This window comes from Mya arenaria, chromosome 5, assembly GCF_026914265.1.
Source record: "Mya arenaria isolate MELC-2E11 chromosome 5, ASM2691426v1".
Lineage (NCBI taxonomy): Eukaryota > Metazoa > Mollusca > Bivalvia > Myida > Myidae > Mya > Mya arenaria.
In genome coordinates this window covers 69,251,810-69,323,898 of record NC_069126.1, presented here as the reverse complement: position 1 = coordinate 69,323,898, position 72,089 = coordinate 69,251,810, and the positions used below count along the sequence as shown (strand labels likewise).

The 72,089-nt window shown below is 34.9% G+C and overlaps 3 protein-coding genes and 1 long non-coding RNA gene across 4 annotated transcripts; all 4 read right to left on the bottom strand.

Moving 5' to 3' along the window:
• Positions 1-18,762: 18,762 nt before the first annotated feature.
• LOC128235921 (uncharacterized) lies at positions 18,763-35,567 on the bottom strand. The gene is made up of 10 exons (XM_052950709.1): positions 35,528-35,567; positions 35,021-35,064; positions 33,855-33,930; positions 28,003-28,127; positions 27,069-27,180; positions 25,785-25,885; positions 25,023-25,041; positions 23,058-24,905; positions 21,346-21,510; positions 18,763-20,617 (listed from the first exon to the last, which is right to left on the bottom strand). Exons 1-10 carry the CDS (start codon positions 35,565-35,567, stop codon positions 20,508-20,510), a joined length of 2,640 nt encoding a protein of 879 aa, XP_052806669.1. The 3' UTR covers positions 18,763-20,507.
• A 919-nt stretch (positions 35,568-36,486) lies between these two features.
• Positions 36,487-37,645, bottom strand: LOC128234125 (uncharacterized). Its single transcript, XR_008260879.1, has 3 exons — positions 37,572-37,645; positions 36,963-37,130; positions 36,487-36,561 (listed from the first exon to the last, which is right to left on the bottom strand). It is a non-coding gene; the product is annotated as an uncharacterized LOC128234125 (long non-coding RNA).
• A 484-nt stretch (positions 37,646-38,129) lies between these two features.
• Positions 38,130-54,426, bottom strand: LOC128233959 (N-lysine methyltransferase KMT5A-A-like). Its single transcript, XM_052947861.1, has 6 exons — positions 54,139-54,426; positions 49,761-49,790; positions 47,689-47,782; positions 47,086-47,227; positions 46,163-46,367; positions 38,130-38,219 (listed from the first exon to the last, which is right to left on the bottom strand). Exons 1-6 carry the CDS (start codon positions 54,265-54,267, stop codon positions 38,136-38,138), a joined length of 684 nt encoding a protein of 227 aa, XP_052803821.1. The 5' UTR covers positions 54,268-54,426; the 3' UTR covers positions 38,130-38,135.
• Positions 41,490-44,946, bottom strand: LOC128233958 (uncharacterized). The gene is made up of 6 exons (XM_052947860.1): positions 44,237-44,946; positions 43,361-43,422; positions 43,139-43,174; positions 42,776-42,867; positions 42,263-42,462; positions 41,490-41,597 (listed from the first exon to the last, which is right to left on the bottom strand). Exons 1-5 carry the CDS (start codon positions 44,745-44,747, stop codon positions 42,264-42,266), a joined length of 900 nt encoding a protein of 299 aa, XP_052803820.1. The 5' UTR covers positions 44,748-44,946; the 3' UTR covers positions 41,490-41,597; position 42,263.
• Positions 54,427-72,089: the final 17,663 nt, after the last annotated feature.

Here is a 72,089-nt window from a genome sequence, read left to right as displayed (position 1 = left end):
GGGCATAACAAAAAAGAAAACTTATTTCCATCAGTGCAAAAACTACTAGTCTACCATGTCATGGCAGGGGCATAACAAAAATGAAAACTTATTTCCATAAGTGCAAGTTCATGTCACTGTATGATGTAAATGTCCTCAAATTTTAGACTGCATGTTTTTCAGCTGATATTTGACATTCAGCCAGGTTCTGTTTCCAAATGCTTTACAGTGGCCCTGAACATTCATTATCTCACATTTCCCAGGTAGACGCCTGCAGTTTGGGACTAGGTAGGAGGAAAATGCGTTAATCAGTTCACTTCGCTCCTGATGAGACCATGGTCTATGCATCTGCTTCTTCTTTTTCCCTGTTTTAAAAAAAGAGATGACAACATGGTTAAAAAGAGATGAAAACAAGACTCAATTTGTTGTATCTAACATTTTTTGGGAAAGTACTGAGTGTGAAAGGCTTTCATCCTTCAGAAGGGCCTCTTGTCTAAATGTGGACAAATTCAAGAAAAATAAGAATGCAGACGTATGGATTTAAAAAGTATATAGATTATGTGTTGCATTTCATCAATCCAAATACTTGTCATTTCTATTCTGCAAATGAAAATTATTTAACTTCAGATTATGTTAGTTCTGTTTTGTCTCTTTAACCTGCTTTGTTACATGTTCATTTCATTTTTTGCCTCTTTAACCTGCTTTATTAAACAATCAACAAGAATAACAAAGCTTCCATGAACTAAAGTATTCCTAGCAGTGTGTGAAAAGGGGGTTGTCTGGAACAACCAAAAGTTCAAGAAGATAAATCAGGTCTGTTTTATCTTCTTGAACTAAACTTCACTGTATTATCTATGGTAACGCTGACGAGGCATTCTAAAGACATTGGGACCATCGTAAAGGTGTTTCCTGCATTAATTTGAAATCATTAATAACTGTAAATGACTATCAACAGTGCATCAGAATTTGTCGATTAAAAACAAGGAGCTTGAGTAAAATGTAAGCTTACAATAGGATAATCAATCTATGCAGATTAAATTAACATATCATATCAGCTAGTCTGTCAGATGACCGCTGAAAATTTAACACTGCAAACCTATTGCTTCCTTTTACTGTTTACAGGTGATCTACTAAGGATTGTTAATATGTAGCACATTTGGTGTAGTACATGATAAACACACACATTTTTAAAAACCTACCTTTGCCCGGTTTAATTCCTTCATCTCTGGAAGTTGAAATTGAGGGCCTGTCTAGAGTCTTTGGATCACCCATGTTGTCCATTGACTCTTGAAAGCTTAAGGTTACTGATGGCTGCTCAGAGATTGGCAAAGTTTCTTCTTCTGAAAGCAAATAACTCTGCTAAATGGAGCAAGTATATTTCACTTAATTGTATAAAACAAAGGATCAACAATCCACTTGCAAGGTGGCCACATAAATCCAAATAGAAATCCCCTGCTTTTTTCCTTAAATAAAACGTTTATTTTTCCCTTATCTTTTTCAACATACAATCTCAAATACAGCTGCATACATATGGCCTTCAACCTCCTTATAGCCATACCGTTAACATCATTAAGACAAGCTCATTCTTTACTTATATCATTTGTTTGACAAATCTTATATTATTATTTTTCATTGTAATTTATTTTATTTAAAGAACTACTACTGTTTTTAGGCAAACAAGAAAGCAGCCAATCATCCATATGACAAGTCTTGGTTGTAAAGCTGTTGTAAATGCCTATAAGTAATGGAGGGTAACTCAGACAGTATTTGGGAAACACCTAAAATTTCAATACCTTTGTTTTATTATCAAGTGTGCCATTGCAATGTGATGATTAACCATCTACTATGTAGTGTTCGATGACTAGTTCTCGGTGTCAGAGTAGTTAAAAAGTTGCATTTATATCGGTAGGGATGCAACAATGCAGCCATACTAGTATTGCAATATATTGTGTTATTCTAAACCTATTTTTTACGTCCAATGGTAGATGCTCTTTTGAACCATGACTGTTACATTATATTTTTGTAATGGGACAAACGCACATACAAAAATACCATATTTTTCTGTATTGCACGCTTCGCAGGTTCCATGATTGTTAAACTTATGAAAAAGTCCGAAACTCATGAAAAGGTTCTGAATGACAATCCCAATCAACAGGTGCTCTAGATAAAGCGTTACCGGTACTATAAAGCTTTAATATGTTATTATTGTATTAAAAGTGTCGCTTGCAGACACGGAATGTTTTAAATGACCTTTTGTTTCTATACCTATAAATATGACAATATTAATAATGATTATAATAAAAGTAATACTAATAATAATTAATATTATTAAGATTATTATTATTATTTTTTCACTTTTTTGTACAATACAGAATATATACAGGGATAATATTTATAGGTATAGAATAAAGAGGTTATTTAAGGTAGCACACCCCTAATGAGCACCATTTCAAACTATGATCAGCTTGATGACTACTTATCATCATTCCCAAAAACAAAATTTAAAAGAAATTTACCGTCAACTAACAATTTTATTTAAATTTGAAATACCCTAACCCCATTTCAGAATTGTTGATAACACATCACCCGGGAGACAAGAATGATGAAGAACAATCCTTTATATTATTCATTTTTCAACATTTTGGTAATAATTTGGTATCAGAGTAACATGAAATATATTTGCTTTCAGAAATAATACATTATCCTTTATTCATCACATCACCAACAAATATAATCATACAATACTGAATTAGCCATTTGGTATTTAAATTTTAACATACTGTTTTGACTGCGTAAAATTGGAACATCGATGTTTAAGAGCAAAAATAACAAGTTATAGAAATACTCATGACCTGTTCTTTATTAATAATTATCTTTAATCTTTTGGGAACATTATGCCAAAAAATATTTTACAATTCCCAACCACCTATTTCAGCCGTGCCTGCAGGTTATAAAATCTTCATAGAAGCTAATATTTATGTGTAAAAATGTTGTCTTAATTACTTTTTAATGAAAATATAATATATACTTTTGTAAAAAAATGTTAACGAATGAAAACAAAAAATAAAAAAAATATCTATGCTTCTGGCTGGATTCGAACCACAACCTTGACACCCTCAAAGGACATTAGGGGTGTGCTACCTTAACATTGTTCTGTACAATACATAATATATTTGGTCTCGTACATAGCTTGGAAAGTCATATTGGACTCGCCTAGCTGCCTGTGCAATACAAGCATCAAAGCTGTGTACTCATCCAAATATATATCCAAATTGTACAGAACGATGTTAAAAAATCTATAAAAACAGTCAACCCGTATTGCATAAAACTGATGTTATGAAAAATACAATAATTCTAAAGCCTGTTAATACTTCTTAAGCTTTCTGTGTTCAACAGGTGTTGAACTCTAAACAAACTGTATTTAATCCTTTTGATGTATTAAGTAAACATGCTGTTCACTGTATGCATACAGATAAAAAAATATACATGTCTGCATTCATTGCAATGCTTTCAATGTACCGCAATATGTATCAGCCAGATGCTGTATCGCATTAAGCCGTATACCTGTATATTGTTGCACCCTGATATTTGGGGAACCATTTTTACTATTTAATTGAATTTTGTAATATCACCCATAGCACCTATTTTGTCATATGTAAGTGTGACATTGACCATGGAGGTAAGGATCTAAGTCTTCTGCTCAACAAAGGTGGCAAGGAGCCTATTTTTCAACATTTCTTGTTATGTTGACCTTAAAGGTACAGTATTCTCGAGGTTTTATTCACTTTTGCCTGTTTTAGTCAGAAAACTGATTTAATCAGGTGATCTACTACAAGACTGCTTAATGTGTACCACCATAGCTACATATATATACACAAACACATTTAAAAACATACCACTGTCTGATTCCCTTTCCTCGTCCTCATAAGTTGGGGGTCTGTCCAGAGGCTGCAGGTCATCGAGACTGGCTTTAGAATAAACACTTCTGGCCATTGCTGGCTGTATAGTGATAGGTGACATCTCTGCTTCTGAAAGCGAACAGCTCAACTATACCATCTGGAAGATTTATTCAATCATTAACATCATGTAAATTCAGTCATATTTAAAGATGCTCTCTTACTCCCAAATAAGATTTACCAAAATTAATAAAATTGTTTTAATATTCCAAAAAAGAATGAATAAATGTCGGACACAATGGTTCTTATGAAGGATATCAAGTTTAATTTGAAAGAAATGTGCAGGAAACTATGGTATTTCTACCTAAGGAGACAATAGCAGACCACAGTAAATCTTTTAGCATTCACCAATCATTTAATATTTTTACGCTTTCTGCTATTAAATACACGGTTACAATCTTGTAATCGGTAATTAATATTTTCCATAAATGCATTATTTAGTAAGTAGTTAAAGGTTTATCAGTAAAAAATGATGTTTGTTATACATGTGTATATATTGATTTTGAATAAGAGTGTCACTTTAATATAAATGGGCTGTAGCTGTCAGGGCTTTATCTCCTTTTATATCTACCTCTGGTAAACGGTACCATTCACAATGGGAAATAGTTTATTCCCCAATTGACTAAAAAAACTTATTTCATGATGCAAAAACGATTTACTGGTGGCTGTATTTAAAGACTAGCCTCTGTTACATAAATTACATAAATTTCAAACCCAATTTGTACTGCTCAGCAACTGTTCAGATGCAAGCTTAGTCGACCGTTCTTGTAAGATATTTCTTTAGCCTTAATAGTTCATGTATATAAAATCACAAACTGGAATCAAAATTGTGTTTATTTTTGCAATTTCACCAGTACCATTTTTATTTTCTCAATTACTCCAGTACCAGTACCATTTCAAAATCGTGAGAAAAGGCCCCGATTAAATTCTTCAGATGATTTCAATTTAACTTAAACAACTCTACTCTAAACTAGATAACTGCCTGCTGGTGTCAATGCTTAGATGGGCAGTTTTCTTCTTCAGACTGACACAATCCTGGGACTATAAGACAGAATGACTGACACTTTTTCCGCTCAAAATAACAAAGTTTATGCACCAAGACAACGACGACGACAGACCAATTACAATACCTAGATGTTTACTTTGAAAACAGCCAAGCAGAAACTTATTTCATCATATGCACTTCAGACCACTACATGATTGCTTCATGTGAAGCACATTTGGTGTGCTACATAAACACACACACAGTTATATAAATGTATATATATATGTACACACACACATTTAGAAAGACATACCACTGCCCGATTCCATTTCCTCGTCCTCATAAGATGGGGGTCTGTTCTGAGGCTGCAGATCACCATTACTGGCTTGAGCACTTCTGGCCATTGGTGGCTGCAAAGAGACTGGAGACTTTTATGCTTCTGAAAGAGAATAGTTGGACTTTACCATCTGGAAGATGTATTTGATAGTTAAAAATATGCAAATGTTGTAAAATCAATCAGCTGTAGCAGCAGTATTGAATAGGTAATTTCTATTGTTTTAACTTTATCAGCTACAAGCCATATAACTGTTAAATTAGTATAACTAAGTTTTGTTAAATACCAGTATGTAGCACATCATCTGAACCTTTACCTTTTTATTTATTTTGAAAAAACATAATCCCATCTTCTAAAAGCAGCAGACCACTCTCTGATAGTAAAAGCCAACAGTGTGCCAATCAAGATTAAAACAAGCAGAATAACTGATAAGATTGCTAATATAACAATTTCTAAATGTTCAGACAATGTGCTGGCAGCCATTTCTTACCAAGATAAAAGAACAATTTTAACTGGCTAAATATAAAACACATCTTTTCATTGGTTAATAAAAATGTGCTACATACACAGAAGGGTGTGAGAACAAGAAACATGCATGTTTTCAAGGGTAAGGAGACCTACTGTATATAAGCAAAATAATAGTAATTTTATGACCGAGTCTTTATCAAAGGTTTTTAGATGGTCATAATACAGTCTTAGCCAGTCGATCATTTTCCTTCAATATTTCCAGGAAAATCACTCTTACAAAAATATAAGAGGTTCACATGTATATGATTTAAAACTTATATTTTTTATTATTAATATTATTATTGTATCAATATATATATTTATATTAATAATGTTTGGAAAGTAATTCCTTTTACTGTCATTTTAAGATCTTTAATGACAATAAACAACTTCTGGCATGCTATCACATATATATATATATATATATTGATAAGTCAGCAAAATCTCTGATTATTGTAAACTTGGATTGTCGTGTTGAAGTCGAATTTTGATTAATAGGTTACACAATAAAACATTTTGATTCACTTAGTGTAACAATGCTGTTGATATACATGTTTTTTTAATATTTAGTCTTATGTTAAATACATGGGTATAATAGTATGCATTGTCCACATTGCCCATATAATAGTTTGTAAATAAATCTTGAATCCTGTATGTGACGATAAATGTTTTTCAAATTCATTAAGTACAAAAGTGTGGTAACTGATAATGATAGTGTTAGGGGAAGGTAATCCATACTAAAAATACTACTCCAGATTGAAACCTTAGAGTATAGTTGTGTGTAACCTTTTTTTATTTTTGGCAGTAAGAAAGCTCCTGTCAACTGAAATAGGTATTTAAATTACTTTTTTGAAGAAATAGCTTGTGAATTTGCAAAATGGATATGGTTATTGATAAGAATTAAGGTATTTATTGGCAGTCTTAAGCCACAGAATACAAATGAAGAACATTTCATTTCATAGACAGTTTTTACATGTTTTTGAATTTTGTTATGAATGACGTCCAGGCTAACCATCATTAAAAAAAAGCCTGGACGGCATTTTAGAATGACTACGTCTATGAATGCCTTTCGATCAAATAAATACACCTTCAATTGGTATTCATCCAGATAGAAGTCAAAAGATTTTGTTCTACAAAATTCTATGCAACAAAGAATTTGATGACACTTCTGTAATTGTATATGTCCAACTGCTTTTGCCATTCCGTAATGGCAAGGAGTCATCCTGTGGAGAATGCAGTTCAATCATGTGTCTGTTCTCGTCATCATTGTACAATATATATATGCATAAACATTCGAGGCTCGAAATATCATCAAAGCACTTTTAGAAAGAAAAGCTCCACGTCAATGGAAGAAATTCGAAGTGTTTTTTTTATGTAGCACCATATAAAGTTTTAAATAATTACCCGGGAAAACCCACGCAGCGGAAGCTGAGTGTTTTCTATACTATTTCCCGGTCTCTCGTCGTAAAATCCGGCCTCATCCGGTCTTATAATTCCCGGTTCATAACTTTTGGCCTCGGACAACGCATTATAGTGCCGATGTTTGTTAAACTAATTTGACAATCATAATTTGCTTTTATAAGTAACAAAATGGAGTATATAAACATTACGGCTTTATTTTTGCAATTAATTATATGTGTTAACTATTTATGCAATTTGTTAAAGGTGTAGAGAGAGATGCGATGACAATAAAAATGCTCATTTTTTTCCAATTAAATATAGAGGACGGCTATCTAGAGTATGAAGTAACTTAAAATTGCACCTTTAAAATTATATTATGTCAACTTTAACTTTTAGTTTAGAAATAATGCGACGATAACATATAACCAAATTTTATAAACAAATTATATATATAATAAAAGAAATGAGTTAAGTGAGTAACGTAAGGAACACATATTGTTCATTGATTATATTCGCTAACAATGAATAAATTTGAATATCTTTGCCATTATAACACAACTTTAGCACAATATATTGTATTTGTCTGCTGAAACTTTTCAAGCTGATTCTTGGACTGTTAAAGAAATTTGATGCATTATTTATTATTTGTTTTTTAAATTTGGTCATATGTTATTATCGTATTATTTCTAAACTTTATTACAGCCTCCACATAACAATTTTTTTATGCTGAACATGAATTTGAGAAAATAAAGGTATAGACATAACTAAATGTATGAACTGAACAGTAGCGTTCAGTGTGTAATAAAACTGGCTAATCCGTTTATCATGTCATTAACGAGGGATAGGCGCTAATCACTGACACGCATATAAAAAGACCGACAGAGTAGTATATTGTCGTAAACATGTAAATAACAGATTCTTGACAAAAACATGATATGTCAAATAATAATAATTATGGTCACAGTGATACATGGCAAAATAAGAACGAAAAGAGAAAAAAAACACACAGATAAAACATAATATTGCTTATTATTTTATACAAATGGTAAATATCTTTTTAGTAAAACTAAATGTAAATGCTTAATAAATGCAATAGCAGGAAAATAGGGATTTGGGAGGCTAATGTCATATATTTTTATATAGACTAGATAATAAAATTACGTTTTCAAAGAGTATAAAAATATGGATTGATTTAAATTATACCATGCTTTTATGTGGTAAATTGAGATTGAGATTTCACTGGAGTATTTTTGTGATATTGGTGCCCGATCTCTTAAAGTGTCGTCTGTGCAGTATGGGAAAATGCATTTTCCATATGCAAGAAAATTCTTGGAGGGAATCTCTTCTTCTGCAGCGTGTGCAGAGCACGGAGTACTTGTTAAAGTAAAATAAACATTAATGACCCGCTCAATTGAAAATATGTGCGTCAAGAAACTATTCGTTATAGGCTACTTACAAAACGCTTGATAAAAAGTATTGTATCCGAAAAAAAGAAAAGTTTTGTTTATTTCAAATGTAATTAAGCGGAGCAGAAAAAGCTTAATATATAGTTAAATAACAGTTTTAATGTACTTAATTGTAAAAAAGGAAATATTTGAACAAAGAAGTCATAGTTATATCAAAATTAATAATAATAGATCACAATAATTATCAAATACAAAAACATAATCCTACCCTTTTATTATAATCTGCATTTAAGGTAATAAGACTTTGGACGGCGTGGCTCATCCCGTGAATGTCTGCAAACATGATAGACGTATATTTCCCGCAACTCTTGGACACCCGGGCCTTCTTGGGGGGTGGGGATCCGCTTCGTTTCCATACACCCGTCTCGGTGTCATAGAACTAAAGCCACGTCTCGTCTGTCGTTATATTTTTATTCAAGAATGCATCCGCCAACACCACCACCACTTGAGTGTCCAAAGGAAAGCCATGGAATCACGGACACGGCGTTCCTTTTCATTATCTTTTGATTAGTTATATCGTATTATTACTACACAAAACTTCGACATTTGTAGATCCTCGTTATGTATTAAATGAATTGTTCCGTAGCCGAAATAGCGTCCTTGGGCCGTATTTATGAAGCATCATTGTGAAAATTAAAATAAATGCCACGGAACATATGAAAATAAGCGAGTTAAAATGGTCTAAATAAAAAATGCATATAAATAAATCTTATTAAAAGTAGAGGGTATTAATTAAAAAAAATCGGTCCTTTGTATTTAGGTTTCAGCGACTGACGTCAGCAACGTTGCACCGTTTTTCTCTCCCCCCCCCTCCCTCTACCCTCGTCATCTTAAATTAAGGCTCTCTCTGTCGTCACAGAAACGCTGGTGCAATTTAATAGAGTGCGCCTGACACTGCTCTTAACGCTAGTTGTCTGCATCATGTTGTATGTTTGTGTCGCCGTCTTCACTAGTTCATTACAAAACTTGATAACTGCCCATGCGATCTAATGACGCCATTTTGTACACTGCGAACGTTGTTACTAGTTTATTTATAGAATAATACATGATTGACCATGGAAATAATTGCCCGAGAGCTTTAGCCATAATCATAAGTATTATTTTTTGCATATGCTCATAATACCGTATAACGTTCAAATGACATCAAACTTGCACATTACGTCAAAAATACTTCAAATGGCGTTTTGGCGTTTTATTTCATTACCATTTGAGGAATAGTTTTGGAGGTAATTACGGTTACATTAAATACTCTTTACTGCACGTTGTACTGCGCCGTGTGCGCTTTACCATGGTTTTGAAAGGGACATACGATACTACAAACTCATTCGGCATTTTTCATAAAACTATAGGAAATACATTGCCGGTTAAAACAGTATATAAAATATTATATTTTTACACTTAATAATTTAACATTGGTATAATACACATGTTACTATATAGTAACATTTTCCTATAGAAATTCGTTCCCGCATAATGATTATCGTATCCACCCGTGAGATTATCACGGTGCGTAACGGCGATTATGGCATTATTGCCCGTGGAAAAAAGAGCACATGCACCATGAAGTTATTTTAACGATAATTAAAATGGCCGACGAATATTTGCTAGGCAAACATTTATACATTATGATATGCAATTAGCAGTCAGAGAAGATGTTTTGATAAATGTTTTGTTTTACTTTATCCGCCGAGAAATGTTAATAATTCCAGTAAATGAGTAAAATAGCTAAGGTCATTAAAGCCGAGATGCTAAAATGAAACTGCTCCTAGGCTTGATCGACCCTAGCTGTGCTCACCAATTGAAATAAAAATCAGCCCATGGCCATGAAAAAGAGGAAATATTTGAAGAATGAAAATCTCGAGAAAAGGCTTCATATTTAGATTCCAGTAACTCGTTTTTTTCACAGCTAATTCCATTCAAAACCATTTGTTATGTCTCATTTTTAAACTTTCAGACAAGCTAAACAATCCTTTAATATTATTCACCAAACAATATTCAAAACCAGTACAAGTTATTGATAAATGACAAAACATATCTATTATACAGGATAATACATGGTTGACCATGCCTTTTGGTTGACAACTGCCTAAGTGAAAATGATGGTAAAGAATAAAGCAAAAAGGTCATATGGTTCATTTTATTCATTCAGAATGGCCTAGTAAAGGAGGTACCGAATGTTCGACCGGCAAACTCTTATACAATTGCGGACCCCCTGGATCTCCCCGTTGGCCCCTGGATGACCTCTCGAGAATAGATGAGTTTGGCTACTTGGCCCCTCCTAAAGCGAGATTGGGATCAGAGCATCTGAACCCTCCACTGAGAAAAATGGGGTTTGGACAAGTACATTGGATACGCAATTAATGCGACACTGCGATTTTTACGGAGTTTCGTTAGGGTCATAGCGCTCTCTTTGTAAGGCGATTTACGGTAGTAAGATGGCGATGGGCGATATTAAGATGGCGATGCAGTTTAGCGCGATGGTAAGATGACGATTCGCGATAGTAAGATGAAAATGATACAATGGCAATGCGTGAAATCAAGGTTAAAAACATCGCACTATCATGCATCAACATATTGCTGTCGCACCATTTCCATATTAACAACGTGTTATCGCGCAGCGTCATCTTACCAAAGTCCATCGCCATCTTACCTGATCGTCCATCGACATCTTACCATAGTCCACCGTCATCTTACCATCGTCATCTTACTTATCTCATCTTATTAATGTTTCACAGAATAAAACCCTGACCAAGAGACCTGTGTAAATCGCTTTAACAGTATTGACTATCCGTTCATCAAAAACGTAACAGACATATAGCCTATATAGCACGTGTAATGTATGTTACGCAGTGTAACACACATTCATCATTTGTAACACACTGGCAAATTAGCCAGTCGCCGAAGATGTAGCACATGTTTTTCTAACACACACATTAAAATGTAGCACGCAGTGTGTTAGTAAATCGGGCGTATTTTTGCAGTGCTGTGATATATCAGTCTAGGGTTTATTACAGCAAAAGGACACATTATATGCCAATTTATTATAAGCGATACACTCGTCTAGCATTAATTTTACGAAGAGCTACATAACACGCCCTGTGCGTGTATGTGTGTTGATCAATACACGGCATATGTAGCACGTTGCACTTCAGCATGTAAGCTGCACTTGTATAAACTTATGTCGAAAACAAATTGTGTTTAACATTTGTTTAGGCATTACCTCCCTTGATGCCTTTTTATAATGCATTACTGTGCAATTCGTAGCCTAGACAGCATAAAACTTTGATTTGTATGTGCTACATTTGTTGGTGTGTGTTAATTGAAAATCGCTACATATTACGGTTAAACGCTCCCCACCACACGCACGCACGCACACACACACACACGCACACGCACACGCACACACGTACTTGCAAGCACCGCCAACTGAGGACACGCAACATTTCACATCCAAATGAGGACACCATTTTTCAGGGTGTAATTTTGAAAAATAATTACTCCAATGTGTTAAACGGACTTAAAGCTATCTGGGTAGAGGTTTAAAAACGTAAACATTTTTTAACAAAACACCGCCAACCAGGGTCATTGACACACCCGAAAAATGCGTACGAAACACCTCCAACAAAGGACATTCTGCCTGCGACCTCCAAATGAGGACAATTTATTACAAGGCAAATTTGAAGACAAAAACAAAGCGGTTGTTCGTGAAACTTTATACGTCAACCAGTTTGTTGTGTGATTTGACTGTAAACCCTCATTTAAGAAAAAAATACACTCGGACAACGAAGAACCCATGGCGTAAACGGGGGTCACACCGATCTCATTGGTTCATTTGTTTAACATTCTTCATGGCGTTATTTAAAAGATTCCGTCTGTTATTCTTACATGTTGCTTCCTTGATCCACATATATCCCTCGATATTCTTTGTTTACGACAAACAACAACTTCTGAATCCCAGAATCTGTTCAGGATGCACATTATCACATGCACGTTGTCCATTCTAGATGGACCTTCGATTTAATCCATTTCATTATTCTGTCAAAGTCGACATTGTTTCTCCGTTGTGTTTTTTTTCACTGGGCCATGGGACTCGTTTCGTGGTCGTTGGAGCGCTAGATTGCGGGTTTGAAGTCATGGACGTTAAAACGCAGGCTCGCGGGGTTGAAGTCATGGTCGTTCCACCGCGGGGTCGCGTGACGAGAGACGTAGTCGTTGGAGCGTTAGGTCGCGGGGTTAGAGTCATGGTCGTTACAGCGCTGGGTCGTTTGATGAGAGACGTGGTCGTTAGAGCGCTAGGTCGCGGGAATGGAGTCATGGTTGTTGAAACGCTGGGTCGTGTGATGAGAGACGTGGTCGTTGGAGCGCTAGGTCGCGGGAATGGAGTCATGGTCGTTGAAACGCTGGGTCGTGTGATGAGAGACGTGGTCGTTGGAGCGCTAGGTCGCGGGAATGGAGTCATGGTCGTTGAAACGCTGGGTCGTGTGATGAGAGACGTGGTCGTTGAAGCGCTAGGTCGCGGGAATGGAGTCATGGTCGTTGAAACGCTGGGTCGTGTGATGAGAGACGTGGTCGTTAGAGCGCTAGGACACTGGAATGGAGTCATAGTTGTTGAAACGCCGGGTCGTTTGATGAGAGACGTTGTTTTTGGAGCGCTAGGTCGCGGGATTGGAGTCATGGTCGTTGAAACGCTAGGCCGTGTGATGAAAGATGTTGGTCGTTGGAGCGCTAGGTCGAGGGATAGGAGTCATGGTCGTTTGAAGACAGACTTGGTCGTTGAAGAGCTGTATCACCGGTTGGGATCGTGGTCTTTGAAGCGCTTGGTCAGACTATGCTGTCAATATACAAGACAACACTGGGCGGGCACTTATTCTTAGTAAATCAATTAGGTACTTGACCAGATGAGGCATTATACGTATGTAAATCAAACAGTTCAATTGCATTTCGCTAAATTTCGCTTATTTTATTTAATCAAGTTCTGCCCGTGATCATTAGCTGCATTATGACTTGGAACTGCCATTATGATATCACTACATGTGTTGTGGTTGATGAACTTAGTAAGATGAGATAGAAGTGACTGGACTTCCCAGTCAATTTATATGAACATTTGAAGAAACAGAGTGATCCGTGACAAGAGATCCGTGTGCGAAGCATGCAACCGCTTGGTTCTTTAAAGCACTGGCACTTTCCTTCGTATCACCAGATACAAGATACAATAATATCTATTTGTATTCGGTTACACGTGCATTAACAAATGGGCCATTTTCTGACACGAATAACAACATATTTAAAATGCTGAGCAGGAAAGAAATACAAGATATTAAATTTCATAAAGACAATGGAACGACACTTAGGCAATCATACAATTGATTCCTAGAAGTTGGGTGATTAGGAATTGATTTACACAAATAGAATCATTAGTAAGAGTGTCTTATGGGTCACGACATAAGAAAAGTCAGCATACACATATAGCCGTGATCCATGCCAACGTTAATAAACACTGTAATAAATGGTCGACTTCTCCAGCATTTTTAAATTTTGAATCAAATATAACCTTTACTTTTTCTTTATTTCGGAATTGAATTTTAAATAAAATAAATAAAGACATAGGACGGCCTTCATTAGGAATTACATTGTCTCCAAAGACGTTAAATCTACAGTCATTTTTTAAACTTGTATATAGGCATTTTTATAGTGTATTGTAATAGCTGTATTGGTAGAGTATTTTTCGTATGCATTTCAACTTCTTCGAAATTCAACAATGAATAAAGTTTTTTTCGACATAGAAGGTCGTATATCACCCCAAAAGGATCGTGTTTTAGCTTATACAATTATTATAGGGTCGCACTAGGGCCGGATTTTACACTACATTTTTGTTTTACCAAATAAGTTTACGATCGGAAAACCTCAACGAAATTTAACAATGGATAAAGGAAAAAAATCAAATGATACTGAGTCGTATATATCACCACAAAAAAGGCTGTGTTTTTACTATACAAATATAATAGGACCTTACTTTGGCCGCATTTTACACTATTAGCAAAATTAGTTTACAATCGGAACACCTCGATCATCTCCCCTATAAAACGCCGGTCGAGGTGCTCCGATTGATTACTATAAAAGGTTGCGTTCCACGAAATTTGTGATGGTTGGCTTATACCATATTTATCGAGTACCGCGTGCTTCGATAGAAAAAATATTAACACCATCATAATAACATAAAAGGTATAAGCATCTTCGACATTGTCCAAAGCCTAAAAAACTTCTGTCTGACTTACAAAAAAATACAAATATACATTTATTGTTTTAAAAAAGCAAAAATAAGGGTATATCGGAAGGCCGGAAGCAGACCCATTTTTTTTTGGCAGAGCTACAAATCTTTGCTTCTGTCAAATATCAGTTATGGTGAAACCTAGTATATGTGTAAAATGAAACGATGTACAATACTTTAATGCATATTATTGTGATGACAAAGGGTTACTTTTTTAATGCAGCGATATCTTGGCAACTCATCGTCGGGATGCATGTAATGTAAATGCATGAATATCATTATGTATGGTTATTCAAATAATGCAGGTTAATATAAACCAGTTCTATTCATGTATGTATAGTACGGTTGCAGACTGTTCTGTACTAAAAAAGCAGCTTCGACTGAAAGCAGAGAAATCAGTGACCAATTTTTACTTTTAAAAATCCATTGTTCGAGGGCTTTACACTAATCCGAAAAATTATGTAATGTTTGTACGAACTGTTCTCGATATGTGCAGGCACGTAGGAGCTGGGACAGTAGGGGCCGTGGCCCCAATATTCTGGCTAGTAACGGCAATGGGGTCGCGAATTTGATACTGATTTTCTTAAAAATAGTATTTTAAATCAAGCTGTAACGGGCATATAGATTAATACCAGTCTGACACAATATTAAATATACAGGTCATGATTAAAGAATCGTAAGTTCTGAATGATAAAGCTTATATTATTCGACAAAGTGTGCATAGTCATGTATTAAATCATATGTATTTATATGTGTTTGATTTATTGTGACTTTTTTTATAGCTGTTTGTATTTGCTGCAGAAATAGAAAATACTTGTAAAACATATGTGCCTACAAACGTGTCCTTAACATGTTTATTACTGTTTTAACATATCAACGAGTGTTTCTCGATGAATAAATGTTACCAAACGATATTAGTTTTAGATTTATCAACTTTTTAACCGAAAAAGGTTTAGAGAAAAACATGAAAATAAAACCTGAACTCACTGGAAATCGAGTCTTTCAATGCTTACAATTGAAAAAAAATCTCGACGGGAGGGGACACCCGGGCGTGTCACGAGCACAACCCTTCCGCGGACCCAATGTCATTTTGAGACCTACGCGCCTGATGTGTTCGTTTCCAAAGATACCCCGCTTGTTACCGTTCTAAGTGTTAATTTCATTTCTAATTTTGCTCCTCAGATATGATCGTAAGAAGTACACATTGATTGATGTGTCCCCCCACCCCACCCCGACCCGTTAGTTAATAGTTGTGTTAACTTCCGTTAGTTAATAGTTGTGTTAACTTCAATCAAGCGGAGCTATACCTGTATCTTAGTACTGGTTCATCAACGAAATTCAATGGCAATTCACCAGTGGTAAGCAGTGATAAGGCTCTTTGCTACTTCATATTCATATTTTCTGTCTTGGGCGAGTATACTTTGGTTGGCTACAAATGCTGCCATCCTTTCGAAATATGACTACACCTTTTTTGCATATGTAATGCATGAAAAATGCCTAATTCGGCGACGGGTATCAATCCTCCTTGTGCCCTTTCTACTACTAAGTATATCCTCTGGTTATTGTAGCTCTTTTTATGAAGTAAAACATTTACTAACTGCCCTTACTATTACAATGGCTATTTTAACCAGTGATGACTGCGTTGAAAAATTACCTCACCCAGTGTGTCACATGGGACTAATATGATTAATAAATGTGAACAAAACATTACTTTGGGCGAACTAAACTGGTATCATTTACATTTTAAAGAATGTGACACCTATTTTGTTTGCATATAAATCAAGGACAATGTCAGCAAAAACAAAAGTAAAGTTTTTATAAATGTTTAATTGTCCAATTGAAATAAATGTATAATGGTCCAATTGAAATACAAATGTACTGTTATAGTTGATTGTCAATGAACAGCAACTTCAGATGGATAACACCGAAGTGATGCATGCAAATATTACAATAGCTGGTCAAGTGCTACAAGCAAGGTGTTAAAAACGAATACATAAATACGCAAATAATCAGCCTATTGCTGAAACATGGATACAAATACTTCTCAAAACGAACCTCGGATACATTACATGCTCCCCGGATCTGTAAAATACGTACATATCAGTAGCCAGATATTAAATTAGTACATAATATTAAGCTCACAAGAGCAGAACTCGCACTACTGTTTAAGAAAATATGTTTAAATTCAATAATTTTATTACTAACCATTTACACAACAATCACTATGAAAGTTATTAATTTCTCGACTTGTTTATCGGCTTTTCCCTGCCTTGTAAAAATATTTTACAAGGCATATCTTCACTTTTACATTAAATCTTCATCTTAACTAGATCAACAAGAGCGCCATGGAGAGAACACCAACGCTCGTCTGTTTTCTCAGTTGAACATGAGGCATAACTCATGAATTAAAGCGAGAGTTATATGCCCCTCGCTGTACACGTGCATATTGTCCCATAATCATCTTTAAATATTGATTTAGTTACTGTCCTAGATTAAAGGCTTTACTCACAGCTCTGACAGGTATCAAAGCTTATCACAATAACAAGGCTTTAATAGTTCTTCTGAAAAAATATTTTCTTTAACAAAAATTAATGCATATTAAATTTCAATGATAAACAAATCTTCTTTCATTGGCTCTAGAGACAATTCAAAATAAAACATAGCTTAATGTTTAATAGACTACAGAGAATACATTTTTGTTTTGACAGGTTCATGCATTGCATTTCATTAAAATTTATCCAACAACACCTCATTTGTATATTACTGAAGGCAACACTGATACAGTATTCTTATTCTTTTTTTCACTTCTGCCACCATATAGTTTAATTATTAATTCAAATATTTCCTTAAATATATGCAGAATAAATTGAACAATAATTTATGCAGGGTAACCATCTACTTTTGGAGAAAATTTATAAAATGTCAGGTAACCCTACATTTAAACTTATTTAATGTATATGAAATAACGAAAACTCAATGAAAAATAACAAAGAAATAGTCTTGAAATTACAATCAAAGTATATAGTAATTTAGGCAGGCAAATCCTTAACGTGACTAAAACATTACAATCTGATTAATATTAAATACGGGCTATTCCAGTAAAACATATAATTACCCACGGTTGAGGGGGGGATATTTAAATAGTATACAGGTGGGCGTTTTTTTCGCTAATTTGGACCACAAAAAGGGTAAATTTGTTTCTGCAGGGGGTGGTATTTTTTAAAAGTGACTTCCCCAGGGGGGTTATATATTTAAATGGAATAGCCCTAAGCTGATTTCATTCAAAATATTGCATTGAATGTTATTTTTTTACTGAAAAGCAGAAATTGAAATTAAAAACAAATCCTTTCTAGTTATTCACAGAGTACTAGAGAACACAGGTAAAAGGATGGTCACTAATAGAATGACGCCAACAGCCGTGATTTTTCTGCCAACTTGTAATATGGATATGATGTAGTCACGCTATAAGTGTAAGTAGGTAGTTGTTGAACTAGTTAATTTAATAAAATTACTGATAGATAAATTTACATTGAAAAACACCACACATGCCTATCTTGATATCTCAAAGACTTTTAGAATGTTTGCTCTAGACAAATATTAAAGCTGCGCTCTCACAGATTGAATGTTTTGACAAGTTTATATTTTTTGTTTTGAAACGAGCCAATTTTTGCAAAAATCCATGGAAACCAGTTATACAAGACTGCTTACAAAAAATTAGATTGCAGATTCTAATATTTAAGTTCAAAAATTGATGTTTTATGTATTTTTCTTACACTGTTTAAACGGTTTAAGCCATTAAACATTATTTTTCAAACACAAATATGAAAATCTGTGATCTGATTTTTTGTCAGCAATCTTTTATCATTGGTTTGCAGATATTAACGCAAACATTTGCTCTTTTCAAGACAAAAAATAAAAAAGTTGTAAAAATGGTACATCTGTGAGAGTGCAGCTTTAGCTATGACAATTTAAGAAAGGGCAATATCAAAAAAGGTGCATAAATGGACTTATTGTGGCTTCCACAAGGCAACACAAATTATACATATTCAAACTCCAATTCTTAATTGTTGAACTACACACAAAATAGAACAATATCCAAAGAACATGTCAATCACTGACAGTATTCAGCTATAAAGCTAAAATCTAGTCTACCGGTATTCTATTATTTAAAGTGACACTTTCAATGCATACACATGTATAACAAACATACATTTTGACTGATAAATCTTTAACTATTTACTAAATAATGCATTTATGAAATATATTAATTACTGACTAGAGCTGTCACAGGAGTGACGAATACTCCCAAATGCCGCCTGGAAACAGGAATGACAATCAATTCCTTTGAAAAGAGGCCATAACTCCAAGGTTACTGCACACTGCATCTTCTTTTATCATGCATGTATTGTTTGTCCGGAAACCGTTTTTCTATTTTCGTAACAGTGCACAAAAACCTTTACTCCACTGGCCCCATTTTCAACCACAAGCATTGTCTTCACAGAGGCTGCCTATACAGCAAGTTTCATCACAATATCTCATGCCCAATTAAAGTTATGAAGCATAAACCATTTTTCTATTTTTAGTAACAGTGACCTTGACCTTGGCCCCACCAGCCCCAATATCGAACTTGACCTGTATCTTCTGATGTTACACCTGTGTACCAAAAAATGTTCAAATCTGTCAAGCCTTTGATGATTTATCGTCCGGAAACCATTTTTCTATTTTTAGTAACAGTGACCTTGGCCCCACCAGCCCCAATATCGAACTTGACCTGTATCTTCTGATGTTACACCTGTGTACCAAATTTTTTTTAAATCTGTCTAGCCTTTCATGAGTTATCGTCCGGAAACCATGAAAACCGACCGACCGACAGACCGACCGACAAGCTCACTAACTTGATCTGTATCTTCTGATGTTACACCTGTGTACCAAAAATTGTTCAAATCCGTCTAGCCTTTCATGAGTTATCATCCGGAAACCGTTTTTCTTTTTTTAGTAACAGTGACCTTGACCTTGGCCCCACCAGCCCCATTTTCGAACTTCACCTGTATATTCTGATGTTACACCTGTGTACCAAATATTTTTCCAAATCTGTCTAGCCTTTCATGAGGGATCGTCCAGAAACCATGGAAACCGACAGACCGACCGACAGACAGACCGACTGACCGACCGACAAGCTCACTCCTATATACCCCCTCAAACTTCGTTTGTGGGGGTATAATAACAAGATTGTAACCATATATTTAATAGCAAAAAGCGCAAAAATATTAAATGATTGGTGAATGCTAAAAGATTTACTGTGGTCTACTTAAGCTCCAAAGGTAGAAATACCGTATTTTATGCTCATTCTTACAAATTAAACTCGCTATCCTTCATAAGAAGCATTGTTTTCAACATTTATTCATCTTTTTTGGAATATTAAAACAATATTATTAATCATTTTAAATCTTATTTGGGAGTAAGAATGCATCTTTAAAGTGTCCCTTTTTTTATTTGTTGGCTTTTTGATGAGCCTTTTGCAGGGCCAGTTGCCGAGTTCTAACGTACCCTTTCACCATTGTCCATGATCGACTGGCAAGAATTGGATTCTTCTTTATTAGTTCAAGACATTCTAGTTTTTTTGGTAGAATATTAAGCTTAAAGCACTTTTAAGTCCATTTTCTACAACTGCTTTTTCTGGCTGGCTCCAAGGTGTTCTGACTGCAGCAGTTCTTTTTTTGCCTAAAACACAGAAATACAGACTCTCGTGTACATAGACAAAAATCACTGTATAATGCACCAGTCAATTGTAACCACGGCCCCACAGGTCCAGGGAATAGCAGGGATTTTCAAATGCCCCCGCACCCCAGGTAAGGTCCATTCCCCGCTATTCTTCATGCGAAGACAAAACCTATGCATTAACCTGGCACTGTGGGGGGGGGGGGACTAGAATATGATAGTGTATGCTTGACATTCCTCTATACGACAATTAATTATAACACATATATATCCTTCTCTAGGAGTATATATATTAAAACTTGTTTTTATCAATTTCAGTAGCCTAGGACAGAATTTGCAATAGGGAGAATCTTGGAGGATGTGAAAGTACTGGAGTGGCCATATGAATGAAGTTGTAAGGTGCCACAATATTATTGTTATTCCATGTATATAGACAGCAATCTATCAGGAATTCAAGAATATTTCTTTTCTTACATTCTACATTTGGACAAAAGAGCAATATGAAGTCAAACTTCAAGCTTAATAAGCCAAGAGGTAGGAATACAGGATTATTGATCATCATCATTTGTCTCAATCTATGACTTAAATGTATGAACTGTTAATTACAGACAACATGGCAGTATCTTATTTTTTCTAAAATATCGGATTAAATTACACTAGGTTTAAAAGTGGCCTTACGGTAAAATTTTGATTACAACACATTAATCAAGAAAAACCCAAGCTTTTCATACCAAAAGTTTTTTTTTTTTTAATAATGAAGTCATCATCGCTGTCAGTGCTGCTTGAGATGGATCCGCATACAGTCAAGGAACCTTCAACATGATGATTATCATCCTCCTCCTCATGATCAACATTATCATCATCATCATCATCATCACTACTGGGTTGTTCTGCTTCTGCAAGTCAATAAATAAAGATGACCTGTATTAAAAATGATGTGTTTGCACTTATAACCTTGTAATTAATTAATTTCAGAATCTGTACAATAAAATTGGCACGGTAAGCAAACTCATTTAAAGTAGTAACCTATAAATTGAGGTGTGCTAACAGAAAACAATAAACACTTCAATTCAAAGGTAACCAAGGTTTCAATGATCGACAAAAACTTCAGCCAGTTTTGTCCCAGCTATTATAGAAGATGGTATGTTTGGTGTAAAGTTGTGACCAACCACAAAACGCTAAAGGGGACATTAATACTTATTGGAATAGTAAATAAATCAATTCTCATCAGTCAGGGCTTTTTCACCTTCTTTGCTAGGGGCCGAAATAAGGCTTCTTCACAATTGGGAAAAATGGCATTTTTTCCCAATTTCCAGATATTGTTTTCACAAATCACAGATATTTTTCCCAAAAAGGAAGATCTTACTTCAAAAATTGATTCTGCTTGAGCAAATTATTCTTTTTTATCTTTAAAGTTGACATAAGAAGAAAGCTGTATAATTTAAATGTTATTCGAGGTCCAATTACTCCATAGAATAATTTTTGGTCAAAAACCCCTGTCAGTGGACATATGTTTTTACAGAACATGCATCATCATCAATGATTTTATTGAAGCAACAAAATTTGATGCTGAGAAATGAGTTTTTGAGTTAAGTAACAAGTTTACATGGAAAGTAAACTCACTAGACAAATAAGATGTTGATACAATAATTTGTTAAAAATCCAATAAAATTCCAATGATACCAAAAAATTGTTCAGTATGGCAAAATGTATTTATTTTTTTATAAAATCCAAATAATTAGTTCAGCCTTGAAAGTTAAAATTAAACATAATTGGTGACAACTGGCTAAATCCAGTATTTACAAATGCTTTGTGTCATTGATTTTTTTTTATTATTGAATTGCTTTTTTAACAAATTGTAATCTTAGGAAACATTTCATAAATACTTTTACATGTACATACCAAGTTTGGTTGGAATAAGTCAAATGTAACTAAAGATATTGAGTTTCAAAGGTGAGTTTGATGCTCACTCCTGCCCAACTAAACACAGACATGTATACATTATTTTAATAACTATGATTTAACAAGTTATGCAACATTTTGTGTAGCTGCCAAAGATCACTTGGTATTTTGAATAAATATTAACATCTTTAAACAGGTGAATAATTACACAGTCACTGAAAAAGTATATTTCATCCCCAGGCATAACATGTTCTGTATTGCATGCACACGTGGCAGTTTAATATAATAGTGCAGTATATACACTGTTTCAAAATACAGCTTGAATATAAAGACAAGCCATGTATGAATAAATAAATTGAACAATTTATGAAGTTAATACATAGCTGTGCTTGATGCTACATGAACATTTTAGCAGGCCTTGATCCATGGCAAAGCCCTGTTTGTCATGTCGAAGCAAAGGAGAGAACACAATTAACTTGTGCTGTTAATACCTGGTACATGATATAGGTAAGGATATATTGAATAAAGTATATATATATACCTAATGGTTCCATGGTATCGATCTCATCAAGGTCTTTGCCCTGTAGACGTCCTATGGTGCCAGAGTTGATTGCATGTAATACTTTTGAAACCTTTGCGATTTCAAGAGTACTTTGAGGAAGACGGTAGTATTCTCTGTGCACATTTATGTCATGGCCCATGAATTTAGCTAAGACATCTTGATCATTGTGACCTAGGTTTAACAACTGTGACAATGTTGCGAGCTGTTTTCTTAATGAGGTAGAAGTAATTGAAGACGGATTGTTTAAGCCTGCTTCTAGGGCCACTTTTCTGAGTGCAGCTGTTCCGCGCATTGGAAATCTTGTGTTTGGTGACTGGAAAATAAACTCTGTGTTTTCGTTTTTCAGTGACAACATGTAGTCAATATTTTCCTTCATGTCATTGGTCAGAAGAACAGCGACCTTCCGACCCTTTTTTCCACGTGTTTCTATCCTCATGTGGTTTTCACAAAGACTTTGTTCAAATTTGGTAAGACAACCTTTCACATCTTCATCTACCGGAGTATCAGCTGAAGTTGCTTTTGTGTATGCATCACTAGTCAGTCTTTGTGCCTCTCCAGATCTTTTCCGATTGAACAGTATTATATCTGCAAGGCAAAGTTTGGATAATTTTGTAAGTTTTATGTCATCCGGTTCTGATGCCTCAATGGTCTGCTGGATTTGTTTCTTTATGAATATGTTAAGTTTTTGAACGTCTTGAACCAATGGTAAACGTTGGACTTTGTTGTAATTTGCATCTGCCTGTGATGCAAAAGCCTGGCTGCCTATTCTGTCTGTCCACTCATCATCGTAAACCTCAAGAAAGTCATTGATTACTTCAGCAGTTTCATTTTCTCCAAGTTTTCGGGCATTATTTTTCACGATCTTTGCACATTTTTTCAGATAATGACCAAGTTTTTGAGCAAGGGATGGCTTACTGAATGTTTGTGACAGTTTGTCATAATTGGCAACATGCTTTATTCCATCGAGAAGCAGTTCCCATTTTTGTGCAGATAAACATTGTGATAGTTTTGTAATATGAGAATCCATCTCTGTGACAGATAACACAAGGCGCCCCAAGACCCTTAGTTTCTGAGATATATACTGGTGTGTATGAGCATGTTTCCCAGTTCTCTCATATTTTCGCTCACCAAACTGAATAATTAGGGGATCCGTTTTTACCTTTACTGTGATGATGTCATTCTTCATTTTGTTTAGAACATTTTTCCTGAATTCTTCTGAGCACTGTCTATCAATGGGAAGTAAAAGTCTTGAATTCTTCACTGGAGCATCACTTTTTTCATATGATTCCTTTGATGGGCAGGCTTTGTGGTGTTTCCACATAACTGTCGAAACAATCTCTGCCTTGCAGAACTCACATGACAAATATTCTCTACTTTTCTTGGTTTTTCGTGGTCTGTACTTTGGTATCAACACCCCAGAACCTTTAATTTTTACTTCTGAGTTATGAACATAACTTCCTTTGGCAGCCAACTTTGCCCATGCCCTTCTTCTTTCTGCTGACTTTTTTGGAAGGCTTAAAGCTCGGGCTACTTCCAGTTCAGTTGAATGGAAAGTTTCGCAATGCCTGGCAAGTTTTGGTGTAAGTGTCTCACAGTAAACACAGCATAGCATTTTAATCACTTTTTGTCCAGATTTAGATCTTGTAGTTTGAACAGTAATATTGGAAACCTCTTTCAGGCCCTTAAAACTTACAACAGATGATGCTGCATCACTTTCACTAATGTAATTACTATCCACTGTCGAGTTCGTTTTAAGGAAATGGCCAGTTGATAACACAACTCCATCAGTTATGCACTGAAAAATCCATTCCTTAGAGACACAGTGATCTGAAAAGCATAAAATACAGTTACTGGTAGAAACTATTTTAAATTTCTTTATGATAACATTGATATACCAGAATAATAGTATGTCATGTGTTTCTGGTCTGTATAGAAAAATCCAACCCGAGGGCACAGAGGCTTCCTGAATAACAGCAACCAAAAGTCAGAGGGTTTGTACAGCTGAATTCACCAGAAAAGTTCAATAAGAACCATCGTAGGAGTGATAAATACCCCCAGATCCCATATTGACACAGAAATGGTACAAAGTCATCAATCAAGGCTGTAAATTTGATAAGACAAAGTGGAAAATAAAAGCAAATAGCTAAAGCAGAACAGTCAATGCTGGACAACATTGCTATAAACTTTCATTTGTGTGGGTGCATGTGGGACACAAAATTAAGACAATTATTCACTCACACTATAGGGCCATAACTAGATAACTAGATGTTACATGCAATACATGACTTTTGTGATAATTTTTGGAATTGCTCTTGGGGACGCTTCATGGGTCTAACTCACCAGTACTGAGACCACGAGAATATTCCCTGACTGGGGATCGAACACGGCTCCTTTTGGTCTAATGGCGACCGCTGAGCCATTCCTACCTCGCATTTGTTTAACTATTACCCTTTGCAGTTAGTTAGTCAGGAGGAAAAGAGCAGAAACCCGATATAAAAATGTCTGCCTCAGAATTTTTAAATAGCTAGGACCCTGTTTTAATAAGATATTTTAGTTGTAAACCTTTCACTGCATAAGCATGTTCGGTTCAATCCTAAAGTTACAGGCAGAATCTATGCGATCAATATTCAGTTCTTGCAAAAATCAAAGTTACTCCTAGAAAGCTATTCTTTACCTTTTTTACCAAGTAAATTGCTTTTCACAAACCTGATGTAAGGAGCTCATCATCTGCACATATATATACGGTATCTGGTGTTCTATGAAGCTGCTCTCTCCCACCATGGCATTCAACATATGTCTGATACCATCTGAATTACAATTGAATATCTGATCATACTAAATGTGAAAGAAATAATCATTTAATATAAACAAACAACAGATAAAAATTTAATGATTTAAGATAACTCAAATAACTTATTATATCAGTTACTTATCTAATCGACCTATTTTCTTGTAAGTGTAAACAAGTATATCAACTTAATCAGTAATCTAACAAGAGCTGCCGTAAGACAGCGCGCTCGACTACGCCGCTTTGACTTTGACTGTACGTGTAGTTGTACAATAACGATGTAATATTTCCAAGTTTAGTCTCTTTATGTCAAACCTAACTATATTTATTCGATACATAAGGTGACTTTGATGCTGCCCTCACACCAGCATGCCCAAACAATGAAGCAAGTCATTCAAATAACTTGATTTCCCATTATGAAAATGTGGTTAAGAATATACAAATATGCCTTTCAAAGGAAATTAAAAAATAATAATAAAAAAATCAAGGGCCATAATTTGTATTTAGGCTTAAAACGGAGTTATGTTTCTTGTTGTAAGATGGTCGTAAATAATTTTGAATTTTCTTAAGTGCATTTAATGAACGGTATAGAAGTTTTTTTTATTAAAATCCCAACTTGCCCTTAACTTTTACTTGCCTAAAACTTTAACCTAAGTCAATCAGGGGCAATAATTTGTATTAAGGATATGGAGTTATCTAACCTCATCATGTGATGGCCCTGAACAACTGTGTGAAGTATTAAGTCAATTGAATGTAGGGTATTGGACTTATAAGTGAAAATCCCAACTTGCCCTAAAACTTTAACCAGACGCCGACGCCGATGCTGGGGCGAGTAGTATAGCCCACCTATTCTTCGAATAGTCGAGCTAAAAAAATCATTAGATTTTCAGCATAGAATAGACATGAATCAATACTGCAACCACTTACAGTGCAAAATAAATGCTAGTCCAATGGCGTTAAAAATGGACACAAGGCTATGAAATAATAATTCCAATAGCACAATTGCTTGGTATAAATACTTTGTTGTCCTAGTTTGGCTATAAAGAACTACTGCAGCAACAGCATTTTGAAAGTCAATGGACTAATTCATTATTGCATTATTTAAGTTAATTTCATACACTGCTCTTATGTAAAAGCATATGTTAGTGACAGGACAATAGAAACATACACAGTTATATTTCATCTGGGTGAACGCTACTTACCTACAGTTATATCAACAAACCGCCCATTTCCAATTTGGTACTCAAAGTCAGAGTAGTTCTCTGTCTTGCCCCATCTACCAAATTTGTCGGTACCCTTGACTACATACTTTGTCTACAAAATGCAAAATTCAAAATAGTAACAGGTCCTCAAGCTCACAGTAAACTAAGAGAAAAGTAGGTAAAAAGATTTTTTAGCTATTTTCACTCCAGAATGATACATTTTGGTGTATTGCATTTATTTTTTTTCTCTGAAATATTGAGTACTAGGATTGTTCTGGAAAAGTAGGGAAAAATAGCACACCAAAAACACAAGAAATTTTCACTTTCAAGCTTTTTGGCAAGAGATCAATTACATGTCTTACAATATAACAAAGAGGGTTCAATTTAAACATAAACAAGGAAATAATAGATTGGTATTAACTTAAAGCTATACATTCAGGCCTTCCAGCAGCCACAAACAAAAAAGTAGGAAAAAAGTAAGACATTTTCTGACAGAAAAGAAGGAAATAGTAGGAATATTTTTTACAAAAAAAGTAGGAAAAGTAAGAATATTTTTGGTTAAATATGTAATTATTTATAGCTATTAACTTACCTAGAGGAGATGTTTTTAATGCAAAATCATACCATTCTATATGCCACATTGAATATTTTAGTGAATGATGCTTGGTCAGTCTGTTGCTGAACTGTGTGGGTGAAAAATGATGCAAGTCAAAGTGGAACATGTTGCCACACCTTTCAACAACAGAAACCAGCCAGTTTGATATCTTTTGTTCATTTTCTGCAAATAAAACTAGCACAAAGATCAAACTTTAATATTTTTGCGGACTATATTTTCAAAAAAGTAGGAATAGTAGGAGTTTTTTAGAAAATTTAGGAAAAAGTAGGAACGCTGGAAGGCCTGTACATTATAAAAAAGAAAGAAAGATATGTATACCTTGTCCTGAAGGTTTCCCATCATAACTGAATCTGTCACCCATCGGTTACTAATAATCATCCTCTTTCGCCCAACAAGAGCCTTAAAAACCTCTGAAGTATGGCTGGGTGTAATGAAATGTTTGTCTGAAATAAAGATTGATTAACCTTTCAGTATAAAATTGTTGTGTCTTCACAAGGTTGAATTTATCTGGCAAGGTGAGTAAAGCTCAGCCCAATCCTGACTCTTCTTCAGACAAAACTAAAAACATCAGGCCAAAGAAGACAGATACCTTATAAATTGTAAAATGATGTTAAAGAGAAGGGTTCCCATTGAAGACAACCATAAAATTAACAATTTATTTGGTGTGAAATACAAAAAACAAGAGCTGTCACAGAGACAGCGCGCTCGACTATTCCGCCGCTTTTCAGTGTAAGGATTGAAAAGTTTTGGCGAAACATGCATGGATCACTGTTAGATTAGATTTCAATGCAATACATGATGTGCTGAGATATTAACATAAATTTGGTTACATGGAAAATTTCAACCAGAATTTTTAAGTCTAATAATAAAGGGCCATTATTTGCAAAATACAGTTATCTATCTTGGTTATTCAATTACGTTGAATGGTTGAATACCATTGTATAAAGTCTCAATGCAATACATCAAGTAGTTGCTGAGATATTATCCTATGTGTGCTAACATGCAAGACCTTAACCAGAATTTCTAAGTCGCATAATAAAGGGGCAAAATTATATAATATGAAAGATAGAATTATCTTACTTGATTAAAGAAGAAGGTTAAATGGTTGGGAGCCATGTATAAAGATTCAATGCAATACATGATGTATTCGCCAAATTATTAAGTCAAATAATAAGGGGCAATTATTTGCATTAAATGCAAACTAGAGTTATCAAACTTGGTTAATTAAGTAGGTTTGATGGTTGAGTACAATTGTATCAAGTCTCAATGCAATACCTCAAGTAGTTGCTTGGATTTTAAAATAATGTGTGCTTGCACACAAAACCTTAACCAGAATTTCTAAGTCTAAAAATAAAGGGCAATTATTTGCATTAAATGCAAACTAGAGTTATCTTACTTGGTTAATTAAGTAGGTTTGATGGTTGAGTACCATTGTATCGAGTCTCAATGCAATACCTCAAGTAGTTGCTTGGATATCAAAATTGCACACAAAACCTTAACCAGAATTTCTAAGTCTAATAATAAAGGGCAATTATTTGCATCAAATGCAAACTAGAGTTATCTAACTTGGTTAATGAAGTAGGTTGGATGGTTGAGTACCATTGTATCGAGTCTCAATGCAATACCTCAAGTAGTTGCTTGGATATTAAAATAATGTGTGCTTGCACACAAAACCTTAACCAGAATTTCTAATTCTAATAATAAAGGGCAATTATTTGCATTAAATGCAAACTAGAGTTATCTAACTTGGTTAATTAAGTAGGTTTGATGGTTGAGTACCACTGTGTAAAGCCTCAATGCAATACCTCAAGTAGTTGCTGAAATATTAACCTTTGTGTGCTTGCACGCAAAACCTTAACCAAGGTGTGACGCCGACGCTTGGGTGAGTAGTTTAGCTCTCCATATTGTTCAAATAGTCGAGCTAAAAATTAATAAATTATTCCAATGATAAAACATAGCTAATCAAAACAGTGGTACAGTGTAAAACAAGAGGCCCAAAAGGGCCTATGCTCTACTGGCATGGCTCTTGTGGTAATTTTCAATCCAGAGCATGTACGTATGAGTAATAGGCAACAAATATATAGTTCACTTTTTGTGTTTAGGTTAGCTAAAAAACAGTGAGGACAGAAAGTGTTGTAAGCAGATTAGTTGCATGAACTTCTTTAATATGTGCCAAGTAAAGGTAATCTGAGGGTAAAAAATATTTGCTTTCAAAACTGTACTCATGGTCAAAATTTAATTTCTGTAGCTTTAAAAATAAAAAAGTTGGTCAAAAAGTCAAAGTCATTGGAGGACATCATTGATGCTCGTTTGCAAAACTGTGCACATGGTCAAAATTTTATTGTTGTAGCTTTAAAAATTAACAAGAGGCACATCAGTGCCTGTGCTCCACTGGCCAAAAGGTTCAAGCAAAGACCACCTAACGAACATTTTCGTCAAGTTTCATAGAAATACAATCATCAATTTTTGAGGAGAAGTTATTTAAAAAAAATTTTTACTTTAATAGCTCTGGCTGCCATGTTGTGCAGTTGACTGAAATGATTTGGGCAATTTGAGTAAAGGAGCACCAAACAAACATTTCTGTCAAGTTTTATCGAAAAAAGGTCATCGGTTTCGACGACAAGTAGTATAAAGTTTTTTTTTATTTTTTAGCTCTGGCAGCCATGGTGTGCAGTGGACTGGAACCATTTAACAAATTTTGGTTAATGACCATCCAAGGAACATTTCTGTTAAGTTTCATCAAAATCTGATCATCGGTTTCTGAGATGTTCTTTAAAGGTTTTTCTATTTTTTTGTCCTGGCAGCTATGTTGTGCAGCGGACCGGAACCATTTGAGCAATTTCGGTTAAGGACCACCCAAGGAACAATTCTGTCAAGTTTCATCAAAATCTGCCTATCCGTTTCAGAGGAGATGTCGTTTAAAGATTTTGCTATTTTTAGCTGTGGCGGCCATATTGTGCAATGGACCAGAACCATTTGAGCAATTTTAATAAAGGACCACCCAAGGAACATTACTGTCAAGTTTCATCAAAATCTGCCGAACCGTTTCAGAGGAGATGTCGTTTAAAGATTTTGCTATTTTTAGCTCTGGCGGCCATATTGTGCAATGGACCGGAACCATTTGAGCAATTTTGGTAAAGGACCATCCAAGGAACATTTCTAGTAGTTTCATCAAAATCTGATCATCGGTTTCTGAGAAGATGTTCTTTAAAGGTTTTTCTATTTTTTTGCCCTGGCAGCCATGTTGTGCAGCGGACCGGAACCATTTGAGCAATTTTGGTTAAGGACCACCCAAGGTACAATTCTGTCAAGTTTCATCAAAATATGCCTATCCGTTTCAGAGGAGATGTCGTTTAAAGATTTTGCTATTTTTAGCTGTGGCGGCCATATTGTGCAATGGACCAGAACCATTTGAGCAATTTTAATAAAGGACCACCCAAGAAACATTACTGTCAAGTTTCATCAAAATCTGCCGAACCGTTTTAGAGGAGATGTCGTTTAAAGATTTTGCTATTTTTAGCTCTGGCGGCCATATTGTGCAATGGACCGGAACCATTTGAGCAATTTTGGTAAAGGACCATCCAAGGAACATTTCTGTTAAGTTTCATCAAAATCTGATCATCGGTTTCTGAGAAGATGTTCTTTAAAGGTTTTTCTATTTTTTTGCCCTGGCAGCCATGTTGTGCAGCGGACCGGAACCATTTGAGCAATTTTGGTTAAGACCACCCAAGGAACAATTCTGTCAAGTTTCATCAAAATCTGCCTATCCGTTTCAGAGGAGATGTCGTTTAAAGATTTTGCTATTTTTAGCTGTGGCGGCCATATTGTGCAATGGACCAGAACCATTTGAGCAATTTTAATAAAGGACCACCCAAGGAACATTACTGTCAAGTTTCATCAAAATCTGCCGAACCGTTTCAGAGGAGATGTCGTTTAAAGATTTGCTATTTTTAGCTCTGGCGGCCATATTGTGCAATGGACCGGAACCATTTGAGCAATTTTGGTAAAGGACCATCCAAGGAACATTTCTGTTAAGTTTCATCAAAATCTGATCATCGGTTTCTGAGAAGATGTTCTTTAAAGGTTTTTCTATTTTTATGCCCTGGCAGCCATGTTGTGCAGCGGACCGGAACCATTTGAGCAATTTTGGTTAAGGACCACCCAAGGAACAATTCTGTCAAGTTTCATCAAAATCTGCCTATCCGTTTCAGATGAGATGTCGTTTAAAGATTTTGCTATTTTTAGCTGTGGCGGCCATATTGTGCAATGGACCAGAACCATTTGAGCAATTTTAATAAAGGACCAACCAAGGAACATTACTGTCAAGTTACATCAAAATCTGCCGAACCGTTTTAGAGGAGATGTCGTTTAAAGATTTTGCTATTTTTAGCTCTGGCGGCCATATTGTGCAATGGACCGGAACCATTTGAGCAATTTTGGTAAAGGACCACCAAAGGAACATTCCTGTGAAGTTTTGTCAAAATCCGCTTATCAGTTTCAGAGGAGATGTCGTTTAAAGTAAAAGTTTACGCACGCACGCACGCACGCACGCACGCACGCACGCACGCACGCACTCACGACGGACAATCTGTGACGACATAAGCTCCATGGCCTTCGGCCAGTGGAGCTAAAAAGTAAGTCAAAAAAGGTGGGGCCAGCTTTTGCCCAAAGGGCATAATTTCAAATGTTTTGCTAGACGGTCATCATATGATGCTCCACAACAAATATCAAAGGTATGGGCCTTGTGGTTTGAAACAAGAAGATTTTGAAAGTATTTCTTAAATAAGTTTCTAGGAAACTTGTGACCCCCGGGGCAGTGCCAGTTTTGACCCAAGGGGCATTATTTGAACAACCATGGTAGTGGACCTCTAAATAAAGCCTTGTTCAAAATAGCAAGGCTCTGCATAGCTGTTTCAGCCAAAAAGGTTTTTAACATTTCCAAATTTAAGTATACCAAACCTGTGAAACCTGGGAGTGGCCAGTTATGACCCCAGGGGCATAATTTGAACAAACATTTACAATCAATTGTGACTTTACATGTAAACTTGGCTAAAAATAGACTACGCTCATGTAGACTTGGCTAAAAATAGCATTTTTTATACTTTCAAGACCCATTATCTAGGCATGCATGGGCGGATCTGGCTGTTTTTCAAAAGCAACCGAGCTTTAATGGATATGTACAAAATACTGTACAAGTTTCATCGAGATACAATCAAAACTGAAGACTGTATCATGTTCACAAGCAATTGTTTACAGACGCACACTTTTATACTTTCAAGGCCCATAATCTAGACATGCATGGGCTGATCTGGCTGGTTTTCGAAAGGAACCAAGCTCTAATGGATATCTAAATACTGTACAAGTTTCATCAGGATACAATCAAAACTGAAGACTGCATCGTGTTTACAAGCAATTGTTTACAGACGCACAGACGCATGGATGCACATACTATGTACACATTACCATCATAAGCTCTTCTGGCCAAAGGCCAGTAGAGCTAAAATGATATTATATTATGTAATATTGCCAAGACTTGAAATTTTATAATTTAAAAACATTACAGTGGTGTGTATCGAAATCAATTTCTATGAACACACCATTTTATGTGAACATTACTTCCACTCTTTCAAAATCAGATTTTCTATTGGAAATTACTGAATATTTCTTGAATATTGGGACAAAAGGAAAGCCTTGATCAAGTTCATAATGGTGACTGTAAAACCAATCACCAAGTAAACAATTCTCATTTTTGCTTCTTCCACTAATTGTTTTTCCTAAGTGATCAACAGACAAACTTAGTTATCTATACTAAACTAATAATAATTCATAAACTTGGGATGACAGCAGGTGTGAGGAAATTAATTGGAAATAGACATCAATTTTAATATAGCCATCATATTAAAGCTTCAGAAACTATGAACTGTGCATTAATATGCATTTAAAGCCTAATAATCATCTATATATTCCTGCAACAATCCATTATTTGTTTATATTTAGGACAGCTGGGTTGACAGAGATAATGAATCATGTTTGAAAGGTTTCTGTATTCTACATGCAAAATGTCAAGAACCAATATCATGCGCTTCTTTGCATTTTAATAAATGTATTGTGTATGTCTCTCCATCAACAAAAAATGAGGGAAGAAGTTGTAATCAAGCACAGTAAATTACCTGTTGGAATAATAACTAGGCCTGCATGTTCTAGTTTGTCTGCCAATGTCAGCTCTGGAAATAGCTTTAGGAATCCCTGTAATTAGAGGAAGGCAAACTGCATGTACTTCACAGATATTACATTAACAATAGCATGAAACAAAGGAAGCAATATGCGATGATCTCAGCATATTTTTACTAAGAAATAAGACTGGCTCAGAAACAAAATTATTAATGCTTAAAGTGACACTATTTAAAATTACAAACACATGTACAACAAACATGAATTTTGAGTGATACTCCTTTAAAGCAACTGTGCACCAGATGAAAAATTTGCAAGAAAAAAAGAAAATTGTCGAAAACTGACATAAACTTGGTATTAATGTGTACAATGGAATGCATTGAAACTTACTAACCGAAGTACCACATAGTTTACACTTTATTTAAGTTTAGCAGTTATTTTGTATTTTTCCATTAAAAAAGTATACTGGGTATGTCTACCTAGTAGAATTCAATCCTTATGCATGATTGGCTAGTTGATGTTATCACATGATATTACCAAGTTAGGTATATAGCTTAAATATACCACTCGTTTGGAGTAAGCCTTGGTAGCACAGTGGTTACAACACTAGACTGCAATTTTGGCGACACTAGACTGCAATTTTGGCGACACATGTTCAAACCCGGTCTCCGAAACAATTTGTTTTTAACATTTTGGCACTTTTTTTACAATTATGATATCAAAGCTTAAAACATTCTATTAACTAATTGTCCTGAGATTCCTTACAGAAAAAAAACTTATTTTGGTGCCAATCTGGTGAATAGACCCTTTAACTACTAAATAGATAAATTGATAATGCATTAACTGATAACAAGATTGTAACTGTATTTAATGGTTGAAAACGCAAAAGTGATTGGCCGAGTGCTTTTGTGTTTAAATACAAACTAAAATAAATAAAGTGACTTCATCTGGAACGCGTACGTAACAGTGATAAGATGGCCAAGTAGCACCTTTTTCTGTAGCGTATGGTGGTAACACAAGGTTAATTGTACACAAAGGAAGACAACAAAGCAGCCTGGTCACAAAAGCGCACTAAACGCTTCTACAGAAATAAAACTTTTTAAAATCAAAATAGCTTTATTAATTGAAACTTTTAATTGTTACAAAATTTTGATATGGTTCTTACATGGTTTGTGACAATCCCAGCAAATATGACTGCTTCAAGCTGACCTGTGGAGACAAAATCATATTATTAAAGCAAATAAGGTTAGCATATTTGTTAATGTTATTTTTAATTATGAAACAGGTGTCTCTTGACAATTAGTATTTGAATAAAATTGATGAGCATTATCAAGACCTCTGAGGACAATATGGCCAGACAGTGTCTGGCAGACACCATACCTGTAATGAGATCTCAGGTATTTCAAATTTCCTTAATGCCTAGCAAATTAATCAAAATGCTGTACTGGTTATAAGATATTGATGGTCTTGTGTTTTTATTGCAGGATATAATTTATCTTAAAACACACTCATTGACCTCCATATAGAGAGAAATTTTATTACTGCACAACTCTCATCGCAAGTTGCATGGGAAAAAGGACTAGTTGCAACAAAATGACATTTATTTTGTCTATTGACCCTCTGGTATATGATTATGTTCTGTGGTTAGCATAATACTAAAAAAAGTCCTCACCTTTACTGATTGAAAGCACATACCGGTAGATATTAAACATTTGGGTTAATGAAATATTTACATGCAATGACCTACAACCGAGAGTGTTAAACTAAAGACTAGAATGTTGTCAAACAGATTTAAATATCCCTGGTCGTTCAAATGTTTAAATTAATTGTCAAAATTTGTTTAAATTATTACACATAGTCATCACATCAAAAGACAGTCTTTAATTACTGATATTCTATCATAATTTTAATCACACACCCATTGACATCCAAATGGACACTTTGATTCCAATCACTTTGCAACCGTTGTGAAAACTACATTCCAAGACTACTTCTTCAACAACAAGAGCAAATCTATATAAAAATCAACAAAAATCAGGCACCAATTTAGCAAAATAAGTGTACCTATTTCAGTTCCTGGTTAAGCATCAGGTGAATCCACATCATTAGTATCCATATCATCATCAGCATCATCAGTATCATCAGCCACATCATCAGTATCATCATGGCACTGTCCAGCTGCAATGCAAATAAACATCACATCACTGAAAAGTGACAGAAGCATTAAATGCAGAACAAGACTATACATTACAATGGAAGAAAAAATATTAAATACACTGCAGTGTGAATGACCTCCAATTGAGGACAATCTAGCACAAACACCTCCAATTGAGGACAAGTTGTTACCATTGGACAAAACATGATACTGTTCATTAAATCCCTAGTATCAAATTCCTTTTACACTTGGCACTTGCAACATTTTTGTTTCACAAGACTGGAGGCCAGTCTACTGAAAGTTTTTTTATAGCACACCCACTGACAACCAATATGAATTCACTTTGCAACTTGTAGTTAAGAAAAAAATATATTCCAAGGATTATCGTGTAACAAAAGTTCATTGCAATTTGACTCAAATATCAGGAACCCATTCATCTCACATTACAAGAAAGATAAGTGTACCTAATTCAGTCCCTGGTTGTTTATCGGGTGCATCCACATCATCAGTATCATCAGCCACATCATCAGTATCATCATGGCACTGTTCAGCTGCAATGCAAATAAACATCACATCACTGAAAAGTGACAGAAGCATTAAATGCAGAACAAGACTATACATTACAATGGAAGAAAAAATATTGAATACACTGCAGTGTGAATGACCTCTAATTGAGGACAGTCTTGCACAAACACCTCCAATTGAGGACAAGTTGTTACCATTGTACAAAACATAAAAGCCTTTCTTTAATACTTCTAGTATCAAATTTCTTTTACGCTTGGCAATTCCAGCAGTTTTGTCCCTCAAGACTGGAGGCCAGTCTATTGAAAGTTTTTTTTATAGAACACCCACTGACTACCAATATAAATTCACTTTGCAACTTGTAGTTAAGAAAAAATATATTACAAGGCTTATCATGTAACAAAAGTTAATTGCAATTTAACTAGAGTACCTAATTCAGTCCCTGGTTGTTTATCAGGTGCATCCACATCATCATCAACATCATCAGTATCATCAGCCACATTATCAGCATCATCAGCCACATTATCAGCATCATCAGTCACATCATCAGTACCCATATCATCATCAGCATCATCAGTATCATCATGGCACTGTCCAGCTGCAATGCAAATAAACATCACATCACTGAAAAGTGACAGAATCATTCAATGCAGAACAAAACTATACATTACAATGGAAGAAAAAATATTGAATACACTGCAGTGTGAATGACCTCCAATGAGGACAATCTAGCACAAACACCTCCAATTGAGGACAAGTTGTTACCATTGGACAAAACATGATACTGTTCTTTAAATCCCTAGTATCAAAGTTATTTTACACTTGGCACTTGCAACATTTTTGTCTCACACAAGACTGGAGGCCAGTCTATTGAAAGTTTTTTATAGCACACCCATTGACAACCAATATGAATTCACTTTGCAACTTGTAGTTAAGAAAAAAATATATTCCAAGGTTTATCGTGTAACAAAAGTTCATTGCAATTTGACTCAAATATCAGGAACCCATTCATCTCACATTACAAGAAAGATAAGTGTACCTAATTCAGTCCCTGGTTGTTTATCTGGTGCATCCACATCATCAGTATCATCAGCCACATCATCAGTATCATCATGGCACTGTTCAGCTGCAATGAAAATAAACATCACATCACTGAAAAGAGACAGAAGCATTAAATGCAGAACAAGACTATACATTACAATGGAAGAAAAAATATTGAATACACTGCAGTGTGAATGACCTCCAATTGAGGACAATCTAGCACAAACACCTCCAATTGAGGACAAGTTGTTACCATTGGACAAAACATAAAAGCGTTTCTTTAATACTTCTAGTATCAAATTTCTTTTACGCTTGGCACTTTCACTATTTGAGTCTCATAAGACTGGAGACCAGTCTTCTGAAAGTTTTTAATAGCACACCCACTGACCACCAATATTACAATCACCTTGATCACAAGTTTTGATCCTATAAGGTTGGATTTATAACTCAAGACTAATAATGTAACAATGACAATTACAAACATTATTTATAACTTACCATCAAGCAGCCATGTATCTGAAAGAACAACTCAAATCCAGTTCATAAAAGCAATAACGTATACCTATCTCTGTTTTGGCTTTTTCAACATCAAAAGGATCATCATCATCATCATCAGAACCATCTGTATTGTCATTGTACTGAGCAGCTACAATGTAATGTAAAATGCATTTTAAAGAGTAGGTGAAATTTCAAGTTAAAATAATGATTTTTCAGAAAGGAAGAGTTTAACCTCAAAATAAGATTTATTATAGTTTTGTCAATGCAACATTGTGGAGACTACATCTTATGGAAATGGAAATCGCAGCCTATTTTATATCACAACTTAACATACCTAACATGTGCAACAATAAACTATTGAAAGAGAACAACTTCAAACAACGGTGTCTCAGAGTGAACACAAATGCTCAACTGTTTTTTCAACAGAAAACAGGGCATAACTTTACAGTTTCAAAACAAGAATTATGTTCCTTGCAATAAGTTGACAGTCTTTATAAATCTGTGTTAAAAATTGTGCATGTATCTGGTAGAAAAAGTTCAGCTATGGCCAAAGTTTTTGCAAGAATTTCACATCATTAAAGGAACATATCACACAATTTACGATAATTATATGCGAGTGTATTTTCTCTGGCATAACACTTCATTTGAAAACCTTGTTTTTTTTAGTTATTGCCAGAGTTCATTTTTTTTCATGAGCACCACATGGTCGCACCTGATGATGCCAAGGATTAGCTAGATTATGATTTCCCAAAAAAGAAGAACAACTTACAATGACTTATAACTAGGGATGGAAGCGAATATCTGAGTATCCGGATATCACGCAAGTATTCGGATACCAAAATGGGTATTCAAATATACGTTAAGAATTAAAATTTCAATGAAATAGCTTAGCAGAGACATAGCAATTGTTATAAAACTTTTCAGATGAAATATTTCAGGTGATCAACAGTGTCTGTCGCGAAGCAGGTATGTGTCACAAATTATCTGCTAATTGGGTGTTTGCACAAGGCATGATATTGTGTCCTTGTGCAGCACCCTGTGAAGTTCTATGACCTTGTTTACAATGGCCCGATTGTTCAGAAAGTCGCTAAATAGTTAACGACGAAAATCGTTGTTAAATTTAGCGATAAACAGATAGCGATCGTTAGGATATTCGCTAATTTGTTTTCGATTGTTCAGAAGTTTTTAGCAATAGCGATCGTCAACATTTTCGTTAAACTAACAACAAATTTAAATCACCTCTTACCCTGATATCAAAAATTTAGGGACGGTTAACGACGACAAACAAAATGGCCGCAATAATTGGTGCTCAGAATGTAAACATCAGGAAAAAACGTGTTTATCGGCCAAATTTTGTATATAAAACTCTCACAGACAAGGAACTGCGTGCAAAGTACAGATTTGGTAAGGAAGGGTTGCAATTTATAACTGCCCAGCTTGAAGAAAGGCTCCGTAGACCTACCGGTAAAGGTTGTGCCATGGATCCCGCAGAGCAGGTAAATATTTATACCATTTTTTTTTCATTTTGGGTAAAAATTTCAATTAATCAGAGGAATTATAATTGGACTTATGTGTATATATATATACCTTTCAATCATTAATATTAACATGGACCTTTAATCAGTTAAAAGACCCGTGATATTAATTGTTAATTTTATACTTATGCCAGAATGACAAAGCAAAATTTACCTTCCACTGTTGAAATTGAATAGTAGGTTTGTGTCATCTACAGGTAGATACAAGTTATCTACGATAAGATTCAAACAATGATTAATTAATGCATTGAATCAAATCGTAAAGTACCTTATGTGTCTTGCAATTTGAGTGTAATCCACAAATGTATACACGGTTTTCCTGGTGTTTTTATTTCTGTATCCAATTTTATGATAGCATTGATTTATTTTTTTTATTGCTAAACCGGTTTCGTAGTGTTTAAGAGAGGCCCGTCTTCAAATATTCTCAATACAAAAATCGGTGGAAAACAGAATCTCAAGAAATGAACAAAAAGTAAAGCTAAGGAGCGTTATAATTATTTAAATAATAGTACAGTTAGTAATATTGAGAACTGTATAATAAATTCGTAGAAAACATAAATGTATTATCAATGAAACAAAAACTTACGTGAAAACATACGTATGTTTTCTTACCCTCAGGTTTGCATTGCTCTACGTTATTATGCCACTGGGGCATTTTTCGATGTGGTAGGGGACACCATGGGGCGCGACAAGGCGACAGTTTGTCGCGTGGTAAAACATGTAACAGAAGGTCTTGTAGAGATGAAAGATCGCTTTATACGTTGGCCGACTAGAATGGACACCCGTCGCAACATTATGGCAGGGTTTGCGGATGTAGCTGGGATTCCAAATGTGATTGGTGCGAAATCATCCATATGTATTAAAAAATATAAAAATTATGAGTGTAACCAACATCACATTATCACTGATACGTTCATATGTTGCATTAATTTTGGTTCAATTCATTCATTTTTTTTTAAAGCTGTTGTTAAATTTATCATTAATCTTAAAAACAAATATTTGTAGATGGATTAAAGAATTTCCATTCCGTTTCATAGTGATCAATTTATATTAATTATGCTCATTTGTAATAAAATGTGTTTCGACAACAGGCGCCATTGATGGATCACATGTTGAAATTACGAAGCCAGGCCCAACAGAAGAAAGGCCGTTCATTAACAGGAAGGGAAGGGCATCCATAAATGTAATGGCAGTTTGTGATAATAAAGGTACATAATATTGCAATACATTATTCAGGTGAATCCTGTTTTAATTGTTCACGTATGTGTTTATCATAAACTATCGTGTGTATTGCATATTAACTGAGTATTCCGCCCGATTTTGAAAAGTAAAAGTCTGAATCTGAATTTTCGCCTATTGGAAAGGATTAATATCATTTAGTGATTTGGTCAGAAGGACACTGACCTCAAAATCATGTTTTGTGTATTAACATCAGTATTTGAATTTATATTTGAAGATGTAGGATGAGCTGGGTCTTATGTTTATCAAGGTGAAATCCTTTTTTAAAAGATAACAATTAACTTGGTCATTTGACCTTATGATCCCATAATCAATCGTCTGTTGATAAATGTCAGTGAATTAACCTTATTTTCAGGAAGATTTACTTTCATAAACGCAGAATGGCCGGGCTCTGCGCATGACAGTTTTGTTTTTCGAGCGTCTTCGCTACAGGACTTTCTGGAGGAAAATATTCATACACTTGAAGATGGTGTTCTACTTGCTGACAGCGGGTAGGTCCACATTAAAACTTTTGGGCAACACACAATATACACAAACATTTGAAAGATAAAAAAAAATTGAATCTAATTATTATTACAACAGTATATCACACTGTTATAATGTATATTTCAAACCTTTGAATTCAATATGTTTATCACATGAGATCAATTAAAACATTATTAATACTCAGAATGAATAGTGTCATCTTTTTAACACAGTATTATTTTCAGAACTGATGATCTCCCCCTGTTTCTTATCTGCTATGGTCCAATCTGAAACAACAAATTATAACATTATTAACAGCCACAAGATTAAAGTATTTCTCTCTCTTGTCTTTTTTAAGATATGCTTGTTCGCGTTACATGTTGACGCCGTACAGAGTCTCTGATACACCGGTGAAAACCAGATTCAACAGAGCCCACTGCCGTTCGAGGGTTGTTATAGAAAGAACATTTGGTAGATGGAAGAGAAGATTCTCCTTCATGTGCAAGAAGGTCTGTTTGATAGATTAATTTAGGTTATGTAATAATGCTATATATCTTAAAAAAAGGATATAAAAAAGGATATATATATAAGCTCGAAGCTTTGCCTATATTTGTTAAGTTATTCAATTTGTTTTATATACTATACTCTAGGTAAGGAAGACACCCGCTCAAGCATGTAGAGAGATTGTCGCTTGCGCAGTATTGCATAACATTGCCATGTTGTTTGGTGAACCTGACGTTGATGACGGCGATGTGGATGAACTTCCACTTATACCCTATGTTGGTGGTGAAAATGGATTTGCCATCCGTGACCATATTGCGCAGGCCTATTTTGGATAGGAACATTTCCTATTGGAAGGAAGCATGCAGCTGGTGCTATGTTGTTGTTTTGATGTAACAAAGTAAAGTTTATGTTACGTGTTCTATGCATTTCTGTTAACTGATCCACTTACCCTATTCGTCACAAACTAATGGAATTATGTCCATGTCATCCTTCCCCTTCAACTCTATTTGCAAAGCTTTAAACAGCTTCCTTTTCTCCCTAGACGTTGCGATCTTTTCCCTCAAAAGCTCCATCTCCAGCTCAACTTTTTTATTTTGTCCTTCGAACCATTCCAGTTGAGCTGTCTGCACCTTTTCCTGCAGAGATGTTCTGCAAGGATAACATGTTAATGAAAAAAAACATTAATTAAAATTTAAAATTATTGTATCTAATAACTAAATAAAACAACATTTGCAGCGTTGCCCATCTATTGCTTATTCAGCTTGTATTTGAAACCAAGGTTATTGAGGGTAGTATCATCTTCATATCTAGACGAAAACATTCAATGCGATAAATTCAATATTATTATGTCTATTCACGTCTTGTTGCATAAATATACAGCTACATATTTCATTCCAGAGTTCAAATAAGTTAGTATTCCATTTTAAAGTTAACAATTCCTTATATGTATAAAATTGCTTACTTCATTTTTTTCACTTGCTGATTACTCGAGGATTGCATTCTACTTTGGAATTCCTTGCCGGTGGACTGGCTTCCTCTGTCTAATTCTATCGTCTGATATGAGAAAGCAAATTAAGATATAGAATTAATACACATTGGATAGAATTATTGTTTTGTTTTACAAGTCATGATTTTGGCTTCGTATGTGTGTACCTTACTTTCAATGTAATAAAATATATATCTTGCAGCTGAGTTTGACAGTAAGTTATAACCCTAAATAACACCCATTTAATTATATATTTTATTTCAGAATTTGTTTCCTCCTTCAGCCTCTAAATCCATTAACATTTTTAATACAGCCTAGAAAATAATTTTAATTTCTTACGTCCAAATCGAACACTGCACGTCTCTCTGCTTCTGACTGTAAATGTATAAAGCATACATCGAAGTGTACTATTTAAGAATAGGGTGTGATTACATGTTCACTCTTTAATGATCAATTGTTGATATATATTTCAATTTTAATTGCTAAAAATTAAGGTATTTAATTCATAAATGTATACATTATATCAACATGATAATTTACAATTGAATAAAATAAACATACATCTGATTCTGGTATGACTTGAATAACCACATCACCATTTGGCAGCTCATCGACCTTTAATTCTGAAAATATATGTTATGTTTATTTTTTAAAGTTACATCGATGATAGATGAAACAAAGTTAAATTGAAAGGATAAAATAAAATCCATTGCATCTAATGTGCTGTATCGAAGCAGTTCAATACTAATAACCGTCTCAAAATTTGGATTTTATTTATACAATGGGTTATGGTGACCCATGTCAGGGCCTCAAATATCAAGGGAAGGCACTGTCATGAAATATAGAATTGCTTGATTATAATTTTAAATAAATAAATTAATAGATCTAAACAAAATGATATAAATGCTTGCAAAAGATACATTTAACATGTATCACATTTATTTGTTTACAACTGTTTGTGATTTAATGATTATTTCATCGTGTTAAAAGTTTGTGACATTCGAATTTTAATAACATAAACCGGTTAAACCATTCTACAATCAAGTGGCACATGAAACATGACAGAAGTTGGCAAGCACTGGAAGAAAAAATCGCTTTACTGGATAATATTTGAAGCTGCGACACGTAGCATGTATTTGCAAAGGTATGAACTTATGTCATGGACAATTGACTATGGTAAATTATCATGACATCTTTTCATTATTCAAGGATTTGTCATATTCACACTCCACATGGAAACAAAATGGAGGTAGGAATTCCATTTTCTATTTTTAGAACATGTCGAGTTCATTTGTGTATCTTTTTAGCAGACGGAAATATTTTAATAAGCATTTGATAGTGTAGAAATATATCTGTAAATAAACATGATACTTAATGAATTAAGTAGTACTTGATTATTAAATCTATAAATAAACAATGAATTAAGAAGTCTTATACCCTTCTCTGCTGCAATTGTGGTTTCTAGCCCACCAGGAATCCCACTGAAGCCTGGGTCTGCCTTATTGATGTTAATAAGGCGGAGCACCTCCTCGGGCGGTTTTTCAGATGGTGGTCCACCCCCTGTTCCCTTCAAATGCTTTCTTTGTTGCATTTCTGTTGACTTTGCAACCCGGTTCAAGTTGTGAAATTTGTTTCTCACATCTTTTCCTGTTCTTATCCCAACTCCAGCAAGTGAAACAGCACTTCCAATACAATCCCACATCTTTTGTTTCGCATCTTGTGATACCTTTGCGTTATTTAATTTGTCCTTTACTTTTTCATATTCAGTTATGAGAATTTCCCTCTCATATGCACTAAAGTTGCAACCTCTTTTCTTATTTTTTTCTGACAATGACAAAGTGTTGTCTGCTTGGGCAGCCATTATGTTTTTTTCAATGCATTGTGGGTAATACTTTATGCATTTAAATGCATTGTGGGAAAAAGCAAATGCATTATGGGTCAACCCCATTATACATTTGTCGCTTAAAATTTAGCGATATCGCTAAACTTCCTAGCGATATCGTTAAATAGTTTAACGATTATTAGTTAGCGATAGCGATAACAATAGTCTGAACAATCGGAATTTTAACAATTTGTTAGCAAGCGATACATAAAAAATGTAGCGATTGTTAATTTGACGATTCGCTAACTTTTAGCGACTTTCTGAACAATCGGGCCACAAGTGTTTTTTTATGATTTCAGATGTGCTTAATTGACACTTATTGGCACTAGTTGATATCAAACAGATTGATCATAAATCTGTAGGAATTGATCGTCCAATCACAAGATAAGGGTCGTGCAATCAAAGCTATTAATGACTTATCATATTTTTGATGAATATGCATAAAGAAATTATTGCTTTCTGAACAATAAATACAAAAACAAATTTGTTTATCTTTTCACTTTTCACTCAAATACTTATTTCATATTTTTCATACCATATGTTAACATGTTTAGTTTATTGATAAATAAAAAAAGTACATGCATGTAAATAAAGAAAAATCAGATCGTCTTTTTGTCTTCTTATCTTTTCCGCAATTATATCCTTCATTACAAAACACCGCAGAAATTGTAGGTATTGCATTAAATCAAACAATGTAATGAAATAAAATTTCTTTCGACTATCAAATAATAAAGTTATTTAACATGAAACCTGCTGATAAATAACAAACTCGAAAGCATGTGGCAGTAACCAAGCAACCACCTCGGCCGAAGTGACTATCAAATTCGCGAGGTGTTTATGTGGTATTCATCGTGAGTTTTATGACGTAAAATGAGTTGTTTAGCTTTGATTATAACATTATAAATTATTAAGACTGAGAAAGAATGAATGAAAAAGTGAAATTGCCATATGACGAATTATAAATTAAGTGGACAATTATGTCAAATAACAGAAGGTGGGTGACATATAATAGGCAATTTACTTATTATGAAAACAATTTGATACGAGTATCCAGATAGTATTCGAATACTTGATACGAATATCCGGATACCGGTTTGGTATCCGGTTTCCATCCCCACCTACTTATAACTGAACTTACATTTAGATACCACATTCTGCTGCAGGTAAAACCACAGAGCATATTTATTTATAACTTATATACATATAAAGCAAGACTTGTTCTGCTATGTTAAGTTTTTATTCAATAAGCCCATGTTTAAGTTATATAAAAACTAGATTTTACCCAGACCAATATCAATTTTTCCTTATTCAACAAGCAGGCATTTCTATTTATGTTAACAGCGCAAGGAGTTTCTGAAGTTCAAAAGGCACTGACCGCAGATACAAGCTTTTAAATTTTAATTGGAAACAAAACATTAAAGAAAAAAAAGCATTTGTATTTTATAGCAAAGAATGACTCCTTGTTTTAAATGAAAATTTACCTGGTTCCTCCAAAACAGGTTACCACTATCGTCTCCGTAGTCGTAACGGATCTCATCCCCTATATGTATGGTTTTACTGGCAAAAAGACATATATGGGGAACACCTTCAAAAAACAACAGCTTCTGTTTGCTGTTACAGCCAATGGTATTTTCTTTTGCATCGTTGACAAATCTCCCCAACCTGTCTGTCTGAAAGGCATCAATCCTAAAAAAGCAAAGAATGTATTAGTATACCATTGGTTAACATCTTATGCAGACAGTGCTTGCCACATCACAAAGGTATGTATGTCGTATAAAACAACAAACATTGGATGATATGCTGGCGCCTAAAAATAACTTTCTGCCCAAGTTATGTCCTATACAAGTAAAAAGGGTGAGCACAAATTCAGTGCTGCCTTTCAAGTGATTTTGTGGCCAAAATCTAGACCCATTCCCAACTTCAAATGATGTATTTTCCCACAATTCTTTGTCAAAATTTTCCTTAAGGATGTCCAATTTATAAAAAGAACATATGATGAAAATCAGACAAAATTGGCCATGACAAAAAAATTGTCTGCAATTCAATAATGAGTTATGCCTACATCAGAATATATGTGAATGAAAATTATTATACAGCACAACATTTCACTTACATTCATTTCTATTATGAATGAGCTTTTGAAGTTTTTTTAATTATGGCTCTATGTTAAAAAAATTGCACACGGACAACTAGGGAATCACAGGAACCAGCCGTTTTTCTTTAAAAGGAAGACTTAAAACTCAATGTATTGACATCTAGATGAACTATCGCCACTTGTTGACAACTTTAAGTTTTGTTATCAACTGAAAGCTATCTGACTATTAGTATTTTTGTGTGCTATTATGATGACCTATCATTACAAAACTTTTTCTTTGAAATGACAGCCTATCATTCTTATAATTACCATATGTATTTTCCCGCATATTTGAATCCAAACAGGTAATTGTGGTTTGTCCTGTCAGCTTCTTCAGGAGTACAGTGTGTGCCACAATACTCGAGCAAAAAGTCGCCCTTCTCAAATGGTTTTGTTGCAAACACTCCAAAACCTTTCAAATAAGCAGTAAATATTTAGAATCAATTTTCACATTTACAATGTAGTATACCAAAGAACCCTGATATTTCATAAAATGGAACAAAGGTGTCATTTAAATAAAATACTGATTTTCCTGAGATAATTAATATATATATTATCCGGTCCCTTCTCAAAAAAATAATACGCTTTTTACCAAAGTACACTTAAAACGCAGTTGAAGGTGCGTTTTATCTGCATCTTTTATAATAAGCGCATTTTTTCTGCATCTTTTATATAAGTAAGTGTATTTCTTTCTGCATCTTTTACAAATAAAGCATATTTTTCTGCATCTTTTGCTATACGGAAGTGCACTTTTGTGTGTTTTAAGAGTATTTTTTACGCAATAAGTGCATCTTTTTCGTTGAAGTGAATTTTCCTACATCATAAACTGCATTAAAAGCGTATATTTTGCCTGGAAAGATAAAATACACATACCAATATTCTCGGAAACAAAATGCCTTTCTAAACCCTCCTGATCAGTTGCTTTCCCACACCATTTTCGGGCTGACTGAACTGGAGACAGTCTTGGCTGTAATATACATGTAGAATATTGTGAAGGCTGTAAAATATATAAACACAGACAAAAACAACCGCACTGTGGAGTGACAACATCCCCTGATCTGGTTTTTCAAGGCGAAAAAAAAAGCCATCAATAACTCAATAATATAATAACCAATGCAATACATGTGCATATTGTTATATGATTTTTACTCTAAATTAAGTTCTAAGCACGACTATTGATTTTAAAAAGAAATCTACCAATAGCAATCTTATGTTTATCGGCTTATTTTGAAATAGTGCAAACACACAAAAGTTACGTTCTTGTATTAATGGTGGAATTATTATGATTAATAATTTTGTGAGTTAATAATTAATACACAGAAACATTACTTAACAAGAGCTGTCACAGAGATACTTAACAAGAGCTGTCACAGAGACAGCCACTTTTCGGTGTATGGATTGAAAAGTCTTGGTGAAACATGCATGGTTCACTGTTAAATTAGATTTCAATGCAAAACATGATGTGCTGAGAAATTTACATAAATTTAATTTGAAAACATTTGTGGTACGCAAACTTTAACGTAAATTCTAAGTCGTAAAAGGGGCATAATTTTGTCAAAATGTGTGATAGAGTCATCCCCTCCTTTGTACAGGTTTGGGGCATGATGGTGAACAAGCGTGCTAAGTTTCAAAGCCAGATGTCAATGGACTTTGAAAATATTTGAGGTGGTACCCAAACCTTAACATAAATTCTAAGTAGAAAAAGGGGCATACTTTTGTAAAAATGCTTGATAGAGTCATCCCCTCCTGTTTTCAGCTTTGGGGCATGATGGTGAACAAGCGTGCTAAGTTTCAAAGCCAGATGTCAATGGACTTTGAAAATATTTGAGGTTGTACGCAAACTTTTAACATAAATTCTAAGTAAAAAAAAGGGGCATAATTTTGTTAAAATGCTTGATAAAGTTACCTCCTCCTGTGTACAGGTTTGGTGCATGATGGTGAACAAGTGTGCAAAGTTTCAAAGCCATATGTCAATGGACATTGAAAATATATGAGGTGGTAAGCAAACTTTAACATAAATTCTAAGTAATAAAAGGGGCATAATTTTGTTAAAATGCTTGATAAAGTTACCTCCTCCTGTGTACAGGTTTGGTGCATGATGGTGAACAAGTGTGCAAAGTTTCAAAGCCATATGTCAATGGACTTTGAAAATATATGAGGTGGTACCCAAACTTTAATATAAATTCTAAGTAAAAAAGGGGCATAATTTTGTTAAAATGCTTGATAAAGTTACCTCCTCCTGTGTACAGGTTGGGGGCATGATGGTGAACAAATGTGCAAAGTTTCAAAGCCATATGTCAATGGACTTTGAAAATATTTGAGGTGGTAAGCAAACTTTAACATAAATTCTAAGTAAAAAAAGGGGCATAATTTTGTTAAAATGCTTGATAAAGTTACCTCCTCCTGTGTACAGGTTTGGTGCATGATGGTGAACAAGTGTGCAAAGTTTCAAAGCCATATGTCAATGGACTTTGAAAATATATGAGGTGGTACCCAAACTTTAACATAAATTCTAAGTAAAAAAGGGGCATAATTTTGTTAAAATGCTTGATAAAGTTACCTCCTCCTGTGTACAGGTTGGGGGCATGATGGTGAACAAATGTGCAAAGTTTCAAAGCCATATGTCAATGGACTTTGAAAATATTTGAGGTGGTAAGCAAACTTGAACGTAAATTCTAAGTCAAAAAAGGGGCATAATTCTGTCAAAATGTGTGATGGAGTTACCTCCTCCTGTGTACAGGTTGAAAGCATGATGGTGAATAAGTGTGCAAAGTTTCAAAGCCATATGTCAATGGACTTTGAAAATATTTGAGGTGGTACAAAGACTCCTACAAAAACTTCAACATAAGTGGTTACGCAGACGCTCGGGTGACTAGGATAGCTCTCCTTATTCTTCGAATAGTCGAGCTAACAAATAAGGCTTAAAATACTTATACTGGTCTAACCTTTCTAGTCACTCCAAGAGCTTCTTCTACCTGAAAATGTAAATTGTACTTGTGTTCAAAGAATGATTGAAGGATAAATAAATAAATAAATGAAGTTGTTTAATTATTTCCTGCGTTGTTTGACGTCCTAGTTATGACAAACAGTTACCATTAATTGTTGCGTCGTTCTATTTATAGAATGGGTGAAAAGGAATAACAGAAGTTTTTATAAATGAAATAAGTAATTTTTTAACAATTCTGTAATAAATGATAAAATATTGGATGTAAATATTAGTAATTATTTATGTGTTTGATGTCATTATCGCGGATATGAATGCAGTATGACTGGTAAAAGTACACTTGGAGTTTTCCACACACAATTTAAACCAACCCAACTGTGTTCATACCCCAATAATGACATCAACAAATTGATTATTTCCTTAATTATGATAGAAGTGTTGCTTTAACATCCTGATTTAGGTGCAAAGTAAAGTCCGGTTGATTATAAGAAGTTGGTTAAAAAAAAAAAAAAATCAAAATTGAGCACAGTTAGATAACCAAAAAATGATGGCATTAGGGAAATTATAATTGAGAGCATGCTAAACCACGCCCAGATAAATATTTATCACTGTTAAACCCAATGGAGAACCGGTCATTTGCTCGTCCTGGACAAACAAATGCATGTGTACCTGTATTCAAAAGATTTCATTAAAGATGCAATATTACTCCCAAATAAGATTTATCATATTTAATACAATTTTTTTAATTTACAAAAAAGAATTAATAAATGTCAAAAGCATGGTTCTTATGAAGAACACTGCATTTAATTTGAAAGAAAGGTGCAGAAAACACGGTATTTCTACCTTATGATAGTAGATCACAGTAAATATTTAAGCATTCAACAATCATAAAATATTATTTGCTTTTTACACCTATTAAATACACGGTTATAAAATTGTTACCAGTAATTAATATTTTCCATAAATGCATTATTTAGTAAATAGTTGAAGGTTTATTACTTAAAATTTATGTTTGTTATACATGCGTATGCATTGATTTTGAATGAGAGTTTCACTTTAATGATAAATCTCAAATACCAGTATGGCCCCAAAGCAACACATTTATAAAACATTGCTTGTAATTAATTATTTTGAAAGTGATAAAAAACTACTGATTCAAAACGAACAAGATACTACGTTTTTTCTATCAATTGCAGATATAATTGAAAAAGCTTTTTTACAAGATTATATTTATTTGTGGTGTTGTGAAAGTTGCTATCAGAGCTTCTTTCTGCAGGTACATGTACATGAAAAGTCTCACTCGGTCCAGCAATGGCAATTACTCTGGTTACGATCATCTGTGAATAACAGAACATGCCGAACAACATTGCTATGAACTATAAACTTTCAGAAAATGCAATTCTTTTGATGTTTCAATGACAGAAATTTTGTAAAGGGATTGTACACGACGTGACAGATTACATATGAAAACCAACCATATGAAACATTAATGATTAAACATACAATATAAAAGTAAGTAACTCAGCAATTCCATATTTTGTTGAATTGAAGTATATGGTTTATCACGGTACAGGACACAGGATTCTTATACTTGTCATATCTGTATAATGATATAAGGCTTAGTTATGAAACAAGAGCCGTCGTAAGATAGCGCGCTGGACTACGCCCCTTTGACTTGGAATACAATAACGATGTAATAATACCAAGTTTGGTATCTTTATGTCAAACCTAACTAAAATTATTCAATACATAAGGTGACTTTAATGCTGCCCTCCCACCAGCCCGCCCAAACAATGACACAAGTCATTCAAATAACTTGATTTCCCTTTATGAAAATGTGGTTAAGAATATACAAATATGCCTTTCAAAGGAAATTAAAACAAGAGCTGTCACAGTATGTGACGAATGCCCCCGAATGTGACATTGACCTATGAACAAGGTCAGTACATGAAAAGTTAAAGATCAAACAAATACATATATGGCAAGTTATTTTAAATTGCCTCTGAACATAAAAAATACCACCCATACTTGACAACCTACATTCTTATGTCCTTATATTCAGCATTCCATTGTGAATAAACACTAAGTGTATCTTTCACCTTAGAGGTAGGGACATGGGTCTTGCACGTGACACGTCGTCTTGGTATGTCGAACACATGTGGCAAGTTATTCTAAAATCTGTCCATACAAGAAAAAGTTACAGCCCGGACATAACAACCAATACTCTGTATCCTTATATGCAGCACTCTATTGTGAATAAACACCTAAGTGTGACCTTGACCTTAGAGGTAGGGACACGGTTCTTGCACGCGACACGTCGTCTTGGTATGTCGAACACATGTGACAAGTTATTCTAAAATCTGTCCATACAAGGGAAAGTTACAGCCCGGACACGACAACCTATACTCTATGTCCTTATATGCAGCATTCCATTCATTGTGAATAAACACTAAGTGTGACCTTAACCTAAGAGGTAGGGACATGGGTCTTGCACCCAACACATCGTCTTGGTATGTCAAACACATGTGGCAAGTTATTTTTTAATCAGTCCATACAAGGGAAAGTTACAGCCCGGACACGACAACCTATACTCTATGTCGTTATATGCAGCATTCCATTGTGAATAAACACAAAGAGTGACCTTGACCTAAGAAATAGGTACACGGGTCTTGCACCCGACACGTCGTCTTGATATGCCGAACCCATGTGGCAAGTTATTTTAAAATCTGTCCATACAAGGAAAAGTTACAGCCTGGACACGACAACCTATACTCTATGTTCTTATATGCAGCATTCCATTGTGAATAAACACCTAAGTGTGACCTTGACCTTAGAGGTAGGGACACGGTTCTTGCACGCGACACGTCGTCTTGGTATGTCGAACACATGTGGCAAGTTATTCTAAAATCTTTCCATACAAGGGAAAGTTTAACAGCCCGGACACGACAACCTATACTCTATGTCCTTATATGCAGCTTTCCATTGTGAATAAACACAAAGTGTGACCTTGACCTAAGAAATAGGGACACGGGTCTTGCACGCGACACGTCGTCTTGGTATGCTGAACACATGTGGCAAGTTATTTTAAAATCTGTCAATACAAGGAAAAGTTACAGCCCAGACACGACAATCTATACTCTATGTCCTATAATATGCAGCATTCCATTGTGAATAAACATCTAAGTGTGACCTTGACCTTAGAGGTAGGGTTCTTGCACGTGACACTTCGTCTTGGTATGTCGAACACATGTGGCAAGTTATATTAAAATCTGTCCATACAAGGGAAAGTTACAGCCCGGACACGACAACCTATACTCTATGTCCTTATATGCAGCTTTCCATTGTGAATAAACACAAAGTGTGATCTTGACCTAAGAGGTAGGCACACGAGTCTTGCACGCAACACGTCATCTTGGTATGCCGAACACATGTGGCAAGTGATTTTAAAATCTGTCCATACAAGGGAAAGTTACAGCCTGGACACGAGTTATTGAGCCGGACACACGGACGGATGGACGGTGCGATTTTAATACGCCCACCTTCAGGGGCATAAAAAAATAAAGGGCCATAATTTGTATTTAGGCTTAAAACGGAGGTATGTTTCTTGTTTTAAGATGGTCGTAAATAATTTTGAATTTAATTAAGTGCATTTAATGAACGGTATAGAAGGTTTTTTTATTAAAATCCCAACTTGCCCTTAACTTTTACTTGCCTAAAACTTTAACCTAAGTCAATCAGGGGCCATAACTTGTATTAAGGATATGGGGTTATGTACCTCATTGGGTGATTGTCCTGAACAATTGTGTGAAGTATTAAGTCAATTGAATGAAGGGTATAGAAGTTATTAAACAATATCCCAACCTGCCCTAAAACTTTAACCTAAGTTCCATAGTCAATCAGGGGCCATAATTTGTATAAAAGATAATATGGAGTTATCTAACCTCATTATGTGATGACTCTGAACATCTGTGTGAAGTATTAAGTCAATTGAATGGATGGTATTGGAGTTTTAAGTGAAAATCCCAACTTGCCCTTAAACTTTAACCTGCCCTAAAACTTTAACCTAAGTCAATCAGGGGCCATAACTTGTATTTAGGATAATATGGAGTTATGTACCTCATTGTGTGATGGCCCTGAACAACTGCGTGAAGTATTAAGTCAATTGAATGTAGGGTATTGGACTTATAAGTGAAAATCCCAACTTGCACTAAAACTTTTAACGGACGCCGACGTCGATGCTGGGGCGAGTAGTATAGCCCACCTATTCTTCGAATAGTCGAGCTAAAAAGCACCAACACAAACAATTTTGCAAGCACTTAACTTCTTCCATTTTGTAAGCAACAAAACTTATAAACTTATAAATTATAACAGTTACTTACTGCTCTCTTGCCTCTGGACAAGTAACCAGCCATTCTACAATAGAGGTGAACATTTTTAACAAATTTTAATAAGGGCAAGAATATTATTCCAGTTATTTTCCCAATAATTATCTTATATGACTGGAACATATACTTGCAAGTAAAGATGGATGTGATATCTGGGCTTTTACAAATCCAAACTACTGATACCAGGTACAGGATAGTTCTATTTCTAAGACTTAATATTGTATACTGAATCTCATGTTCAATTAATTATTGTATAGATCTATCAAACATCATAAGGCCTAAAAATATCTGTGTGAAGTTCTTCAACTGCTAGAAGGGTCAGAACAGCGTCTGTTGTTCTTGTTTTAAACAATAGTCATTGGCAATTCGTTTCTATTTTACAATAAATTGGTTACAATCATAAAGCATGAACTGATTAGATATCGGCTGTAATTGGGCAGCCGTTGTTATTTATGTGACTGTTTAACTGTTATATAACAATAAATCACTGTAAGCTGAATTTATTGTATTTCTAACAAAGATACCTGGTTGATTTTGACTCTGATTATTTTTTTAAAGATATAAAAATAAATATACTTCCAGTCGGCCAGTAGTTTTCGGTCATTTGCGATTTCGCCTCATTTTGGAAGTTACATATCAAGCACCTGATTTAAATCAATCTGGTGTATAAAAAGTTTCAGCAGGTACCAAATCTTTTCATTAGGTAAGGAATTTAAGACTTAAAATTCCAAAAGTTTCCAGTTGTTTACAAAATCACATTTTACTTCCGCTGGGAATCACAATTGTAGTGCTCATGCGCAAAAAGCACAACTTAAGATACGGGCAACAGGTTAGGTCATACTTCCTTTTTGGACGCAGTCGACATTCTGCATTTACGAAAATATTTATGTTTAGTCGAGCGTTTACATTACACATGTGCTAAAAATAGATTCCACTTATTTCATTTTAATGAGCTTCATATATAAATATGTACAATTTGATTAGTTTTTAATGAAAAATAATAAGATAAATCTTACGTACTGGTTTGAAAAATCCACTTTTAAATATATTAAATAAAAAAAATCACTTCAGCGCATGTTTCCCAGTTTTGATGATGATTTAAGGGGAAGTCCGAGAACTACTTCTGTCAAACTAAAATTTAACCCCTTTTGAGCCACTCTACTCTAAACAGAATAACTTTGGCAAAACATTGAATTGACAGTCAACATCGTCTAAACACCAGAAAAACAAAACAAAACAGGGTCCGCATTCTTTATCAGGTAGGGTTTGATTGTCTCAAACACAGAATTTCTAGGCCTGAGTTAAAGTGCCCATGTCTTGAAACTCAAAAAGCCTATTAAAATCATATGGTAGTTCATTCTTATTTTTAAGAATGTCACAAGTTTGATGAATTTTAAGCATGGTTGTATGCTTTTATTCACTTCCAATTGTATCCAGTACACATTTGCATAAACTTTAAAGCTGCACTCTCACAGATTGAACATTTTGACAACTTTTGTATTTTTTGTCTTTGAACGAGCCAACTTTTGTGAGAATCCAAGGAAACCAGTTATATTAGACTGCTGACAAAAAATTAGATGGCAGATTTTTATATCTTAGTTAAAAAAATGATGTTTTGTGCATTTTTTCTAAACTGTTAGTAACGATTTAAACCATAACACATTAATTTTCGAACGGAAATATGAAAATCAACGATCTAATATTTTGTCAGCAGTCTTTTATCACTGGTTTGCAGATATTTACCCAAAAATTTGCTCATTCCAAGACAAAAAATAAAAAAGATGTAAAAACAGTAAATCTGTGAGAGTGCAGCTTTAAAGTATAATCAATCATACAATTCAACAATAAAAAATGCCAAATATCTGGTGTTTAAAAACAAAAAAGAAGCACTAAATTACTGACTTAATGCTTGATATGTTTTATTATTACAAACGTAATGCACCAGTCAATTGTAACCACAGCTCCCCCCCCCCCGGTCCAGGGGTTTACATGGGATAGCTGGGGAAATGGGCCGTGTTTGTACTTTTCAGTTGGCCCCGCAGTGCCGAGTGAATGCGGTGGTTTTGTCTTCACGCCAAATTTAGCAGGAAATTGGCCTTATCTAGGGTCCCTTGGGTGCGGGGGCATTTGGTGGGGTTTTTACCAGCAGATTGTCTCCGCAGGGCGGAGACTTTGCCCGGGCTTGGCTGGACAGAAAGTCAAAGTCCCCGCCATAACCTGGACCTTTGGGGGCCGTGGTTACAAATGACTGGTGCATAACAAAGTCACTACTGCAGTACTGGTAGAGCCAAGGATACTGGTAGACAGAATTTGGAAATGTCACCGAAAACTCGATGTGCAATAATATTCTAATTTTAAGAAAATTATATATATATTCTCTTATGAACAGCTGATGGAGACTTCATTATTGTAAAAACCAACATGTCCTAACAATTACATTTTCCGTTTCCATGTCTGACATCGCGAAAACAAATGACATTCTCAAAGTTCATCTGAAGTGAACTATGTCTGTTCATTATCGTAATATACTGATAAAATAAGGTTTAAAGACATATGTTTAACGACAAAGCATTTTTTATTTTGTCCATTAACCATCGGAAAAAAGATTTTTCACTCACCATGTGTGTGTTAATCAAAACACCGCCAATCAAGGTCATCGGAGTGTGAAAAAATGGAGGCCAAAAATGGAAATTTACGGACGGTCACGCACTTCCCATACACTTGACCCTTCTGACCTCCAACTGAGGACAGTCCATTTGTATGATTTTATTTTTCGTTTCAAGTCATAAAACGAACTTTGAGACTACCTTTAAAAAATGCCAAATGAGACCGTCCTCAGTTGGCGGTAATGGTCTCAATCGTTGCTGTTATTTCTAAGGATTGTCCTCAGTTGGCGGTGTGTGCAAACCCACGCACACACACACACACACACACACACACACACACACACACACACACACACACTTATCTAGAAGATGCGATAGTTATCGAAATAAATATTTCCACTTTTCACAAAAAAAGTTCGCCAAAGAACCATACTTAAAGCTGCACTCTCACAGATATACCAATTTTACAACATATTTATTTGTTTTGTCTTGCAAAGAGCACATTTTTGCGACAATATCTGGAAACCAATAATAAAAGATTGCTGACAAAACATCAGATGGCAGTTTTTCATATTTCCGTTCGAAAAATAATCATTTTTTTAACTTAAATATAAAAATCTGGGATCAATTTGTGTGATCAGTCATATATAACTGGTTTCCATGAATTTTCGCAATTTAATTCGCTCGTTCAAAGACAAAAGATATAAAAGTTGTCAAAACGTTCAATCTGTGGGAGTGCAGCTTTAAAGCCTAAAAATGCGCTCAGATCATTTCAATTTCATGAATTATTATGCAGTTATTTTATAAAATGCTTTTTCTTGTTTCCTGTATAAATAGCCTGAATTCCCTAATTTTTAATATAAAAATACAATTATAAGGTATAAGTTCAAACTTCTACTAATACAAGATGTGAAAAGAGTCAAAGATTGCTACATTAAATTTATTAACCTGTAGACTAGATAGTATGCGTCTTTGATGGAAGGGGGTTGTCAGAGACAATCACTCTGAGGGCTTTAAGGGTACAAAAGGTTTTTTTTTTCTTGTTAAGCCATGGTGAATTCCTCACCTCTTGGCTCAGGGGCCCATGACTTTACTCATAATATTGAATCGGGGGAAGCCACTCATGCCCATCCGTCAAATGGTGGAGAGGAGAACAGCTGAGATGCCCTTAAAATAAATAGCATTTCTTTTTTTTCTTCATTTATCTACTTATATCATCAATAAATGTTATATGTTAATTATCAATAGTATAAATACTTATCAATATTCGAACATATACTTCCAAGTTCAAATCACTGCATTTTCATAACACAAATATCAGGCCATATTTGATAAAAAGGATATCAACCTCTTTTCTACCTTTTCATGATTTTTAAAGTTGAATTCTCACCTATGGACTGTGCAAACATATTTTTTTTTCAATTTTTGTTTTGGAATTCATTAGCCACTTTTTAAGCTTATATCATGAAACCAGTGATATAAGATATGCTGACAAAAGAGGTGAGTGCAGTTATTCATATTAACTTTCAAAAATTGATGTTTTTTGCCTAAAAGCCTTTCTAACACTTATAAAAAAAATAGATTTTGGAGTTGATAAATCACTTCCTTTGATTTTCTATATTTGAAAAGTCCAAATGAGACTTTTATATTTGCGAAAAACTGTACTTACAGTACACTTGGCATGTTCAAGCCAGGTTTAAATCTGTGACATCACCAGCCTCCTGACATCCGAGTCCTGAAGTGTGATGTCAATTGATACTGAAACCCAAAATACTGTAAATTTGTATTGACTATTATTATAGTATGTTTATAGAGAAATTTCAGCATATCATTTATCTTATAATATATAAACCCTTGGTACATGTATTTTGTAGAGTTTATGTATACAAAACAGAAATATAAAAAGAAAAGAAATATAATTTTTTGCGTTATTTTTTTTTGCATAAAATATGGATGGACTACCTTTGCCATGTTAACTACATGTGGTATCACATATATGTACAAATTTCTATTTCAAGCCAGGTTCTTATATTATTGATATAAAAATGATAATAAATTTTTCAAATACCAATACAATCATGAGCATGATCAAAATAATCATTGAAATTAGACTTTTTGATGAAAAAGCCCTGATTCGTATACTTTAGCTTTGAATCAAATTTCAAACGAGCCCTGCTATAAAAATTCTGAATTTGCGTAAGACCCGATGCATTTTACCAGTGCAGGGCTTACTGGCTTTGTCAAAAGGAATGGATTTTCTTAACAAAAGAATGTTTTTTTCATTAGTCATTATTTTTGATAGAAGGGGAATTGTACAAGCCAACAAGGATAACAACACAAAAAAGACATTGAATGCAATTTTTTGGTAATAAAAATATTTCAAAACAAATTACATTATTGAAATGCCAATAAAGGAACTGTATACACTCGTTCTTTTCAATTGAATTGCAGTTGCTATTGGATTTAGCTTGACTTTTTGACGATATCTCTAACTTGCATATGATGCCAACTATATAGCCCTTTTAACATTTGACTTAGAAATTCTGGATTTTGCATGTAATCTTTTTTTACAGTGATCAAGGCATGTTTTGCCAAAGCCTGCCAAAGGCGGATCCAGTAATTGACACAAGATTGGAGTCACTCAGTGGTTGTAACCTTTCAATGTGTTCCTCCCCAGAACTGAATAATTTTGGTCAGCAATGATGGCAAAGGGCCAGGTTCACCCCCTTGGAAATGTTCATAATATCTAGTCAGAAATGGTACATTTTGGGCAATTTATTTCTTTTTAATCCTTAATAGAAATATGCCACCCAAATGACTGTCAACGAGTCTTTTGACCATTTGTATTACTTTAGCGTACAGGGAGAAGGTAAGAAATGTCAAAACAATAAAACAAAAAGTATCCCTGGTTGCCTATTAGTGTACCAGTACCAATAGGCAGTACACGGGGAATAGCAGGAACTTTGACTTTTGATCCAGCCAACCCCGGGTAGAATCCCCGCCCTGCTTGGACGACCAGTTGTTAAAATCCCCGCCAAATTCCCCCCCACCCCAGGGACCCTAGGTAAGGCCCATTCCCCACTATATTTTTGCGAACACAAAACCACCGCATTCATGCAGTACTGCGGGGCCACCTGGAAGGTAAAAACACGCCACATTTCCCCGGTATACCCCCGGACTTGGGGGGGGGGGGGAGGCGTGGTGACAATTGACTGGTGCATTAAAGCAATGAAATAGTCGATCATGATGCCTCTGTGACAACTCTTGTTTGTTTTCGAAATTATTTTGGATTTTGAATAGGAATTTTCACTAACATTTTGGAGAATAAGTACATCTGTTTTCCAAGGAAATGGGGTATGTACAACCGCCCGAAAGTGTGTCGAAAGATAGCCCTACTGACTGTTAATAAATAAATTATCAATGTTTTTCAAAACAGGTAAAATGTTAACTTAAAGATTAAACACAAACCTATCGTGATGTTTCGTTTCTACGCCCTCCATTTTCCCACTCCATTTGAAGCACATGTTTTTCTAACACACATATTAAAAACGGGGAATAGCAGGAACTTTGACTTTTGATCCAGCCAACCCCGGGTAGAATCCCCGCCCTGCTTGGACGACCAGTTGGTAAAATCCCCGCCAAATTCCCCCCCCCCCACCCCAGGGACCCTAGGTAAGGCCCATTCCCCACTATATTTTTGCGAACACAAAACCACCGCATTCATGCAGTACTGCGGGGCCACCTGGAAGGTAAAAACACGCCACATTTCCCCGGTATACCCCCGGACCTGGGGGTGGGAGGCGTGGTGACAATTGACTGGTGCATTAAAGCAATGAAATAGTCGATCATGATGCCTCTGTGACAACTCTTGTTTGTTTTCGAAATTATTTTGGATTTTGAATAGGAATTTTCACTAACATTTTGGAGAATAAGTACATCTGTTTTCCAAGGAAATGGGGTATGTACAACCGCCCGAAAGTGTGTCGAAAGATAGCCCTACTGACTGTTAATAAATAAATTATCAATGTTTTTCAAAACAGGTAAAATGTTAACTTAAAGATTAAACACAAACCTATCGTGATGTTTCGTTTCTACGCCCTCCATTTTCCCACTCCATTTGAAGCACATGTTTTTCTAACACACATATTAAAAACGGGGAATAGCAGGAACTTTGACTTTTGATCCAGCCAACCCCGGGTAGAATCCCCGCCCTGCTTGGACGACCAGTTGTTAAAATCCCCGCCAAATTCCCCCCCACCCCAGGGACCCTAGGTAAGGCCCATTCCCCACTATATTTTTGCGAACACAAAACCACCGCATTCATGCAGTACTGCGGGGCCACCTGGAAGGTAAAAACACGCCACATTTCCCCGGTATACCCCCGGACTTGGGGGGGGGGGGGAGGCGTGGTGACAATTGACTGGTGCATTAAAGCAATGAAATAGTCGATCATGATGCCTCTGTGACAACTCTTGTTTGTTTTCGAAATTATTTTGGATTTTGAATAGGAATTTTCACTAACATTTTGGAGAATAAGTACATCTGTTCTCCAAGGAAATGGGGTATGTACACCCGCCCGAAAGTGTGTCGAAAGATAGCCCTACTGACTGTTAATAAATAAATTATCAATGTTTTTCAAAACAGGTAAAATGTTAACTTAAAGATTAAACACAAACCTATCGTGATGTTTCGTTTCTACGCCCTCCATTTTCCCACTCCATTTGAAGCACATGTTTTTCTAACACAAACATTAAAAACGGGGAATAGCAGGAACTTTGACTTTTGATCCAGCCAACCCCGGGTAGAATCCCCGCCCTGCTTGGACGACCAGTTGTTAAAATCCCCGCCAAATTCCCCCCCACCCCAGGGACCCTAGGTAAGGCCCATTCCCCACTATATTTTTGCGAACACAAAACCACCGCATTCATGCAGTACTGCGGGGCCACCTGGAAGGTAAAAACACGCCACATTTCCCCGGTATACCCCCGGACTTGGGGGGGGGGGAGGCGTGGTGACAATTGACTGGTGCATTAAAGCAATGAAATAGTCGATCATGATGCCTCTGTGACAACTCTTATTTGTTTTCGAAATTATTTTGGATTTTGAATAGGAATTTTCACTAACATTTTGGAGAATAAGTACATCTGTTCTCCAAGGAAATGGGGTATGTACACCCGCCCGAAAGTGTGTCGAAAGATAGCCCTACTGACTGTTAATAAATAAATTATCAATGTTTTTCAAAACAGGTAAAATGTTAACTTAAAGATTAAACACAAACCTATCGTGATGTTTCGTTTCTACGCCCTCCATTTTCCCACTCCATTTGAAGCTTCAGTGCTATCCTTTTCTTTCAATGAATGCCTAAATAGACCATTGACGTCAATATCTTTCCTACACTTTCCATTTACCGTTGCTTTTTGATCGATTTAGGCAATCTCTGTCTGCCACTGTTTCTCTTTTCATTTTCCTCTGTCCATCTTTGTTTTGATTTGCTGACCTCATTGATTATTTATAACTGCCAAGTGCTTGTGATCCGTTTACTTTCGTAGGCTTTCGGAACTGCTCGGAATAACTCCGAGTAGGCCATGGCGGATTTTTTGGTAACCACCAAAACATAAATATGGTCTGAAAATCATGTTAATATCAGACCATCGGAGTGGAATCTTGAGACGAAATTTCACACAGCGCTAAGATAAGGATGCTTTTTGACGACCGTTGTGTTATTTTTGAGTTTTATAACCAAAATTCTCGCTGAACGTACATCTAAAACATAAAAGAAACTACACACTGTTATACATAAAATATGTATATTTTACCAATATGTTAGCATTGTTGGCCTGAATTTGTATTTTTCCGTAAGTCAACTTTGTTCCCCAATGTGCAAGGCACAGGCGGTGAAAATAATTCCAATAAAAGTCACTGATTATTATTATTGTTATTATTATTTATAAACTATTACTATTTCAGGAGATAACCAGAAACCCAGAGGTGCTATACATTCTGATGGAAAAGAGAACAAAATAATCTTCCATCATTTTGGCGTGGCTCAGATCAAGAGGAGAATTTTAAGAAAGGTAATTAAACTAGCAACTAAGAACATGCAAGTTGCTCTTGTTAGAGTGTATGACCCATTTCGCTTAAAAGAATTGATAATCATCAATGTATTAAATCAAGAAATTGATATGTTCCTGCCTTGTCTTTTGCAGTGTTTTTGAAATAATGGCAATTGCAAGAATATAATTAAAAAACACACACTAAATCATTGTTTAATTTGAGTGTGAATATGTGATGTTTTCTTCTGATCATTCTCTCTCAAAACCAGATACAGCAAACATATTTGTACATGTTTTTGTTTTACTTGTAAATACAGTTCTAAGTTTGAATTTTAGGCAACATCTTTTTATTCTGCTCAATATAAACTGAAATATTGTAAGAGTTATGGACCTATGTACCATTTTAAACAAATACATATTTTTCATGTTTTTGTAAGCCCATTACAGGCCTTCCTACTTTTTCCTACTTTTCCTACTTTTTTTAACAGCTTCCTATTTTTTCCTACTTTTTTCTAAAAAACTATTCCTACTGCTTTGAAAATAAAGTCCGCAAAAATATTAAAGTTTGATTTTTGTGCTAGTTTTATTTGCAGAAAATGAACAATTTAAGATGTCAAACTGGCTGGTTTCTGTTGTGGCAACATGTTGCACTTTGACGAGCATCATCTTTTCACCCACACAGTTCAGCAACAGAAACCGACCAAGCATCATTCACTAAAATATTCAATGAGGCATATAAAATGGTATGATTTTGCATTAAAAACATCTCCTCTAGGTAAGTTAATAGCTATTAATAATTACATATTTAACAAAAAATATTCCTACTTTTCCTACTTTTTTGTAAAAAATATTCCTACTATTTCTTTCTTTTCTGTCAGAAAACCTCCTACTTTTTTCCTACTTTTTGTTATTGGCTGGTGGAAGGCCTGACTTTATAAAGGGACATTTAATATTTTCACCTGTTGCATTATAAAGTCAGGCCAAAAGTGTCCAGTATGTCAGCCAAACAATAACTAATTTAGAATCCTTTCTCAAATCAGGTGAGCGATATAGGGCCATCTCTGTGTTTGTCTGACAAATAAACAATAGAAGAGTCTTTGAGTTAAATTGACAAATATTGATGTAAAATGTTTTGTGAAGACATACAATTGGATTACTTTTGTGTCAATAGGATTAAGGTTTCTGCACATAAAAATGATTTAGAATAGCATTTTGGACAGTCGGTTCACGTTCAATATTATAGATAGTATAAGTGCAAGCAGTGACTTAAAATATTATATCAAACAGTTTATGCTCAATGTTATGAGTTAACATACGAGTTATGAAACTTGGAATACTAGTTCCTCGTGGCATAAATTAAAAACCTTGTTTTGTCACATTGACTTGCAATCAAGCACTAACTTCTCCTTAATTCTCTTCAGGTGATGGTTGGGCACACACATGAAGACATAGATCACAAGTGTCTAGCCATATGAGTAGACAGGAGTTTCAAACTCTGCCAAACTTACTTCATCAGATGAGCCTCTCACTGCACTCCTGCACTGCACACCTAGACATAGTTGACTACAGCAAGGGGATGGTAGTACAGAGAGGTCCAATTGAAATCAATTTTGTGCTGGATCATTCATTCATTCTGAAGGTCGATGGACATGATTTATGGCACCAAGTGTGCAGTTTGTCACTAACTATCAATACACCAGTCTGCACACCAGTGTTGCAGCTTGAGCTGGTAGCTTTATTGCTTGAAGCCACTGCATGAGGGGCAGGTGCAGGCTCATCAAAAAGTATCAATGTTGAAACTAGGAAAAGAAGTTTGTTAAGAGTGTGAATCTACTTGCTTTGAACACAATTGTTACAATGATTTGGTTTCCTGTGAAACTTACATACTATGTGTTTGTTGAATGAATTGAGATGCCTAGATAAAGAACCTATATTCAAATATAAGGAAACTGCATTTTTCATACTAAAGGGTAAATGATGTTGCCATTTCCTGTATGTATTAAAATAAGATATGTTTCCACAATTAATATTTTTTTATGAAGGGAATATTTCTCAATCTAAAGAATGAGATTAAGTTGAACAGTGTTCTATGAGCTAATTTGTTTTTTATGTTTCCTTAAAATTGATGAAAAATTGTCAGAAAATAATTAGGCCAGTAGCCATTACTGCAATCATACAATAAAAAATACAGAGACAAGCCCACTGGCTATATTATGTTATTAAACCCTGTTTAGGGGCACTAGGCAAACATAGATACTTTCAAATGTTAAATGTTTTAGCAATTGCCAAACATGATTTTGATTTGGCAGTACATCAATCTTGAAAATTGCTTGTTTTACTGCTGTATTAGAAATAACGGTTAGTTTTGACAAATAGACAAAATGGTCATATTAAAAGGTCAAGGTTAAGGCAAGTTGTACTATCATATTGTTCATGGTTTGTATTTTTGGTATATTTTGTTGCTTATGCTATAAAAAAGTTGAAAGTTAAAAATTACTTCATAGTTGAAATTATGGCTTTGAATCGTATTGTCAGATGAGAAACGGACCTATTAAGAAATAGGTATAATAGTACTTTATTTATTTTAATCAATTTTAGATATTGTATGAAAATTAATATTTTATTTTGTACATGAGAGCGTTTTTATTGAAAATAGACCAATGTGTATATGAAACTTTAGATGAACACTTTAAGCTTCACTCTCACAGATTGTCAGTTTAGACACTTTAAAAAATGTCTCATAAGCTGATTTGGTTATCACTCGTTTCATTCAGTCATATTAATTAGATAATTCACAATAGAACCAATTGAAAATGTTTGGTAAAACTGCCGGAAAGTTCATTCACATTCAATTGTTCGTAATGCTTTTAGCCATAATAAATAAAAAAAAACTTTTTTTTAAACATAAATATGATAACTGCAATCTGATCTATTGTCAGCAGTCTTATATCACTGAAAATTGGGTCTAGACATTTATGCAAAGAAATGGCTCATTCAAAGACAAACAATAAATGAGTAGTCAAAATGTTCAATCTGTGAGAGTGCAGCTTTAAGTACACCTTTTAAGACTGCTGTAAATGTTCCAGTGGTTTGCCTCAATCTTTAAAGTCAGCATACTATTTAATTGACAACCATAGTTATTGTTTTAAAGTGTCGTGATATGTTTGTACAATGTTTCTGTATAATTCATTAAAGAAGTCAAAACGAGTTTGATTTTTCTTGTAATTTGCTTTCTATTATTTGAATGACCCAGACAAAAATGGGAACATCAGTGCTAGTTCTTTTACTATTAACATCCCATGAATAGTATATTGGAGTAGTAGCAAGAAGGTGTTACATTAAGGATGCGTAATTTACAACAATTAATACATAGATATGCACAACATACAGGCGTGTAGCCACCTATACGTGAATACGTGGCTGAATCCACATGATTCTTACAAACAAATCAGCCAAAGTTCCAGTATGCGTAAAAAGGATCTCAGAAAGGATCTCGGAATGCACTAGATTGCACCATGGTTTGAAAAAAAATCCGAGGGGGCATGCCCCCGAAACCCCTAACCAATTCATGAATCGACATGAAGAGAGGGCTAGCTACGCCCCTGACATAATGAAAACCAAACTGTGGCTAAACAACACTAGTATGTTTATCCTACGCAGTGATCTCCCATGTGAAGATAATCTGAAAGGGCTGTTTATATGGACTAGGTTTAAATGCACCAAGTGTTTAAAAAGTTTATTTCAAGAACAAAGATAATCAACCATACTTGTTTGTTGGAATTGGAATATGTTGTTGGACTAAGATGAAAATTCCACTTTTCTGCAGGAAAGAAAGTACATTGAAAATATTTGATTAAATTGACTTTATCTTTTTATAAATATGTTGCAATACATAAAATGCGTATGTTTTTATAATTGATTCCCATGCTGAATTTTATTTGGCAAACTTATTAGAGATTTATATTTTAAGAATTCGGAAAGTATGTGAATGGTCTGGACTGGTTTCCTCAGTTGCTAAAGAGGATATGATTATGACTCACTTTTTAAATCTATCGAACTTGAGTTTTGAGTGAATATATTTATAAGCAAGCGAAGTGTTAATAGTTTTGTAAAATGCATTTGTACTTGGATTTTATAGATTGTTATTAAGAAATAAAGTATGGCGAATCAAACTAAGTGTTAAAGCTAAGCAGTTGATGGCTTAAACCCTTCAATAAATGTTGATATGTGCTAAAATATAATCTTTAAATCCAAAATTTTGAAATGCGTTAATAACACGATTCAACAAAAGGCTGTTGCACAATCAATTGATTGACATAATCACGTGACAAACCGATAACTTCTATTAAGGTTAAAATATCCATCACCTTAGTATGAGTCCCTGTGTGCGAGTGGATAAGCGATCGTTTTTTTTTTATTTTATGTGTTAACTGCACCGTCATAAGCTTGCTCCCAAAGATAACCAGATTAATTTTTAATACTTTAATCGCTTTTTTAAAAAGGCAATTGAAGTATAAAAGAAAATCAACCTGGTTACTATTGTTTCTGCAATTTCAGTACCAAAGAGTAAAATAAATATAAGTGTTTTCAGATGTATTACGAGAAAAATATTTTTGGTGCCAAAACATGACAAAGTTTCTTTAAACGGAAAAGTTTTGGCAGATACTCAGTCAGTCACTTGATCATAATTCTATATATAATAGCTTTTAAACGTTGTCATTCCTGTTCGTCAGAGGTCGGATAATAAATATAATTCATAGCATCATCGCTCTTTAGTACGAGAACGTTGTATACGGAGTATGTTGAAACTGAAAATGCTGTTTAAAGGAACTATAATATTATAAAACAACATTCTTATTACAGATACCAGTGGCAGATCCAGGAATGGACTTTAAAGGGGGCACATGAAACTCATTGGCTCAATATTTCCACATCCATCCCTTTCTCAGAACATAAATTTAATAGCTTTAAATGTTGGTCCGTGATGGGGGTACTCCCCCAATTTATAGTCAGAAATAGTGCATTTTATCTTAATATTGAATTTGTTTCCGATATTGACTGAGAACATATAAACGGACGATTTAAAGGGGTGGGGAACGGCGCGCGCACTGGGAGCGACCCCCCCCCCCCTGAATTTGCTATTGAGTACATGCATTAATACCGTCTCCGTAGCCTATTGGTTAAGGCGTTTGCTCTATGGAAGTCGTAGTTGTGTGTTCAATCCATGGTACATGTAGCTCGATCCCTTTGCTGCGTGATGCCTGGCTCTCAGTACTTTAAGGATGAGAGTGGTTTAGTGGTGTAGGTTTCCGCTTCTAATCCATGACGATGTGGGTTCGATCCCCACCAGGGGTACTATCTAATGGATGGCCTCTCAAAAATGACACAGTGTCAGTTTCTGGCCAGGAAACGAACTCGAGAAAGATTTTATCAGTTATTCACCTTTGGCAAAATCGATCTTGTTTTTTTAGTTAAAACCAAAATATATAGTACTTGGAAAAGTGATGTACTCAGTATTGATTTAACGAAGGAAAGTTGTACCCGTGCATCGGTGCTTTGCAAAACATTTAAAGGACCCTGTCTGAAGCAAGTGTTTGCGCTTTCACGGGTTATCCTTGACCGAGTGCTTTAAAAATACATTCAGTGTTTTCTAACCTTAGTCGATTAAAATTCATTACTATAAGGTAACACACCACCATTGTCATTTCCTCTATAATTCAATGTGAAATGATTATTTTTAGACAACATTTAAAGGCTTTTCGAGCGAATGCAGAATATGATAAACATATATATTCTTAAAGTACAAGCTTTAAATTACCTTTTAAGCCAATAAAAAAGGGGTGTCAAGTTATTCCTGAGAAAAAATATTTCCACTTGAAAAACAAACTCTAAAAATTGTACAGTCCGCCATGACAGTTCTTCCAAAATGACCTTTCAACTATAGGGCAGCAGTTTATGCTTAAATCTCTATTCTAAATGATAAATCAAGCAATAACAGATACTCAAGGTATAAAAGTTTCAGGAATAATGAAATTTTTGATGTACAGTGTATTGAGCATGTGAAAACATGTCTATCAGTCATAAAAACATTATTTTTTTAATGAGAATTTTTTCACACAACTGACATATGACGCAATGGTGACGTCATACCTATAACTTAACCCGTCCCTGCATTTTTAATGAAAAACACTTTCGATTAGTCCTTCATACATAAATACACCAAAAACTAGCTCAATCTGATAGTCTGGGTCAGGTTTTCTATTTTCACTGCCTGTCACCCAAGTGCCTGTGCGTCTGTATTTTCTAAGGCGTTTTGGCCCAAAATTTCATTCTTTGAGGTTTTTCAATTGAACCTGGACTCAAATGGCATTCTAAGCATCAAATGGAGCAGTTGTACACATCTTTTCACACATTTCAAGTTCTCGCAGTCAATTTTTCACCAAATTTGGACATTTTCAGTGCTCGTAAGAATGCAGACGACTTAATTTTTAAACAAAAAAGGCGAAAATTGTGAAAACCAGGAAATAGCATATTTTGATCAACCGGACAAGATAAATGCATTTAATTGTGAAAAATTGCCAGAAAAGGTGAAATGTAATACATTTCTTGCCAAAAATGACACTTCTTAAACAAAGAAGTTTGGTCTCTTCTAACTAAACCCGTCCCTGCATTCTTTTATGAATTTTTTTTCGATTAGTTCTTCATACATAAATACACCCAAAACTAGCTCAGTCTGATAGTCTTTGTCAGGTTTTCCAGTTTCACTGCCTGTCACCCAAGTGCCTGTGCGTCTGTATTTTCTGCGTCATTTTGGCCCAAAATGCCTGTTCTGAAAAGTCATTGGTTCAATCAGGGGAAGTATCTTTTGTAATACTGAATCAGTTTTAATTGATTCACTTTTCTGAACTTGGCCGTAAAATATAGAACTGTTGACTGCTACGTGTAAAAATGTGACTGAAATAAACAAAAAAGAAATTAGCAAAAAATAGTCGTTTATTGTATAGTTCCATACATAAACCCTACACAACATAAATTGGTAGCAGAGCGTGGTTTGAAGAAATCCACAGTCGACAAAGCAGACCCCCAGAGTAAGACAAAATTCGGTCCGGAAAATTCCACTGCGCCTATATTAGGATAGTCTTTAGTTAGGACATTTACTAGCTCATATAGAAGTATCAAAATGGGGGATAAGGTAATAGAATTGAAGCAGGAGAAGTCAAAAGCTAAAACTATTTTTACAAACACTAGAAATAAACTATTAAAAGCAGTTGAAGAAGAGCTGATAGATAAGATAATTGTGAATGAACAATGCTTTAGATGAAGTTATCTTTAAACTTGACCAACTTTGTACTTTATATAAGGAACAAGCTGAATTTGACCATGCACATAGGACAAATGACGAGGTTGAACAAATAAATCAAGAATATAGTGAAGCAACTCAAACTGTTTATAGTGCATTGCAAAAACAGAAAAGTACTACACCACTGAGTGCCAACACTGAGTCGCATATTGAAAAAGATTTGTGACGACAGAAGAAAAGAGTGGGGATTCCTATATTTGACGGAAATAAGAAAAAGTACGAATCCTGGAAAGCGGCATTCAGTGCGTGTATAGATAGTACTCCGGTCACAGCAGAGTATAAACTGTTACAGTTGAGACAATATCTGAAAGGAGAAGCACTACAAGTTATAGAAGAGTTAGGTCATTCTCAGGAGGCATACATAGCTGCAAAAGAACGTTTAGAAAGAAACTATGGTGGAGAACGTAGAAAATTGATGCGATACCTCAATGAAATTGAAAGTTTTCCAAGCTTGAAATATGAAGATGCAAAGCCTGTTGAGAAAATTGCTGATCTTCTTGATGTAACTGTCATTAATTTAAAAGAAACAAACCATGATGAAGAATTGGGCCAAGGGGCATTGTATCTAACTCTACAGAAAAAAATACCTGAGAAGATGTTGATCAGGTATCACAGATTCATTAGTGAAAATGAAGAAGAAGAAGGAGTAGAAACTTTAAGAGACTGGATCAATAAGGAATCTCAATTTCAAACTGCACAGGAGGCAAAAAATGGTTTAGCTAGTAAACTACAATAGCTAAAATCACATCAAGCCTATTTCTTGAAAGATGCACAACCAACATATGTAAAAAGCTGTGACTTTTGCAACAAACAAAATCATACCATCTGGGAATGTAGACATTACAAGGAGTTAGACATAGAAACTCGATGGGAAAAGGCAAAACAACTTCGTTTATGTTTTCGGTGTTTGCGGAAAAATCATACTGGCAAAAATTGTAGGAAATTTTCTAAGTGCAATGTCAATGGGTGTACAAAGTTACATCATTACCTGTTGCATAAAGATGGGCATACAACAAACCAAAGTGGACTGGATGCTAATGTACCATATATACAGCAACTGAATCACAATGTACAAACATTTGTGCCTCATGAACAACAACAACAACAACCCCATGAAAACTACCACAATTCAGGGAACCGCATTGCCTTGAGAACTGTTACTGTTGTAGTGTCCTGTGCAAGTGGAAGAAAAATGACTGTAAATGCAATTTTGGATGATGGTAGCACACAAACTTATGTAAACAGTAGCTTGGCCGCAGCATTGTGGTAACAAGGATCAACAGAGAAAGTTAAAATGAATTTGTTAAATGGTAAAACAGAAACTTTTGAGACTATGACTGTACATCCTAATGTAAAAGGTATTAATTCCAGTGATGAAACCGCCAATATTGAAGCATTTGTAATTGACAATGTAACTAGCTCATTAAAATCTATTGACTGGCAAAAACATTCTTACGAATTTGACCATTTGAAAAACATTCATTTTCCAGCAATAGGAAAAAAAACAACAAAGTAGATCTCCTAATAGGTCTTGACTATGCAAATCTTCACTCTTGCATGAGAGAAGTGTGTGGTGCACCTGGTTAACCGATAGCCAGATTGAACCCTTTGGGTTGGACTTGCGTAGGCAAGGTAAACAGTGATGCTGATGAAACATACACTAACTTCTTCGTAACAGAATCGAATGATGCAGAACTGAATTTGATGATAAGAAATTTCTGGGAAATAGACAGTTATGGTGTAAACAAAGAGAAAATGCCACTTTCTCAATCAGAAGAGACTTTGTTAAAAAGCTCAGAAGAAGCAATGACTTATAATGACTGTCGCTATACTGTGAAAACTCCTTGGAAACAAGAAAATGTACATTTAACCCTTCCAAACAATTACGAAATGGCTCACAAACGATTACTCAGTACTGAAAAGAGG

Excerpts from the sequence above, each read along its gene's own strand:
- LOC128235921 (XM_052950709.1), bottom strand. The coding sequence starts at position 35,567 with ATGTTTAATATCTACCGGTATGTGCTTTCAATCAGTAAAG. Across the intron at positions 35,065-35,527 it reads TGTGCTTTCAATCAGTAAAG|GTCAGCTTGAAGCAGTCATA; the intron begins GTGAGGACTTTT and ends TTGTCTCCACAG. Across the intron at positions 25,886-27,068 it reads GTTTGTTGATATAACTGTAG|ATGGTATCAGACATATGTTG; the intron begins GTAAGTAGCGTT and ends ATTGTAATTCAG.
- LOC128233958 (XM_052947860.1), bottom strand. The coding sequence starts at position 44,747 with ATGGGGTTGACCCATAATGCATTTGCTTTTTCCCACAATGCATTTAAA. Across the intron at positions 43,423-44,236 it reads CACAATTGCAGCAGAGAAGG|AATTAAAGGTCGATGAGCTG; the intron begins GTATAAGACTTC and ends ATATATTTTCAG. Across the intron at positions 42,868-43,138 it reads GTGCAGTGTTCGATTTGGAC|ACGATAGAATTAGACAGAGG; the intron begins GTAAGAAATTAA and ends TTCTCATATCAG.
- LOC128233959 (XM_052947861.1), bottom strand. The coding sequence starts at position 54,267 with ATGTTCCAGTCATATAAGATAATTATTGGGAAAATAACTGGAATAATA. Across the intron at positions 47,783-49,760 it reads CTCTTGGAGTGACTAGAAAG|CCAAGACTGTCTCCAGTTCA; the intron begins GTTAGACCAGTA and ends TGTATATTACAG. Across the intron at positions 46,368-47,085 it reads TATGCGGGAAAATACATATG|GATTGATGCCTTTCAGACAG; the intron begins GTAATTATAAGA and ends TTGCTTTTTTAG.